At 68.0% G+C, this 68,042-nt stretch overlaps 2 protein-coding genes across 2 annotated transcripts; one reads left to right on the forward strand and one right to left on the reverse strand.

Moving 5' to 3' along the window:
* The first annotated feature begins 15,790 nt into the window (after window positions 1–15,790).
* TEKT4 (tektin 4) lies at window positions 15,791–21,713 on the forward strand. The gene is made up of 6 exons (XM_025984946.2): window positions 15,791–16,501; window positions 18,207–18,277; window positions 18,654–18,797; window positions 19,242–19,464; window positions 20,442–20,596; window positions 21,402–21,713. The coding sequence occupies exons 1-6, from the start codon at window positions 15,791–15,793 to the stop codon at window positions 21,616–21,618; spliced, it is 1,521 nt and encodes a 506-aa protein (XP_025840731.2). The 3' UTR covers window positions 21,619–21,713.
* An 11,240-nt stretch (window positions 21,714–32,953) lies between these two features.
* SSTR5 (somatostatin receptor 5) lies at window positions 32,954–39,566 on the reverse strand. The gene is made up of 2 exons (XM_072754195.1): window positions 39,490–39,566; window positions 32,954–35,419 (listed from the first exon to the last, which is right to left on the reverse strand). Exon 2 carries the CDS (start codon window positions 35,367–35,369, stop codon window positions 34,275–34,277), a length of 1,095 nt encoding a protein of 364 aa, XP_072610296.1. The 5' UTR covers window positions 35,370–35,419; window positions 39,490–39,566; the 3' UTR covers window positions 32,954–34,274.
* Window positions 39,567–68,042: the final 28,476 nt, after the last annotated feature.

A 68,042-nucleotide genomic window follows, 5' to 3' on the forward strand; every position in this document is an offset into this window, starting at 1 on the left:
ACTCTCATCGTTCTTCCTTCCACACTTTGGAACATTTGCCCCGCTCCTGCCCCCAAAAGCACCGGCGAAGCGGGTGGAGCTGTTCTAGAACGCCCAGGTGCTGACACCACCCCGACTCAGGCTCCCTGCGCGGGCGTCCTGGGCTGGGCTCTGGGAGGGACAGGACAGCCAGGCAGGGTGCAGCCCCCGGCCCCCCGGCCACCCGCAGTGCTCATGGGGCCTCTGGTGGGGTCGGGAAAGCCAGCGCAGGGCCCGGGTGCCTCAGGCTGTGTCCTGGCAGGCGGTGGGGCCCAGGGAGGCCGGGCCAGGCTATTTCCCACCCAGCACCCGCCCCCCCCCCCCGGGCCTCGCTGCACCCATCTGTGCAATGTCAGCTCCGTGCGGGAGGAAGTGAGCAGGGCGGCCGGGCCCTCGTGATGTCTTGCAGACCCCAGGAACCCAGAGAGACAGAGCCCAGGGTGACGACGGTGTTCCAGGTGGCCCCAGGCTTTCTGACAGAGCCTCATCCTCGCGGGGGCGCTCCGGAGCAGGCACGCGCTCCCACCCGAGCCTCAGTTTCCCAGACTGTGACGCCAGCCGGGGGGACGCCACCTGCTGCAGGTGTGGCCGCGGGGGGAGCAGAGGAGGTGAGCGCTGGCCGCGGGAGTCTCCACGGCCCCCTGCACCCGGCCCTGGATGCCCGGGAAACCGTGACCCCGATTGCCCGAAGCTGCTGGTGCCAGAGCAGGGCAGCAGTTTGCTCCCTTCTGCCCCGGGCGCCCGGCCACCCCGGGGTGCAAGCCTTTCCCGGATCCTCGATCCTCATTCTGGGCTCTGACCAGCTCTGCGGGCCACTGGCCCTGGGGTCGTGGGGGGCTCCGCGGAGGTGCAGGGGGGCGGGAGGCTGCTTGCCCCCCGCCCCCCGCCGCGAGCCCTGCCCCACCTGTCCTGGGGTGAGCACAGCCGCCACAACCTGGCCAGGCCTACGGATGGGTCCTCTCCCAGCAGGAGCCCACCGGCCAGCCACCAGGAAGGGGCAAGTCCAAGGCAGCCTTGGGGTTCCACAGGTAGCCAGGGACCCTCTGAGGGAAGCTGAGGCACAGTGCATAGAGCCAACCCGGAGGGCAGCGCGGGGGGATTGTGGCCCACACGGCGAGCAGGTGTTTGTGGGGCGGAATCCCAACCCTCTCCCCCCGGAGGACGTGGCCCGGCTCCCTGCTCTGGTCTGCTGGGCTCGAGGGGGCCCCCAGCCACTGCTGCACAGGTGACCAGATGGATGGACAGATCCTGGCTCACTCGGGAAACCCTAGAACCGGTGCGCTCATGTATAAGGTCCCGTGGGCCCCTCTGGCTGGGTTAAAGCCCAAACCCGGGGGCTTCCCCGGGGACCCTGGTGGGCCTAGTGTCCCCTCAGGGGGCAGCTGCCTGCAGGGCCACGGGGGTCCTATGGGAGAGGCACGTGGGGGTGTTGTATGGGGGCCCCTGCTCTCCCGGGGGGGCTGGCCCCCTTCTTCTCCCTGGTGGACAGATGGAGGACACCAGGACAGCGTCCGGAGCAAGCTGCTGGCTGGGCATCTGTCACCAGGGCGCAAGCTCCAGCTTGCCTATGTCAGAGTGTCCACCGGTCCCTGACCACCCAGCCCTGGTCTGGCTCTGTCCCCGGGGCCAGTGGACCACTGGCTGCACCCCGCCCTGAGCCATCAGCCCTCAGGGCACCCAGTGGGGGTGGTCCCCGCTGGGGAGGGGCTGAGTCTGGGTCTAGAGCACAGGGCTCGGGATGGGCCCATCCTGGCCGGGCCCAGGCAAGAGCTGCAGGTCCCCAGGGAGCAGTCCCTCGAAGCAGGGCTCAAATCAATCCAAAACATGGCTCTGGTCGCCGTCCAGGGACTCAGCCTGCGTTCCAGGGAGCTGGATCGATGCTGAGGTCCCTGGAGCCGGGGAGGAGCGTGGCCAGGAGCGGCGGGTGGCGGGGGGCTCCCCTTGCCCTCACCACCATCTGCCCGCCCCAAGGGGATGTTGCAGGTGCTCATGGCTAGAGAGGGGCCCGGCTGGGGCAGAGGTGTATGGGGCGCAGGGCCCGTCTGGACCAGTTGACCCCTGTCCCCTCCTCCACAGGACGCTTGTCCTGAGCCCCTCTGCCCCCCAGGCCCCTCGCCCTCTCTGGGACCCCGGCCTGTCTCCTTGCTCACGCTGGGGGAGTCCCCTCCATGCCCCAGGGGCCTGGATCCCCGCAGAAGCACAGGCCCGGGCGCGACAGGGAACCCACTAGAGGTGCTGACCAGGTGGTGCGCTCACCAGCTCGGGAACATGCAGATGGCCCCGGGGGGCCCCCGGCACGAGGGGGCGGTGGGGACGGCGGGCCCAGACACCAGCCCCTCGCTGGCGAGCCTTCTGCCTCTGGACGGTCCCACCTGGCCACCTGGATGTGGATGTGGACAGAGAGGCCCAGGGGGGACGCAGAGCTCCAGACTCTGCCCGGGACCCCAGGGGCAGCCCGCCAGCAGGGAAGCAGGACCCCTGTCAGCTCTCGTTCATGGGGACCACCGGGCATCGATAGCCCCCCAAAGGTCAGAGGGCTGCCATGAAGCTCAGGGTGGGCACCCTCTGGCTCGGTCCTCACCCACCTCCTCCCCCAGATGGGTCCTGGGCATCTGTGAGTCATGGCACATGTGGCCCGATCCCAAAATAAAATATTTGGATTCCAGGGCTGATGGCCTTGAAATGCAAATATTGCTTCTCTGTTTCCAACAGTTGCATTTGGGCCTCCTGGAGCCCGGACAGCTCCTGGCCGAGATGCCCAGTGCCCACGGCCCCTGAGAGGAGCCAGGCAGGGCGGCTCTTTGCACCCCTGGGTCCATCCAGGGAGTGGGTGCGGGAGACGGAGGCTGGTCAGGAGGCGCCCCGAAGTCTGTACCCTAGGCTCTCGGGGGGTGCTCACCACGGCCGGGTCCACGGGCATACTGGCCCACCTCTGCGAGGCCTGTTGGCCGGGCGGTCCTGCACCCCGAGGCCCTTCCCCACGGCTGTACAGGGGTGGTGGACGCGGTGGGCGGGCGGCGGGGACCCCAGGGCCTGGACACGAGGGAGAGGTGGGAGGCAGGGACCCGAGGGCCCAGCAGCCCTCTTGAGGCTGCCAGGTGGTCTCCCGTTGCCGATTCTCTAAGGCCTTCCTGGGGAGCTGTGTGTTCTGCGGCCCGGTCCCCCGACCCTGGGGAGCAGGGGCTCAGTCGGTGAGGGCAGCCGTTGTCACAGGAGGGCCGCCCGGAGCTGGGGTGCAGCTGGGACAGCCCTGGGCTGTGGGCTGCAGGGCCCTGAGGACACCCGGGCATGTGTCCCTGACACGGAGGGTGGGGGGGCTCTCCAGGCCCACCTTCTCTGGAGGCGAGGGCGGGTGGGACGCTCGGGCTGGGGGCACACAGGGCTCTGTGGCCAGCGTGCTTCCAGACAGGACCCCTGCGAAGAGCCCCCAGGCCCCGCCAGAGTAGGGGGTGGCAGGGAGGGAGGGTCAGACCCCAGGCTGGAGGGGGCCGGAGGGGGCAAGGCGCCCGGGCTGGGGGCACAGTGCAGGGGTGAACCGGGGCACGGGCAGCCCCCGTGGGCAGGCTGAGCTCTGCTGGGGCAGGGAGGGGGCTCCGGAGCTGCGACTGCAGGGCCACCCTCGGCTCCGGCGGCTCCAACGCAGTCTCTCACGGGGACATGCACCCACCAGGTGAGCCCCAGGTCCCACGTCACGCATGGGGGGCACACCACCTGCTGGCCTACAATTGGGTTTCCGACTCTCAGGGAGCAGATGCAGCCCCAGATCTGGGCCAGGCCGCTTGTGACCGTGGCTGCTCCGCCGTGGATTCCGGCCTGAGGACGCCGGCGCCTGAGCCCCAGGGCCGGGGGTCTGGGGGCGCGTTCCCCTCCTCCTTCCGGCCCAGGCACGGAGGGTGAGCGGGCTGAGGCCTCCAGTGGCCCCCCACCCGGCCGGGGCATAGGACACGCGGCGGGTCCTCGGCCGGGTGGGGCCCCAGGTGCGGAGGGAGGTGGCCGGCCCGTGGGTGCGGGGCTCGGGCACAGGCGCGGGGTTGCCAGGCAACTGCCAGTGAGGCTGAGTCCGGGCTCATGGTGCGAGGAGCTCAGCCTCCCTGCTCACCCCCGGCCACTTGCTAAGGTGTGGTCACTGGACGGAGCAGGGACGGTGTCCCTCGGGCTGAGGTGGCCGGGGCCCCAGGGGGAGAATGCTGGTCCTGCACCCCAAGTCCTGCCCTTGGACACGGGCTGGTGAAGCTTGGGGCCCTGCCCAGCACCACACCAGGCGAGCCGGACGCCCACTCCTGCGCACTCAGGACCTGCCGGGTGCCCAGCCCTCGGCCTGAGTCTTGTAGGTTAGGGCCTCCCACGCCAGGCCTGGGCTGCAGCCGGGGGTCCCTGCGTCTCGGGACCCTCAGGTCTTGGCACTGGGGGGGGCCCCCCAGTAGGGGTCAGGGCACTAGCTCACTCCGGGGTCCTGGAAGCACCGCCCCTGCCCCATAAGGAGCGTGGCGCCCAGACATCCAGGCCCTGACCCCCCTCGAGGCCGCACCGAGCCCCCCCTTGTAGAGCCGGGGGTTCCCAACACCCCCAAGCCGTGGGGTCGGAGCCCCGCAGGAGCAGATGGCCCTGGCGCTCCCCCTGATGGGAGGCAGAGCAGCCCAGGTGCGCCCGAAGCCCAGGGGCTTCCCCTGCATGGAGCTCAAGGCGCTGGTGGAGGAGGACGAGCTCCTGTCTGGTCCAGGCGTGTGGCTGACGGGACCCTTCCCACCTGGGGGTGTCTGTGCGCGGGAGGCCCCCCAGCCCGGTTGCCCCCCCGAGCCCCCCAAGCCGCCTGCGAGGAGCACTGTGCACTGACGGAGAACCCTCCCCGCTGCCTCGGTGGGGAGGCTCCGGCCTCGGCACCAGCCTTCTGTGTCAACTGCGGGTTCCGTGGGGTTTACTCCCCCCCGTGACATTCTGTGGGCATGTCCCGGGGCACAGTCTGAGCGCCAGAGACCGTGCACGGGGGGCCGGGCCTTGTCAGGGCCTGGAAAGAGCTGGTAAGGGCGCCCAGGGGCTGAGAGGTGGGGAGCCCGGGCTCCTTCAGATCCACCTGCTGGATGCTTGGCCCTTTGACCCGCAGCACCCCGGTGTCCTCCCGGGGGCGGCCTCGGGAGTCCGCAACCCCTTTCCCCTGGCCCTGGGGTCTCTGCTCACACTGGCCTCTCCGGAAGCCCCCGAAGAAACCCCCCTGCAGAGCCTCCTAGCGCCCAACTGCGCCTGACGGCCGGGACAGGGCCACTGCCACTGAGGGCAGAGGATTCAGGGTCTGGGCCTGTGGGCTGAGGACCGGCCCTGCCCAGCCCGGGAATTGTGGGCATCGTGCTGCCCATAAGCCTGTGCTTCTGGACCCGAATGGAGGGATTGAGGAGCATCTCACCCTGGCTCTGGGGGTAAGCCAGGCAGTGCCAAACTCGGGGCCACCCCCCCCACCAGCGGGAGCTGGCCTGTGGAAGCCCCAGGGCTCTGGCTGCACAGGTGCCTGCACGCTGCCCTCTATGCCTGGTACCGAGCCAGGGACCCTGGGACCCCTCCTCCCGGGCTCCCCAATTGCCGCAGGCCCCTTGTGGGGAGGGCAGCCTTTCATGGGGGCTCTGAGGCCTTTGGTGCCTCCAGGGGAATCGGAGCGGGTGTGCAGACAGCCGGGCAGAGGCCGCAGGCCGGTGACGTCCAGCTCCCCCATCCTTGTGGGGCTCTGTGGTGCAGCCGCGCCCCCCCCCAACTCTGTGCTTCCAGAAATGGTTTCCTGGGTCACTGGGTCTCCAGAACCTTCCAGAGCTAAACCTGACTCTCCCTATTGATCTGAGGACAATTACCTGACGGCAAACCCCATTAGGCCCTCACGCACCATTAAAGGGTTTAAAAATAACAATCGATCATCCAGGCCACTGGAGGGCCAAAGTTCAGGGCGGGCGGCCTGTGCCTGGGCGCAGAAAGGCACCTGCCACCTTTGATGTGGGGCAGGCAGGGGCTGCAGAGCGGGCTCCCCAAGGTCGGGGAGGGGCAGACCCCGAAGCTGCGCCCAGGCCCATACTGGCCCCGCCGGGCGTCCAGCACGCTGGGAAGCGGGGCGGGCCCAGGGCTAAGCCCCTGCCTCTTGCTCGGAGGTGAGGGCCTGCGTGGCCTCCAGCCCCTCACCCCCCAGTCCCCAGGCCTGGTGAGCAATTCTCCAGCAAGACACGGAGACCGGTCGTCATAGAAACAGACCGCATTCCCAGAGTAAACCAGGGCCATCTGTGTCCCTCTCTGGCCGGGGCTGGGAGTGGGAGGCCAGACGCGTGGCCTCCCCGCCCCAGATCTGCTGGCGGGACACGTAGGGTGAGGCCCCCGCTTGCACGGGCACCGGTGCATCCCCTTGAGCAGGAGTCACATCCCACAGGCCCCCTGCACCACCTGGACCCCAGACCTATTGTCCTCTGGGCCCCTAACGAAGCACCGGGGCCCCCACTCGCTGGCAGGGACTCCGGGCTGGGCCCACGCCAGCATCAGGACCAGTGCTAGCCACCAGCCGAGGGACAGCAGGAGCCACGGGGAGCTGGACCAGGCAGGAAGGATCCCTCCCCAGAGCCTCCAGGGGGACCACGGCCCCGTGACACCTTGATTTAGAGCTCGTAGCCTCCAGACTGGGAAAATATAAATTTCAGTGTGAAGCCATCCCGTGTCTGCTCCTTTGTTATGACAGCCCTGCAAGCTCGCGCGTTTCCTTAAATAAAGGTTATCATGGCGATCCCAAACGCGGACGCTTAATGCTTTATGTGGCGGGAACAGGCGCGTCTCTAAGTTTTTTGCCGCTTTTATTAATCTGTGATACACAAAGGGGACTCTGTGAACTCAGGACAGCCCCGCCCTCCAGCTGCCTGCTTCCGCCAGCAGGCCCTCCTGGCCGTCCCCCAGCCCCCAGCCTGAGTGCCAGCCCTCGGGGCGCCAGGCGACACTTGAGGGCCTGTGGCCGGGGCTCCCTCTGTGCCCGTGAGCGGGCAGGTCCGCCGGGCCTGGGGTGGCCGGGCTCTGCTAGCCCTGACGCGCCCACACCTGCTGGCGCCCCGGCCACTCCCTGACGGCGCGCGGTGGCCCCTCTGGGGCTCTGGCAACCGTCACCGTGTGCACGAAGGACACTGGCTCAGTGCAGTGGGGGCCCAGCCCCCGCCCCCGTGAGTCTTGTAGGGCTCCCTGCTGCTCCCTGGGGGCCTTCGTGCTCGCGGGGCCACTTGCTGTGGGGGACGGAGGTGCAGGCAGCCCTGGAGGCCCAGCTGGAGGGTGCAGGAGGATCTGAGGACAGCCCAGAGGGCTTCCTGGAGGAAGGGACCCCAGGGCTGAGCCCTGAGGATGGAGAGACACGGGAGGGAGAACATCCTGCGAAGTGGCCTGGGCTGTCGGGCGCCACAAGGCCAGCCTGCCCAGAGGAGGGTCCCAGGGGCTGTGGCAGGTGGCGAAGCAGGAGCCGGGGTGGAGCTCATTGGGCAGGAGCTTCCAGTAACTGTGGAGCACGTGACGTGTGTTGAGGATGCGGCGCCCGCTCCCTCATGGAGGCAGGGTCCCCAGGGCGCCTCTCGCTCTCCTCCAGGAAAGCAGGACTCGCAGTAATGCACAGTGCATTAGCTGGGCGGAGGGCTGAGCCACCCTGGGGGCGGCCCTGACCGCAGGGGGCAGTGGGGGAGGCTGCGAGGGCGGAGCTGCCCCCGTGCCCCCCCCGGGCCCTGCCCGGGGCACAGACCCTTCCTCCTCGGCCAGACCACATCTACATCTTGCCCCTACCCACAAAGACCCCGATCTTAGTGACCTGCCGGCCCTACAGGGTCCTGGGGGCAGATGTGAGCGGGTCCACGGCCCACCCGAGGAGCCCTGGCGGGCAGAAAGCAGAGCTGCAGTAGGCCTGGGGGGCCAGAGCCCGTCTCGGTCCCACCACCTGGACTCTGGGGCCCAGGGAAGGGCTGGGGACACACTGGGGGCTCCGTGTCCTTCTAGAAACCGGGCCTGATGGCCGTCGTTGTCGTGCGGGAGCTGCTCACCCGGTCATCGGTGGGGCAGGCATAGGACGGGGCCTCCCCCCTGCCCAGCGACACCCCCGGGCCCCCCCGGCCCCTGCTCGGCCTCAGGGACGGTCCTGCATCCAGAGGGCAGCAACTGAGCCCCTGCCTCTTGGTCCTTGTCCCTCTGGGGACCACGCTCGTGGCCCCACAGCTCCACGTGCCCACGTGGCCAGGCAGACAGGGTGACCGCTGACCCCAAGACCCAACCATTGGGGGCCTGCCTCACTGGGGGCCGCCTGCCTGCCAAGGGTGGGAGCGGCATCCATGCCCAGGAGCTAAGTTGGCACCCGAGGCCACTTCAAGCTGCAACAGGCAGTTGGGGGGAGGATGGGAACTCCTTGGGGGCTGCGTCCCCCCCACCTCTAGGCTCCGACCCCAGGAGGGCCCTTGGCTGCCCCCCCCCGCTGCCCCCGCCCCTGCTGTGTCTCCTGCTGGAGGCACCAAGACTCCTGATACGGGTTCCATCTGCTTAGTGGCTCCGTCCTGCGCTCCCCGAGGACCGTGGAGCTCGGTTTCCCGGTCCCGCCGACCTCCTCGGCATCTGTTTCCAGGGCCTCCTGGGGCTAAGTGCTGGGCAGAGCTGGCCCTGCAGAGGGGCTGGAGCGCGGGTCTGTGGGCATCCTCTCCCGGGCTGCCTATGCCCTTGGGATGCCCTTGGGCTGCGATTCTAGGGAGCTCTGGCTCCGCTTTGCTGCCGGCCCAGTGTTGTCTCAGAGGGAACGTCTGCAAACAGAACACCCCCGTCCCAGACCTCGGGCAGGAAAGAGCGGGGCGCCCCTTCCCAGGAGGGGCTCCCCAGGGACTCTGGCTGGGTGACCCTTTGTAGTGGGGCATTGGGCGCTGCAGACGGCTGGCAGCACCCAGCTCCCCGCACCCCTATGCAGCCGTGACAACCGAAACGCAGCTAAACATCCCGGCGGGGGGGGGGGGGGGGGGAGTCCCCTCCGGTGGCGGCGGGCAGCCCTGCTGCAGGGGACAGTGAGGCCCCGAACCCAGCCCTGCCCAAGGACGGCCCTGCCACTGCACCCCCACAGGCCCAACCCCCACAGGCTGCGGGAGGGACGTGGGACTCCTCCATCCGTCTCCGTCACGGGCCCCTGGGTACCCAGAACGGGCCGTCAGTGGTGGGACGACAGGAAGCAGCAGGCCTGCTGTGGCCCTGCCGCCGCCAGGCCGAGTGGACACCCCTCCGTGGACACCTCGTTAGGGGAGGGGACCGCGGCCCCCGATTTGTAGACAAGGCACAGAGAGGAGTTTCCCAGAAGTCACATAGCACATGGGCGGGAGGTGGGGCCTCCAGGCAGCCTGGCCTCAGGCGTGCCCTTGACTGGGCAGCTCCGCGGGGTAGGACAAGGGGGGGCGCTGGGCGCAGGGAGCGGGGACAGCCCACCCTCCGCTGTCCTCCGAGGCCGCCCTCCAAGTGACCCTCCAGCCTCTTATCTGGTGCTCACACGCCCCTAATCGGCTCGATTACCCACAAAAGCATCTGCAGATGATGTTTCTGGAGCCTCTTAGCATAGAAGCGGCTCAGAGCTCAGAGCGGGGCTGCTCCCTCCTGACGCCTGCGCGGGGTGTCCACATCCAGCAGGGGCGGGGTGCACAGCTCCCCTGCCGGCTCCCCACATGGGTGTCTGAGGACACGGTCAGTGTCAACCCGGGAGGCTCGCCAAGCCCTGGGTCCCGGGGTCCACCTGCACCTCCCTGGCTGCCCTTACCTGCCTGCCCGCTCCTTGGGCCAGGTCCCTGGGGTCGGAGCGCGCTCGGCCCCCTCCCCTCCTGCGGTCTGAGGGCCAGGACCTGGGTGCCCTCGGCTGCAAACCATTTGGGTGCTGGGGGCCAAGTGAAATCCTGCACTGCATGTGACGGGGTCAGGTGTGCATGCACCCCAGCCAGGGCACGGGGGCCCCGGGGACACCGCCCCACCAGGCCCTGCCTACCTAGCATCCTCACTCAGGCCGCTGAGCCCCCGGAGACCCGGCAGCTAGGACTGGGTGCCCCCCTGCCCCCCTGCAGCCCCGGGCACCGGCCCCCCTACATCAGCGAGCTCCTGGCCCCGCTTGGGCAGATGCAAAATCTCTCCTAAATCCTGTATTTAATTTTGTTCTCTGGGAAATTGTAGGAGATTTTGGAGATAAAGCTGAGCTGATAAATCAGGGATTTGGCTGTTCTTGCAGAAATGCTGGGACCCGGGGCAGGCAGCAGGGCCCCCTGTAGGTCCCCCTGCCAGCAGGCTAGGGCGGCGGGCTCCCCAGGGCCGCAGGCGTGGGGCACACCGGGTGGCCATGACACGCGCGGGCCAGGCCACCCGGACAGCCCCGGTGCTGCTGGAAGCCGGGTCCGTGCCCTGCAAGAGCCTGGGGGCTGCGGACGCTCTCGGCCACCCCAAACCCGCGGAGACCCTCCCCCAGGGGCGATCGGTGTCCGTCCCACCCTCCCTGACTGTCTGCCTTGGGCATACGCCCTGCTTAGCCAACACCCACCTTCTGGAACATTCTCCTTCAGTCTCCCAAGCACATTCTGGCCGGTGTGTGTGAGGTTATCACCTCCCTCCTCTGGGACACTGTCCCTCTTCTAATGGGACCCAGGTGGCGTCTGGTTGGTCAGCCCTGAAACCCACTGGCTGATATCTCCCGGGGCGGGGGGTGTCTGGTTCCCTCGTGACCGTTGGGCTTGTCATATTCATACGAGACGGTGACGACGATCACGGGCAGGTGCGCAAACCCGAGACTGCGCTGCATCTGAGCACCTGACCAGCACAGCTTGGGGCCAGCTCTCTGTCATCTGTTCACACTCTGCAGGCTGCCCTCTTTCCTTAGCTGCTCCGAGTTCCTTTTATTTGCATCAAAGCCTTGTCACTGCCAGGACTTGCCGTCGCGCCAGGCCCCTGAAGCCAGAGGAGGAGCCAGCCCAGGGACTGTGAGAAGCAAACAGGGCAGATGCCTGGAGGAGTGGTGTATTCGCAGGAGGTGGGGCCGCGGGCATTCCGGGAGGGGGCAGGGAGCGTGTGACTCTGAGGGGCAGGGGGTGAGGGAGCCGGGATGTCCTGGGTCCTGGTTGGGCCTCATCCATCGGGATGGGCCGGGCTTCCTCATGGTGATGGGGCTCTGGTCCTTGATGGCGTGTCCCATGGCAAAGGTTTCCTTCTTGTCTTTCTCCTTGTCTGCCCCGTGACACCCTGGTGCAGGGGGTGGAGGTCACAGGTTACTGGGCAGGGGCGGGGCAGATGGAGCAAGGACCTGAGTCACCCGTCCCATCCCTTTGACCCGAGCGGAAAAACAGCCTCACGCAGCTTCAGAGGGACAGAGGATGCGGAGCATCTTGGGGTCTGGCCCTCGGCTCCCTTCGCCCTCAGCTTGAGCAGCTGCAGCCCTGGAAAAGGTTCTGGAGTCTTCTAGTGTTCTGGTCCCTGCCGTGCAACACGGCAGTGACTGTTTCCTCATCTGTACTTGGGGACCCAGAAGCACCCCCAGAGCGAGCGTCCAACAGATGCCGGTAGGGGCCAGAGGAGCGGGGGCAGGGGCCAGTGGGCAAAGGCCGGTGGAGGCCACCGGCTCGATGACGAGCACCCTCCTCCACCGCCGCCAACACGCTGGGGCCCGAGGATGGGAGCCCTGGGTCCCGGGCCCCGTGTGCCCCGCAGAGGCCGTGGTGGAGTCGGGGACTCAGCCCGCCGCCCCGAGGCCCAGCACGGACCAGGCCGGGCCCAGAGTGCGGACAGCCCGCGGGCCCCGGGCCGCTCCCTTCTGCAGCGCCCGCACAGGTCTCTAAGCACAACAGGGCCGGTGTGCTACCCCGGGGGCTGGGCTCCTCCCACCAGCTGCAGGCACGAGCTTCACGGGAACGGGGAACACGTGTGCGCAGGGCGGGTGCAAGGACCCAAGTCCTGGGGGCCTGGGCGGGGAGACACCTGGCAGGGAGGGCGGCTGCCCGGTGAGGCCCCCCTGACGGAGACGGGGACCTGAGACCCGAGACCCGAGACCAGAGTGGGCCCTTCTTCCTCCGCCGGCCGTGCTGGGGATGGGGAGCTCGAGTGCTGGGAGCATCGCGGATGGATGGCCTGTCCTGCTCCAGGTGTCCACCGCGTCCTCACCAGTGGCTGCCTGGACCCCTCCGAGGACGAGATGCTCAGTCCCTGCGGGAAGCAGAGTCTTGTACCTGCCACCTGTAGTTAGGGCGCCAGGCGCTCTGCACTCCGGGTCTTAGGGACGTGGTTTCCTGTTCCCAGTCTCAGGCGTCGTCCATCTGAGTCCAGACCCCAGGTGCCCAGGGTCCGCGGAGCTGAGCCTTCCTGGCGGCTCCTCGCCCAAACCATTGGTTACGCGGCGTCTTATAAACCCCACTGCTGCGTAGCTTGGTCACTAACATTTCCATCTCCTTTGAGAAATGCCCCGTATTCACCATCCTGTCATGGGGTGGGCGTGACGGGCCTGGGGTGGCCAGGCCGGGTGCAGGGCACCTTAGGTCTCTCACTGCCCCCCGACGAAACCGCTTCTAGGGAGCTCACCCGATGCGCCAGGCCTCAGGACACACACGTGTGACCTGTTCCGCAGCCCCGCCATCCTGGGCACGCGGTGCTGCTGTCCCCTGGTGGATGGGGCCAGGAGAGTCTCCAAGTGGTGTCTGGGCGGTGAAAACATGAATTGAAAACGATCCTTCAGATAAAAACGGAGTGGGCGCCGAGGACGAGGGGCCTGTTCCCCCCCAGATGACCACAGGCTGTGCCCGCGAATGACCTCTTGGGACCTGATGCTGAGAGCCTCCGGGTGGGAACGGGGTCAGAAGTCGGGCCGCCTCCTGCACGGGGGATGGCATGGGAACGGCCACCCCAGGACCTGCACGCACACCGTGTGGCTCCGTCCTCAAACACCCACGAGGGAGGGACCACTCTAACCCCCAGCCCACAGATGGGGAAACTGAGGCACAGCTCATGCAGCCTCGGGGGCTGCGGTCTAGACCTGATGCCCACCCCGCAGACCTGAGAGCCTCACGTGGCAGAGTGGGGCCACAGTGGTGGGGACGTCCTGGGCGACGAGGCTGGGCTCTGCGGGGGGACACGGCTGCCCAGAGTGGGAGGCAAACGCAGGGTCCCCGATGGGTGTCCTCCCTGTGTGCAGGGTGGACAGGGATGCATCTGTGGCCCCAAATCCCCACCTTCTGCCCAGGGCCAGGTGGGAGGACAGGCCCGAGGGCTGAGCCGGGGTGGCCCCATCCTGCCAAGCACAGGTAGGTGGCACCGAGCCCCCAGACCGCTGTGCTCCCTCTGGCACGTGTGCCCCCATGCACATCCTGTCCCTTCCTGCGGCAGCACCGGCCCCAGCGGCCTTGGAGGGGCCCCAGCAAGGCCTGGACGGTGCCCTCCAAGCCCCCAGGGGCGTCTCCCTCCCCTCTGAGCCCATGTCTGGTGCTGCTGGTGCGCTGGACAGGGAGCGGCCTGTCCTCTTCCTCCCTGTCCCCTGGTGGCACCTGCTGGCACTGGAGCCAGCCAGGCTCAGGGCTATCGGAGCAGCTTCAGCTCCTCCCCTCACTAAAATGTGGGCAGGCAGGGGGCACGAGGGGCGAGGGGGATGAAGACTTCTTGAGCTGGGGCTGCGGGTGGAGAGCAGAGGGTGCGCTGGGGCCTGAGGGTGGGCGGGCAGCTGAGTCTGGAACCCCCCGTCCTCCCAGCTGTGTGACCCCAGCCCCTTGGGGTGTCCGCAGCCCATGAAGCTGCGCACAGCAGCAGGCTCCTGTCTCCCCATCTGGCCACTTCTGCTGCCCAGAGCAGGTGGGGGACACGGGGCGGGAGGCGGGTGGGCTGGACCCAGCATCCAGGGTGCCCTTCTGCAGAGCGGGGCTCAGGGGCTCTGCAGCCACCACCAGGCTGGTGGGGGCGGGGGGGCCAGGTGCCTGCAGGAGCCTGCTGAGCTCTAGGTGAGGGGCCAGGGTGGTTTCTGGCATCCTCTGTCCCACCGGTGCCCCCTGCCCCGTGGGGGGCTTCCCAGAGATGCCAGGGCCCGCAGCCTTTCCGTGTCCATCCTCCTGCTGGGGTCCTGGTGCTGAGGCTGAGCCGGCCCGTGACGCAGTGTCAGCGGGGTACAGGCCGCAGGGAATCGTTACCGTTACCATGGCTCCTCCTGCCTCGGTTCCCTCCAGGCATCAGGGTCCCGACTACAGGGGGCTACTCATGAGCGGGACCAACCCCAGAGGCAGGGGCATGACAGGCGGTGTCCTCCAGGGCCGCCCTGGGGGAGGAAGGAGCCCCGGCCCCGGGGTGTGCAAGCAGAGTCTGGAGGGGAGTGTCGGGGGGCCTCGGGGCCTCCCTGACCCCGGGGCAGGTCCCAAGCCACTGTCTGAACACGGCAGGGGGAGGGTGGCAGGCACATACCTCGCCCCGGGAACCTCAGTGTGCCCGAGACTCAATTTTCTCGTCCCCAATGCAATTTGGACACAAATCCAATCAGCCTGCATAGGTCTCAGCCGCCGCTTCGAACCCCAACGCTGGCTCTCTGCCTGACTCAGGATTCAAGCCCAGAGACCCTGCTGGGGGGTTGGGGGGCTGGGGGGCTGGGGGGCCAGGGGGCGGGAGGGGGCCAGGTGGGGGTGCCGATCAGACTCCAGCCCAGCCATCTTCACCTGTGCCCTGGACAGGGGCGGGGAGCAGGGGGCCTGCCACCATGGGGTGGGGGCCTAGCCCCAACGGGCACCCAGTTGGGTCCTGTGCAGCAGCCTTGCCGCGGGGTCAGATCATCCAGGAGCGCCTGCCCTGGGGCCCACGTCCTATCACACCCCCAGGGGCTCCTGAGCTTGGCCCCAGCCCCATGTGCAGCAAGCCCCCCGGGTCAGTGGGTCCTTGGGAGGCACGCCCCAGACAGCTCCCCCGTGCTCTGGCCTTGGGGGAAGGATGCTAAGGGAAACTGGGGCCACTGGTCCCCACGTCGGTCCCATCCTGACTGGGCCCCATGTGTCCAACGCCGTTGGGAGAAGCAAACCACAGAGAGGCCCCCCTGCCCTCCTGCCCTCCAGGACAGGCTCGGGTTCAGTCTTGGTTGGGGGAAGTCTGGGGCAACTGTCCCCAGGGCCCACATTTATGAAGCACCTACTGTGTGCCAGTGGTGGAGATGCTGGGCCCTGCAGAGGGAGGCTGGTGCCACAGGTCAGGGCTGGGCCAGGCCAGGGCTGCCGTATCCGAGTTGTGAGACTGGCGAGGGCCAGGCAGGGAGGGACGGGGAGGGAGTGGGGGGCCAGGGCCACGGATGCATTGGGGAGGGGCGCGCATGTCCTGCAGGTGGGCTGTTGAGGGTTCCCACGGGGCTGGGGGGCTCAGGGGGAAAGGCCAGGTGGCCGGCCACCCAGGGTCCAGGTCCTCCACCCACCCACCCACCATGCTGGCCACCACTCCAGGCGACATTTCGCGGCCAATGGTGCCCTCTGCTGGGCACACTGGACAGGGCCCCGGCTCACCAGGATGGAGCAGGGCTGAGGCGGGCCTGGGGACCAGGTGGCCTCAACCATGAGCCTGGCCCGGGGTGGCCTGGGGGACACCTGTGTGGAGAAGACTTGCGTGTCCAGCTCCCAGGTTTCCACGGGAGGCTGAAATAGACTCCATATCAAAGACAAATCCCTGCCCCCCACCCCATGTCCAGGGGTCTCCCCACTGGGACAAGTGAGACAAGCAGGGGACAACTGGGCCTGGCTGCAGCCCAGTCGCAAGTGCAGTGCTGGGCAGGTGTGGGGCCTGGGCCAGCATGGGTGGGGCTGGGCCTGCCCGGCCCTTTAAGAGAGCCGCGAGGGGATGGGACCTGTTGCCCAGCAACAGGAGGGCTTGTGTGTACCTGTCGCTGGGAGACCAGAAGTGTCCTGCTGGGGACCGAGTGGCCCCAGCTGCCCTCACACAGGAGCGGGGGGTGGGGTGGGGGGGCACCATGGCACAGACGGACGTGCTCCTGACCAAGGAGCCCACGCCCCAGGCGGTACCGGCATGCGAGCTGCCCCGGAAAGTGTACGACGTGGCCCGGAACGCGGGCGCCTGCTTGTCCTCGGGCCTGGCCACCGCTGGCTTCCGCTCGGCCAAGTACCTGGCGGACGAGTGGTCCCAGAACTGCTATGCCCGCTACCACCAAGCCTTCGTGGACCGCGACCAGTCGGAGCGGTGGCGCCATGAGAGCCAGCAGCTGGTGGCCAAGACCCAGGCGCTGGCCCGGCGCTCGCAGGACGACGCCACCCGGAAGGTGGGCGCGCGGCTGCAGGACACGCACGGCTGGAAGTCGGAGCTGCAGCGCGAGGTCAGAGAACTGGGCGCGGAGAGCGACCTGCTGCTGGCCCAGAAGCAGCGGCTGGCGCGCGCCCTGGACGCCACCTCCGTGCCCTTCTCCATCGCCACCGACAACCTGCAGTGCCGTGAGAGCCGCCAGCACCCCGACCTTGTGCGTGACTGCGTGGAGACGGAGCTGCTGAAGGTTCGCGGCCCCTTCCGCTCCCAGACACGGCACGCCCGCCGCCCGCCCCCTTCTCCGGGGAGCGTGACCTGCACGGGGCCGGGGTGGGCGGGCTCCCGGGGGGCCTCAGTGCTCGTGCTCCAGGTGGGTGCACGCAGGCGCGTGGGCAGCACACCCAGGTCCACACGCGGGCACCAAGACGCTGTGTCTGTCTGTAGGCTGGGGACCTGGGGCAGGGGCAGGGCTCAGGCCATCCAGGAAGGAGGCACCATCCCCTACCCAAGAGGGTCCTGTCTCCCCTTCAGAGCCTGGGTCCCACAGTGGACACTGGGTGAGGCTTGGCATCTTGGAAGGTGGGCCCCAGCTTGAATGTGCCGGGCTCAGGGCCCTGTGGCCTGGGTCAGGTCCCAGTGTGGGGGTTTGAGCACATATGGTGGCTGGAGCTGCACCCTACGCTGGCCTACCCCAATCCTATGTCCAGGGTCCCTGCAATGTCCCCTCCATATTATGGCTCATACAAGGGTGAAGGCAATAGAATTCACACCTGGATGTGTGTTGGGGACATTTGCCTGAGGATGGGACATTCAGAGGCCACTGAGGCAGGGAGGGCTCTGGCCGGGTCCATCCACAAGCCTGGATGCCCCTCTGCACACACGCCAAGAATGGGCAGCTGCCTGAGGTCTGGGCTGCACGCAGGGCCAGCAAGTGAGGTCCTATTGGCACCTGCATCTGGGGGGGGGGCATTGGTCACCCTTGAGTCCTGCACCTGCTGGTCAGACCCTCAGGTCACCCTGGGTCATATGAGTTAAGCCTGACCCTGAGCTCTGAAGGCCCGGTGCCCCATGGCTCCCCTACTCTGGTTCAGGTGTGGACGGGTGAGGGGGGTTGGAGGCCACCTTCATGCCCCAAGAGCCTTCCCTGCTTCACCCTCAGCGGGACCTGTCCTAGGGGCAGCCCCAAAGGATCAGGGAACTGCCCAGGCTGGTCCCCTGCTCCAGGCAGGGCAGCACTCCCACCTTACAGAGCCTGGGGGCCTTCCTGGGGGATGGTGCAAGGCCAGCTGCTCAACAACCTCTGGGGGCTCTGGGTGCAGCCTCTGCCCTGAGCGCAGAAACCTCCCCCTGCTGCCATCCCCAGGCCTTGTCATCCCCCCACCCATATGAAAACAACAGCAGTGGTCCAGGGACAGGGAGACAGGCCCAGGGGACTGCCCCTCGACACGTGGGTTTAGATGGAGGTGAAAACTCAAATGGAGGGAACAGAGCCACGATAGCAGCAGAAAGACACTCTGGGTGCCCCCCCCCCCCCCCCGCCGTGAGCTCAGTGGAGGAGACAGGGCGGCTCTGAGCCCAGGCCCTGAGGGGCAGCCCAGGGAATGGGGGGCAGGAGGTTGTTGGCCTCTAGTGCCCCATGCAGGCTGCAGGGATGGCCTCTAGAGCCCAGAGGGTGCTGGGTGGATGCCAGGCGAGTGGCAGCAGCTGGTAGAGGCCCCCAGGGGGGAAACCCTGCACTCAGCTACACCAAACAGAACATTCAAGAGTCCAGGACAAAGCCAATGAGAAAGAGCTGGACTCACCCCTCGTTTTCCAGGAAAGAGTCTGGGGGTTAACAAGCTGGCCATCTGGCCCCATGTTACGCAGCCAGGCCATTTCAGGGGCTGACCAGGAGCCCACACCAGCCTGGCCATCCTCAGATCCTCACCAGGGAGCGGGGTCTTCTCCCCCAGGAGGCGGAGCTCATCCGGAACATTCAGGAGCTCCTGAAAAGGACCATCATGCAGGCCGTGAACCAGATCCGGTGGGTGTCAGTGTTCCCTCACCCCTTAGGCTGGCTCTGGGCAGGAAGCTGGGGTGAGCAGGCCCCGAGTCTCAGAAGGTGGGGGCTCGTCCCAGGTCTCAGGCAGGGGGACAGGCCAGAGAGGGGCACCCGGCGCGGGTGGCAGGCTCCTGCATGGCCTGGGGCCTGGGCGTCCAGAGGCCAGGCTGGCTTTGCAGGGCAGAGAGCTGCTGCTCCTGGACATGTTGGCCGGGCAGAGCCTGGGTGGCCCAAGGACCCTGATACTGAGCAGATGAGGTGGCCTGGTTCTCGGTTGAGAACTGCAGGTGCGCTTGCTCCTGGGAGCAGCCCCCAGGGCCCCCACGTCGCACACAAACGCAGACCCTGCCCGCCCCAGGCTGAACCGGGAGCAGAAGGAAACATGCGAGATGGACTGGTCTGACAAGGTGGAGGCGTACAACATCGACCAGGCCTGCGCCCACTACCACAACCAGAGCACCGACGTGCAGTTCCACCCGCACTCCGCCAAGTTCGAGGAGAGGTGGGCCACCTCAGCCCCAGCCCTCCCTGGGACCATCGTCTGAACACCTGCTCCCATGGCTGGGGACCCTCACACCACCCCCGGACCCTGGGGCCCACACGGAGGGTCCTCTGTGCAGCTCTTCTGCACCCGGGGGGCATGGGCGCAGGACCCCTGCCCGAGGACCCAGCACCACACAGCCCATCAGGGGGTTGGGGACTGCGGCGGGGGCAGGACCTGGGGGGCTCACCCGCAGCTCCGCGGGCGGCTGGCGGGGGGCGCGCAGCCACCACCCAATGCAGCGCCACCTGGGAGGCGCGGGGCCGGGGGCGCGGGGGGCGCGGGGGGCCTTAGGACACAGGGGGCCCGGGGACGCAGGGTCGGACGTGCAGGGCTCTCAGGGTGCGCGCCGGACCATTGGCAGGGGCCCCACTAACCGCGGCGTCGCCCGCTGCCTGCCTGCAGCGCCTCCACGCCGGAGACCTGGGCCCGGTTCACCCAGGAAAACCTGTGCCGCGCAGAGCGTGAGCGCCGGGCCTCCGCCAACCTGCGGGTGCTCATCGACTGCATCCTGCGGGACGTGGCCGAGGACCTGCGGCTGCAGTGCGACGCCGTGAATCTGGCCTTCGGGCGCCGCTGTGAGGAGCTGGAGGACACGCGCCACAAGCTGCAGAACCACCTGCACAAGGTGCGGCCCCGCCCCGCCCACCGCCGGGCCCTGCCCCCACACAGACCACGCCCCAGACCCCGCCCGCTCGCGTCCTGACCACGCCCCCACACAGGCCTCGCCCAGACCCGCCCGCTCGCGTCCAGGCCCCGCCTACCGCACAGACCACGCCCGCTCGCGTCCTGGCCACGCCCCCGAACAGACCACGCCCCCAGACCGTGCCTGCTCGCGTCCGGGCCCCGCCCACCTGTCCCGCCCGCCTCGCGTCTAGGCCCCGCCCCAGGCCCCCTCCCACTTGCGTCCAGACCCCGCCCCCGTCGGGCCCAGCTCCGCCCCAGCCCACACTGGCCCCGCCCTGCCCGGGACCCGCCCACCTAGGACCCGCCCCTTTAGACCACGCCCCCACCAGCTGGCTTCCAGGCCCCGCCCAGTCCCTGCCCAGGCCAGCCCCGAACCTGGGCACCTGTAACTACAGAGCGACAAGCTCCCTGTGGCCTGGCCCCGCCTCTGGCTTGGTCACAGCCTGGCCTGGCCCCTGCCCCTCCTCTGTCCTGTTCCTCCTGAGGGACCCCAAGCTCAGGGCACCCACTCCTCCCTGGGCCCTCACTAAGCCAATAAGAAACCAGGTGACACTGGGCATGGCTGTCAGGCATGAGCAGGAGGGACGGTGGCAGGAGGTGGCCAGGCCTAGTAGGGCTCTGACCCCAGGCTTCAGGGTGCCCTTTGCTGCCACCAAGTCTCTCCATTTCTTCACCAGTGTTGGGGGCCTGGTGACCACCAGGGTGGGGGGTGCTCAGGGCACGGCTGCTGGATGACAGGCTTTGGGGTCCTGCCCCAGCCCTCTGGGTGCCCTTGGCAGAGCCGAGGAGGCCACACACGTCTTCCTGCCTGCATTGGTCCCCCAGAGCCAGTGGGCGGGGCTGCCCTGTGGAGCCAGCCACAGGGCTGGGGAGGAGGCTGGGGTGGCTGGGTCACGCTGGCACCCGTCCTGTGTGCAGACGCTGCGGGAGATCACTGAGCAGGAGCACAATGTTGCGGCACTGAGGCAGGCCATCAAAGACAAGGAGGCGCCTCTGAAGGTGGCTCAGACCCGTCTGTACCAGCGCTCACACAGGCCCAACGTGGAGCTGTGCCGGGACGCCGCCCAGTTCAGGTGCCCGCCTCGGCTGTGCCCCAGGCAGCCCCGAGCGGGCCCGCTCACCACCCGCCATCCATGCCCGTCCCCTCCGGCCGGGCCTCCCCTGGCCTCTGGGCCCCCCACAGCCTGCAGGCCTGCAGTGGAGACACGGGCTCGCCCGCACAGGTGTCCCCGCGCCCCACCCCCACCCGGCGTGGCTAGACATGGGGGTGCCTTTGGGGGCACTAGGTGTCGGGGCTCCTTACCCCGTGGTGCACAGTCTTCCTGGCAAGGAGTGTCGGGGTCTGAGGTGCTGAGCCTCAGGACAGACACCATCCATACCCCCGAAGGAATGTGCGGCCCCCAGCCCTGGCTCCAAGCCGAGGTGGAATCGTGTGTCTTGCGTTCACTTCTCCGGTATCAGTTGCTCTAGTCAGCAGAACATCCCTGCCCCACACTCCTGCTTCCCTGCCCTGCACACACCCAGGTCATGCGGCCTTGCCAGCGCCAGGGGCCCATGTGGCCTGCCCCCAGGCCCCAGGAATAAGGGGGTCGGGAGCCTCAGGGCACCCCTGCCACATGCACAGTCACTGAACACAGCCCTGCCCGCCTGGGCTTTCCCCTCCGGACGGCGGCGGGGGTCGGGACGGCTGGGAGGAGTCCCAGCTCAGGCCCACGTGGTGGCCTTGGGGGGCTGCGGTCTGAGGGCTGCAGGTTTCCCTGTGGGACTTCTGGGTCACTGCGTGGACCAGCAGCATGGTCTGGACCCCACGCCAGCGCTCCTGGCCTTGCCCAGCCCGGCCTGGAGGCCCCACTCACACCTCCCTCCCCGGGCCCGCAGGCTGATGAGCGAAGTGGAGGAGCTGAACATGTCCCTCAAGGCCCTGAAGGAGAAGCTTCTAGAAGCAGAGCAATCGCTGCGCAAACTGGAGGACACGCGCATGGATCTGGAGAAGGACCTGGCCGTCAAGGCCAACAGCCTCTTCATTGACCGCCAGAAGTGCATGACCCACCGCGCCCGCTACCCCACCATCCTCCAGCTGGCCGGCTACCAGTGACCGGGGCTGGCGCCATGGCGGGTGCCTCTGTGGCCTGGCCGGACATGCGGCGGGGACTGTCCCCCGGCCCTTCAGATAAAGAGCATGTTAGCTTTTGACGTGTCACTTGTCCATGTGGTTCAGGACAGCGTCCAGACAGGGGCCCTCTGCCCACCTGCACCGCCTGCAGGTCCTGAGGAGGCAGCGTTGCCTCCTGCCGCCATGGAAGCCACAACACTCACTGTCACCCCAGTGATGACCAAAGCCCCACGCTTTTCCCTCCGTGTGTCCTGGACGCTGTCCCCGTGAGGCTGGCAGGCTGGCTCTGCCCTGAGAGACTGGGCCCAGGGTGGCGAGCATCCCCGCAGTCCCAAAGCTCCTGCAGGGGGGCAGGCAGGGCCTGGGACAGGGCTGTCTCCCTGCCACCTCCACCTGGCACTGGGTGGGCACCCAGGGGCACAGATGCCTGGGGACCCTGAGCTGGGGGCAGGCCCTCCCAGCCACCTCGGTCACCTTGAGTAGTCAGTTTCCTGGCCCGGCCTCTCCTCAACCAGGGAGTGAGGCGGGCTAGGCTTTGGTGGGTAGTGGGCTCCCACCGCCCCCTGGCCACGTGCCATCCCTCATCCTGTGTTGGGGCTCCGTGTCAGGGCTTCGTACCAGGAGGCCCCTCTCCCCATGCCCACCCCGCTCCGGTGACCATCCAGCTGCTGGGAGGTGTCAAGTCCCCGTGTGCCACGGGCCACTCAGCCCCATCATCGCCAGCACGGGAGACGGTGTCCCCTGTGCCCAGCGCCTCTCGTCCACCCCCCCGGGCCCTGTGGCGGAGTGCGGAGGGGGGCGCTGCGCATGGCTCACTCTCTGTGGGCCAGTGGCCCCAGGCTGGGGGGCATGGCTACGTCCTCTGGGGCTGCGGTGGGGCACTCGCTGTCAGACTACGAGCTGGAAATTTTGTGCAGACAGACGCCCAGGCCCTGGAGTGAGGGACGGCTCCCCAGAGGCTCGACCCCCACCCCTGAGGCCCGACCCCCACCGCCTGGCTGGGCTCGTGGGAAAGGTGAGGCCCCGAGGCAGCTCACCCACTCTGGGCACGTCCACCTGTGTCCGGCTGGGGAGGGGATGCCAGGGAGCCCTGCGGCTCTCAGCCTGAGGGGGTGCTGGGGCGGGGCCGGCGTAGCAGGGGGATCACCCTGCCTGCAGGGTCACCCTGCGCCGCAACCCGGCCAGCCCCCTGAGGCCACAGGGCTGCCCCGGTGCAGCTGGCTTGGCCCTGGCTTCCTCCCAGATGCTTTGGGTGTCCCTGCCTGGGGAGCCTTCCAGCCTCCTGGGGGAGCGACCCCAGCGTGCCCGGTTCGGGACCCCCTGCGTGGCCCCCTGCGTGTGAAGTCTGCGGTGACGGGCACTCGGCCTGCCCCCTGGACCCCCTCACTAGGGCCTGCTGCTGCGCCGGGGGCCATGGGGCCGTCTGGTCCAGGCTCCGAGGTGGCCTTCCTGGCTGCAGCGGGGGGAGGCGGGGAGGGAGCCCAGCCCCCTCCGTGGGCCGCTGACCCATGGGCCGTGACGCTCAGGCCCGCTCCCGTCGTCACGGAGATGTCAGGCAGCGTGTCTAAGGGAGGCTATTTCTGTCCAGGTCCTCCCGCCACCTGCTGAGTCACCCTCCGCCCTCGGGTGGGTGCACTGCACTCAATCCGACGCTCTGCAGCTGGGGGCCCACCCAGACCCCAGGGACCCCCGGGTCCCATCCCTGCCCCCTTGGGGAGGTGCCCACCATGTACACTCGCTATGCCCCTCGCTCGGAAGTGCGTGACTGCCCACCTCTGGGTAGGGGGAAGCTGTGCCCACTGGTGTCAGGGGCGGTGCGGGGAGGGACCCTGGGGCCCTGCAGTGTCGCCAGAGCCTGACCCCCAGTGGCTGTGGGGGTCCTACGTCCACCGCAGGGGACGCCCCAGCCCCTTTTTGGCCCACGGATGTCCACGATACAGGTGGACACTGAGGCCCAGATGCAGGGGGCCGCAGAGCCCGGGGTTGGCCCAGGGGCCAGGCTGGTTCTGCCAGGGGGTGCCCCGAGGCACCCTGGCCTGCCGGCTCCTGCCAAGCTGCCCGGCGTCAGAGCCCAGCCCGCACGCAGCACGCGCTGAGTCAGGGCGCCTGTGTGGGCCACCTGCACACTCTCCGTCCCCAAGGAGGCCGCCGTGCCCGCTCGGGGTGAGCCGTGTGCTCTAGTGGGTGCGGCCCCGCCCACGGCCCTCAGGCCTCAGGGCCTCTGCCTGGCAGAAACCCCCATGGGTGGGCCGCTCCTGCCTCCGCCTCCCCCTCCTTGACCCTCCCTGGTCCTCCGTCGCCCTGCCCCCCCTGACCAGGGAAGCACTTGTCCCTGCTCCGGAGGCCAAGGCGCCGGCCCCGCCACTGGGCCCAGGGTCCATCTGTCCAGACCCAGAGCGGGGGAGCGGCCAGGTCCCAGTGCGGGCCCAGGCTCCAGCCTGCGGCGGGCGCAGCCCCTTCCTGCATGGCCTGGAGGCCTCACAGGGTCCCTCTTCTGAAAGGCTGGGCGAGGGCCAAGAAACCCCCCCGGAGTCACAGCACATCTGCTCTGCTGGACTCCGTAACCGGGGACGGCACAGCGAGAGGTGGGCAGACACCGGGCACCTGGCCAGAGACAGGAGCGTGTCCCCGTCACGGGTGGGTCTGGCGCAGGCACGGTGGCCCCAGTCTGTGCCCCCCGCACCCCCAGCTTGGCCTCCGGCCCCTCACAGGCTCCGCCCAGTCTCAGCTCTGCCTGTGTCCCCCCCCCCCCCCCCCGCCGCGTCTCTGCACCCCAGAGTGGGACGACAGCCAGCCCACGGAGCCGTCCCCCAACCCAGTGGTCCCAGGCCCCCTGACCCAGGCCGTGGATGGGGCGGCAGGAGGACCCGGGAGCCCACCCTGCAGACCCGAGGCCGGTGGTGGGTGGCGAGGCTGTGCACGGTGCCGCCCAGGAGCTCTGCGGTTGGCCCGAGGCATGTGGGTCTTGGATGGTGCAGGGGAAGCCTGGGCGCGGCGGGGGGGGGGGGGGGGGGGGGGGGGGGGGCGGGGAGCATGAAGGGCTCCTCCATGGTGACGCCAGAGGCAGCGCACCCGACTGCGGGATGGCCACGGGGAGCAGGGGGCAGGGGGTCCTCACAGATACCGGGTTGCTCCCCTCCAGGCCCCAGACTGTCTGTTGGTGAGGCCCGGGGGCGCCACGGTGCCTGAGACCCCAGGCCCGGGCCTGCCTGTGGAGGGGGATCCCCGGAGGGGCCTGTCGTGAGGAACCAGGGTCAGGGCGGCGAGGAGGGCGGGTCAGGCTCTGCGGCTGAGTGGCCCTCAGTCCAGGCACAGGTCGCAGGCCCGCTGTGTGACAGCAACACACTGGTTCTGGGCTGCAGGCCCCAGGGGCTTCCTGGAGGAAGGTCCGGGTCCTCTTTCCACAGGGCTGCACTTCAGGGGAGACTGAGGACCCGACCACACACGCCTGCCCTCCCCTCTGCCCCGGCTGAGCCTCCCGGGTGCCTGGTGCATGGACGGCCTGGGGTCAGCCAGGTCTCCTGGGACAGGGGACAGGGGAGGCCAAGGCAGGAGGCCCAGGCGGGGGGGCCTTGGCGACCATGGTCTCCACCCTCGGCCCGCAGCTCCCGCCTGGGCTTTCCCCAAAGCAGCACAGCTGCCGCTCCCCAGCGGCTTGGGGGGGGGGGCGCTGAGAGCTGAAGCGGAGCCCGCCCCCCAAGCTGCAGGGTCCCCAGGGTCAGGGGACCTGCTACGGCCCAGGGAGCCCCTGAAAGGTGGGGCTCCACGGGGGCCGGTGCCGGCTGACCCTGCATCTGTGTTGGGAGGATTCAGAGTCGCATCCGGGTCCAGGTGGACGTGCGCAGGGGGCTGAGCATCCAGGAGGCCACCCCGCCCCCCGTCGGTGCCTACCAAGGCCCTGGAGGTCCCCCGACTAACCCTCCCCACACAGGCAGGGCCCTGGCCTTACCTGCCACCTCCCCCGGGCACAGGGGCACAGCCCTGCCAGTGGTGGGGCTCAGGGTACAGTAGGGGCCCCCCCGTCGCAGACACCGGCACCTCCCGCCCCCACCAGCCTCTGGCACGGATAGCAGCCTCCAGCCCCCTGCTCCCCCTGGGGCCACCTGTGGGGCCTGATCTGGCCTGGGGCCGCCAGACGGCCAGGCGTGCGGTGCTGTCTACCCCCTTACCCCCTTGCCCCCCCTTGGCCCTCAGCGCCTACGCACAGGAGCAGTGGGGAGCAGTGGGCGCCCCTGCCCTGAATGCGGCCCCCCATTGACATCTCAATCCTCAAAGGTGTCTGTGGAGAGGCGGCCCCCCTGCTCCCACGATGACACCCTGCACGGAGGGGGCAGGGACAGGGCAGGAGAGCCCTGACACAGGCCCAGGGGGCACAGCACCTGCCTCTGGCTCCTGACAGCAGCGTAAAGGGGAAGCAAGGTGTCCTGGGGAGGGGGCTGCGGCCGAGGGGGGCCCAGGCCCCTCGATCCTGCCCACCCGCCCCCAGCGGCCCCTGGGCCCAACCTCTGGGGGGGCAGGACGGAGGAGCTGGGTCCCTGGGTCCCCGAGCAGCGTGGCCCCTGGAAGGCCAGCTGCAGGAGTACTGGCCTAGGGGCCAGGCAGTGTCCACACTTAGTCAGACACACCTACCCAGCCCCACCCTGTCTCTCCCAGCCCCTCCAGCAGCGCCCCCATCCCCGCGGGCCAGGCTGCTGGGCCCCGGAACACACACCATGGGGTGCAGTGTCTAGCCTGTGTGACCCCAAGCCTTGACGGGTGGCTTCCGCTTGCCCCCCTGCAGGCGAGAAGGGCAAAACGGGGGTCAGAGGACCCCAGGGCAGGAGCGGGAATGAGGGCCCGCCGGGCTCTGGGTGCGGGCGCATCTATACACGGTGCCCACGGTCTCCAGGCCTCACCCTTTGGCACGGAGCTGAACGGCTCGGGGCCCTCCACCTGGCCTCCAGCCGCTTCCCATGTGCAGTGCCTGGCGTCTAGGCCCTGAGCCTCAGCGTGCACACCTGGAGTTACCAGCCCAGCGAGCGCAGTGTCGTGCAGTCCCAAGGCCTGTGGCTGCCCTTGGCCGCCGGTGACGCCGTCTGGGCGCACGTTGCAGCGTGACCGGGACACCACCGTCTATGCGAGCATGGCGACCTCTCCATTGCCTGCAGAGGCCAGCTGGTCTAGGGGCTCAGGCAGGGTCCCCCACAAAGCCCAGCCTTCGATGGTGCTCCTGGCCGGCACGGCCTCACCTTGCAAGCTGACGAGCCACACCAGCAGCGTTTGAGCACCGACTGTGTGCAGCAAGCGACCACATCGGGTGCTGAGTGGAGCGCCAAGGACAGGGCTAGGGCAAGACAGACCCGGGCCTCCCCTGGAGGGGATGGACACACACCAGACGTCCACACCGAGAAGTTCGGGGGGAGGCCTGTGGCATCGGCACGCGGAGGGCGGGTGGGGCGGGGGTGGCCGTCGAGGTGGAGTGACCCTTGTGGTATAAACAACTGGGCTGGGTGCAGCGCCAAGGGGACATTTGCGAAGCACCTGCTGGCCGGACGCTGGGGGTCAGGGCCGGGGTGCATGTGGTGCCCGGGCATAGGCGATTCCGGCCCGAGGCGTGCTGGACCCCAGGGGGGCAGGAGGGCGGCCACGGCCCTGAGACAGCGTGGCACCGGACGCAGGGAGATAGTCTCGTCCTTGCGGTGAACACGGGCTGTGGAGCCTCCCAGCGTCCCCTCGTCTGTCTGGCTGGCAGGGGAGACAGCACCTCGATGGGCCCCTGTGCCTGGGGAGCCCACACGTCCCAGGGTCGCCACATACCTAGATGTGGCTGAAGTTGGGGCTGGCGGGGAGGGACAGCTGCACAGGTCGGGGTGCATGGGGCCAGGGTGGCCCCCCCGCGGGGCTCCCTCCACCTCACACCTGGAGCCACCAGGCTGCCCCCCTTCCCCGGGGCCACTCCGGGGCTGCTCCTTCTGTGCAGCTCCTTGTCGGGCCCCATCCCGGCCGCCCCCTCCCCGGGCCTCCCCACGTCTCCCCTGCAGCGGCTCCCTCCTGAGCGACGGGGCCGTGAGGCCCGGGCCGTGTTCAGAGCCGTGTGCGGTGTCAGCAGGGCCCGGGAGCTGGCTGAGGCCCAGAGGCGGGCAGGAGAGGTGGGGCCCTGGCCAGGGCACGGCAGGTGCACAGGTGGGGGCTGTGAGGCCAGGTGCGGGGTGTGAGGCCAGGTGCAGGGTGTGAGGCCAGGTGCAGGGTGTGAGGCCAAGTGGGGGGTTCCCTCAGTCCTCATTCACCCTGGGACCCCAACAGAGCACCCAACGTGGCAGGAGATAAATTCCCCATCCCCACCAGGTCCTTGCAAACCCCCGAGAAGGTGGTGCTGTGGCTGCGGAAGGAGGGGTGAGGAATCAGCAGGGACCATTGTCCCAGACACACAGACAGGGGCTGTCCCTGGATTGAGGGCCATGCCTTTGACAGGTGGAGAAACTGAGGCCCAGCAAGGGGGATAGTAGCCCCAGGTGTGCAAGGCGCAGGGAGCTGGCTGCCCCCAGCAGGTAGGGCCCGCACAGAGGAAGGGAGCCTCCCTGGGAGGGGTGCTGAGACCCCCTTCGGTGTCCACACGGGGCCTGTCCAGAGGCAGAGAGGCTCCCCGCCAGCAGCCTGCCCTGTGGCCACGTCCTGAAGCCTCTACAGCAGCAGGGGACCCCGTGGTGTCCCACAGTCCACGTGCAGGTCCTACAGCCTGTCACGGCCAGTGGGCTGCCCCATGAGGAAGCTGAGACCCACAGGTGAAGGTGAGGGCTCCTGTCACTGCAAAGGCCAGCCCGGGCCCAGGCCAGGTCTCGGGTTCAAACCACGCAGGGCCCTGACCTGGAGGTCCGTAGACCAGGAGGCCGGCACCGGCAGGGACCTGTACACTGAGACACATCGGGGAGTCGGGGGGGGGGGGGTCCGGCCCCCCCAGGCCCTGCCGGCATACCCACGAGGTGGCAGCAAGACTCGAGGGGCTCGTGACAGCCTCGGACACGGGGAGGGGGCCAGATGGGAGTCCCAGGCTGCTGAAGCCGTGGTCCCTCTCAGGCCAGGAGGGGGCCGGGAGGGCTGTGGGAAGCCAGAGGCCCTATGCCCTGGGGCCCCGACACCACCCTGGGGACCCTTGGGCTGCGTCCTGCCGGGTGACGGCGGCAACAGCTGGACACGCCCAGTGTGGCGGGAACGGGCGGGCGCAGCTGGGGCGGCCTCGGAGCGCAGGGGGTAGGGGTGGGGGGGCGCCGGGAACCCAGGGCCATGGAGCCTGTGTGGGGAGGCCTGGGGCGGGGCGCCAGGGCCTGGGGGGGGGGCGGGGGCATGCCTAAGGGCCCTCGGGGACAGCAGCCAGAGGGCGCTGCCGGTGGATCCAGGCAAGAGGGCAAGGCCGGCACCCCCCCAACACACCCTCCAGGTCTACTTATTAAAAAAAAAAAAAAAAAACACAGAACAACTCAGAGCCATGGAACAGTCGCCGTGTCCACAGTGACAAAGTGAGAGGTGCAACCGAGGGCTGGGCAGAGCCATAGGGCACCCCGGTGGGGGGACACTCGGGAAGTCGACAGGACATGAGCCCAGGGGGAACAGCAAGCATGAGGCACTGGCCGCGGCGTGTGCACGCGGTGTGCCCGGGAGTGTTCGCAACGTGAGGTAAATCTGTTGGTTTCATGGATTCCCATAAAAATAACCCTTTAAACAATTTAGGTAAAATGCATATAACATGAAATTCATCATTTTAAAGTGAATAACTCAGTGGCATTTTGCACATTCACAGTGCAGGGCAACCACCCCCTCTATCTCGTTCCAGAACCTTCTCGTCCCCCCCAGAGAGACCCCGACCCTGCCCTGGCCCCGGTGACCGCAGGTCTGCCCTCTGAGCCTGGGTCTGCCTCGGCTGGGCTTTTCATAGAAACAGAATCACACGGTGTCGTGTAGCTCCTGTCTCCGAGCGGCACATGCCCTGGGCAGGTCCACGCGGTGGGGCATGTCTGGGCGTCACTCCCGTCATGTGGCAGGACCTCAGCGTGTCTGTGCAAGGGTCTGTAGGCTGTCACGGATAGTGCTGCTGTTTGTGCGCCAAAACCACTGTTTCAGTTTGTAGAAGAAAAGTGTGAATGAACAGGGTTCTAGAGCATTCTAACCCCGCCTGTGAGACATCACAGCAGAGCCTACAGACACGGTGGTGAGCCCGGGGTGCCCGGGTGGGGGGAGGGGGGACACGACACCCACGTGCCAGCGAGACGGGAGGCTGCAATGCCTCCACGGTCCACGCACCCCCAGCTACGCACACTTCAGGAGGAAGAGAGCCGCAGCCGCACGGCCATCAAACATCCGTGGGATGCGCCCCGACGTGGCGGCCAAGACGGGGAAGCCGCTGAGGTCATCCGTCCATGACGGAGCGATGAACAAAACGTGGTCCATCCACATGATGCAGGGTCATCGAGACCCTCCAGCGCGGGCTCCTGCAGGTGGAGCGTGAGAGAGGATGTCGCGTTCAGGGAGATGAGACGTCACAGGAAGACAACTGCGGCAGGTCTCCTTCTCCAGGCCCCCAGAGCTCTCAGGTCCCTGGAGACAGGAGGGCCTCGAAGGGGACGGGGGATGGGGCGGGGGCAGAGCTCCAGGTCGGGACGGTGGGGGAGCCCTGTAGACCACGGCAGTCCCACTCCCACCCCAGTGGGATGGCGCTGATGCCCCTGAGCTGCACACCCACACACGGGAAGGGGCAGACGTCCCCCCACGTGCCTTTCAGCACAATTAAAATACGTCGGGACACCTGGGGAGGCTTCATGGGCTCAGGGCGTGATCCCAGGGTTCTGGGATCCAGTCCCACATCAGGCTCCTTGTGTGGAGCCTGCCTCTCTCTCTCTCCCTCATGAATAAATAAATAAAATCTTTAAAAGCCTATGTAAAAATATTTAGTGAACCTGTGGCTGGGGACCCCAGGGTGGAAGCATGTCCCAAGCAGCCGGGGGACAGGCTGGCCCTGGGAAAATAGCGGCGAAGCCCAGATGCGAGACAGAAGGACGCGTGGTCGGCTGGCTGACTCCTTGGAGCCGGCAGGTGTGAGCAGGGCCTGAGCCGGGGCTGCCTCCCACCGCAGCATCTGCGCCCCAGGGGATCCAGCCGGCCCCAGGGGACACGGCGACAGGCCCTGTGTGCAGTGGCTGCAGAGGCCCCAGGGGTCAGTAGGCTGTCCCGTGACCCTGTCCCGGCCTCCTGCACCTCCAGTCCCCGGACCACCCAGCCTGGCTGCAGGGACCCCGGGGACGCCTGCTGGGCGCTGAGTGGGCGCGGAGGGAGACCTCACAGCACCGAGGGTGCCCAGGGACGGGGCTCCGGAGGCTAACAGGCCCCTCCCCGCGGCACCCCCAACCCAGGCCAGTAGGTCCTGTCGTGCACGTGGGCGGGGGCTGGGCGTCTCCCCCTGCCCCGCACCCCGCATCCAGGCCCAGCTTCACCCTGACCCCTGCCCGGCCAGGGGAGCCCAGCGGCGTACAGGAAGCCCCGGAGGGAGGCTCAGCTCGGCTCTCCTGGCCGTTGGCCCCAGCTGGAGCCCATGGCCCCTGTGTCAGGTGGTAACACCCCCACTGCCCTGGGCTCCAGGGCTCTCACCTCCTGCCACTGGCCACTTCCAGTCACTGAGCCTTCTCGACAACCCAGTGTGGGGGGTGCCTGTTGCTCATGGACAGGGTAGACCTGCCCGGGGACGTGGGGGCACAGTGGGGTGTCGAGCAGGGACCTCGTGCCCGTTCCCCCTGCTCCATCAGTTTCCTCTAACCTGAGGAGTAGCCCGTGGAGCCCTGGGCAGGAAGACCCGGGGCCCCAGGCCGGCCAGCGGGCACAGCACAGGTATGGGTGTGGGGGAGACGGGCCGACAGGGCCACGACCTGCACCCCGTGCTGGGACTGAGCGGGGCCCACGATGCCCAGGGACCACGCACAGTGGTCAGGGCCACGGGGGGCACAGGGTGCGCCGGGGGAGCCAGGGCCCCAGGAGGGAGGGGCACAAGCATCGCCCCGCTGCCCACCCGGCTGGGGGGGGCGGGCAGCCTGGTTTCCCTGGAGGGCTGCCTCTCCCGGCTGCCCCGCCCTGCCAGGCAAACAGAGCCGGTGCCTCCCCCTCCCCGGAGGCAGCCTCACCCTGCCCCTGCAGGCCGGATTTCCTGAGCAAGGTCACTCTGGGAGCCATTGGAGCCCGGCAGCCAATAAAAGGCATCGATGCGGACAGAGAGCCCATAAAGCAGGTCACTCCGCCACAGCGTGTTTGCTCTGTGCCACCCCACCCCCACCCAGGCCCGGGGACACGGCCTGCAAGCCGCGTGGTGCCCACAGCCGTCCCCCGCCTGTGCTGCCCAAGGGAGGCCAGTGGCTCATCCAGGCTGCGCCCCCAGGCACCCCCCCAGGCTGTGGGAGCCCACCCACAGCTCCTGTTCCCCCCCCCCCCGACAGGCGTTCGGGGGTGTCCGGGTCCTCCTGCCTCCTGCTCAGGGCCCCACCCACACCCAAGGTGTCAGGGACTGTCCACACTGGCCAAGCCCAGTTCCCAGCGAGTGGCCAGACCCGGGATCCGCAGGGACCCCCCATCAGGCCCCAGAAACACACACAAGACGCTCACCCCCGTGCTCGCCCACAGCCCACGGCAGCTGGCGCTCAGGGTGCTGCTGGCGCCTGTAGCACACGCGTGGGTGCACGCGCTCGCACACACACGCGCCCGGCACTCTTGGCCGGCACGGCCCTGGGGAGGAGCTCACGGTGTCAAATCAATTGGGAGAAATTGATTGGGGCCGAGATTTCCGAGCCATCTGCTCGCTCCCCAAAGTCGCTCTGAGTGGATGCAGTTCGCATCCCAATCTCGGGGGAGGTGTACCCGGTAGCAGGTGAAGGAGCCTCAGTTTCCCCCTCCCCGGGCACCCTCCCTCGCTGGGAAGGGGGCAGGAGGGCTTGATCACCAGCTCCAGCCGCCCTGCCCCAGGAACTGAGCCAGGGGCAGTAGGGACAGCCCGTCCCCACGCCAGAGCCAGGGGCTCCAGTGGGCTTCCCCCCATCCCCCGCCCATGACCCTGGAAGGACCAGACGCCCCCCTGCAGCCTTCGAGGCCACATGTGACATCAACTCCCAGAAAGCCCACCGGGTGGCCCACACCGGCCCCCCAGGCAATGCCTGGCTGCCCCTCAGACCCCCGCTGTCGCCTACGTGCCCTGGTTCCCAGGGTGGGCGGCTTGGCCATCCCAGCCCAGCCTCACCTGACTCACCAGCTCTGATTTGCAGCAGCTTCGATCGGCTCCAGGGACAATATTTGCTTTGGGAAAGAGTCAAACATTTATTCTCTAATTTATTCAGGAGATCGGGTTGTCAAACACAAGCGCCCTTGTTACACCATCGTGTTTCCAGGCCTTGGCCTCTGTCCAGGGCCGTGCGAGGCCTGGGCCATGCTGACCGTGGAGGCCCCTGGCGCCCCCTGCCCCCTCTGGCCTCCTGCGGGCCGGAGGTCCTGCTCTGGGCAGATGCGGGGGCGTGAGCTGGGGTGACAGCAGGCACGCCGTCCAGACCGGCAGTGGGGTGGGTGCACGTGGGCCGAGCGAGCCCCCACATCCGGGTCCTCCTCCTTCCAGACCTGGAGAGAGCCCAAGGCACAGGGGACCCCAGCAGGTGGGGCGGTGGGAGGCGCTGGCGCTCCCGGGGCGGGAGGCCGGGCCTGGCATTCGCTGGTGTTGGGTGCCCTGGACGGCGCTGCCTTCCCAGGACTGTTATTGTGTTGGGAGCCGTTCCCTCTGTTCTGTCTCCCGCCCTCGCCAGGCCAGAGCCCCCAGCAGAAGCAGAAGAGGGGGCTGTAGGGGCCCGGCCCTCCCCAGGGTGGCCTCTCCGAGGCCCTAGGACCCCCTGCCAGGGCCCCCTGGACACCTGTGTCCCCCGGACCCCAAGGCCTGGGGAGCTGACTCTCCACCCCTGATTCAGCCACTTTGCCGGTGGCCCCCCCAACCCACGCTCACCAGGGAGCCCTTGGCGTCCAGCCCACCCCTCGTTGCCCCCTCAGCCCTGACTGTGGCAGCGGTGGGGGTGAGCAGCGGGCGGCCAGGGGTCTCCATGGTAACAGAGCTCTGCAGCCCCAGACGTCCGCCCTGGGATCCCTGCCCGCCCACAGCCTTGCCCTTTCACACCGGCCAGCTCCCGCCATCGGCTCCAGGTCCCAGGAGCACTGGGGGCAAGGCCTGAGCCCCCTGCAGTCAGCTGTCGTCACGGACTCACACTGGACTGGGCCACGCAGGGAGGATGTGAGGAGGCACTGGGACCGGAGGGCAGAGTCAGGGCAGGTGGCACCAGCTCACACCAGTGGTCACTCCCCGGCCTGGCCAGCTGGCACAGGCTGGGGGCAGGGCAGCAGGCTGCCAATGCCCTGAGCCCCGCCCGGGACACCCATCCTCTCCCTCCCACTCCCTCCATCCCTGAAGCCGGCCTCCGCAGCGAGAACAGGCAGGTGGCAGAGACAGCCTGTCACTGCAGGGCCACCCACGGCCTCGGCCCAGACAACTGGTCCTCACACCCCACGGAGTAGCCAGGCCGCGGCAGGGGGGCACCTCGGTGGTCGATCCGGACCGAGCCGGGCAGGGGCCACCCGGGGCCAGGCGCCCGCGGCCCTCACAGCCGGCTAGTCTGCATGAGCCCGTTGGCCTCAGAGCCGCGTGTGGGCAGCATGGCCTCCTGCAGCCGGCTGCTCTTGTCGGGCTGCGGCTCTGTGGCCTCTGCATCCTCGGCACCATAGCCCTTGCGGAGGCACAGAACTTTCCGGAAGCTCTGGCGGAAGTTGTCGGAGAGGAAGCCATAGAGCACAGGGTTGGCGCAGCTGTTGGCGTAGGACAGGATGACCACGAAGAAGTAGGCGCCGGCAGAGGCGGGCTCCTCGGGCAGGACGAAGGCCAGGTTGACAATGTTGACGATGAAGAAGGGCAGCCAGCAGCCCACAAACACCACCACCACCACCACCACCATGCGGGTCACCTTGCGCTCTGAGCGCCGCCGCGTGGCACCCACACGCACGCCGGACGCCTTCACCTTGACCACGATGAGCAGGTAACAGAGGCAGATGACCAGCAGCGGCCCGAAGAAGCCCAGCACGGACGTGTAGATGATGAACACGGCACCCCACAGGCCCACGGGCTCAGGCCAGCTGAGGTTGCAGGTGTTCCAGCCCTCCTGGATGTCCGCAAAGACCACCAGTGGCAGGGACATGAGCAGCGAGAAGGCCCAGACGGCGGCGCTGGCCAGCTTGGCCACCCTGGGGCGGCGCCAGCGGGTGGAGCGGATGGGGTGGACCACGGCCAGGTAGCGGTCCACGCTCATGACCGTCAGGCAGAAGATGCTGGTGAACTGGTTGATGCCATCCAGCGTCATGACCAGGCGGCACAGGACGGGGCCGAAGGGCCAGTAGGAGACAGCGTTCTGTGTGGCCAAGAAGGGCAGCCCCAGCATGAGCAGCACGTCGGCCACGGCCAAGTTGAGGATGTAGATGTTGGTGACCGTCTTCATCTTGGCGTGCCGCAGCACCACATAGATGACCAGCGCGTTGCCGCCCAGCCCCGCCGCACACACCAGCAGGTACAGCACGGGCACCACCACCGCTCGGGCCCCTGGCGAGGGCGCCAGCCCCTCCTGTGTCCTGTTGTCGCCACCGCCGGGGGCCGCCGAGGAGGCGTTCCAGCCGGCCAGCGTGGGCGCTGGGAACAGTGGCTCCATCACGGCCGCTGTGGGCCTGGCAGGGCGGGCGCAGGCGCGGCGCGTCCTCTCTGCAGAGAAAAGGGAGGACGGGAGCGGTTAACGGGCCAGGGTGCTTCCTCCCCGCGGCCCCGCCCGCCCCAAGAAGGCACGGGATCGCCCCACAGCGGGTAAACACGATTACTCATGTCCAGCTCGGCCGGGAGTCACATTAAGCAAATTGTTTGGAAAACAAGTGCAGAGAGGAAGGAGCGGAGGGATAGCGCCGTATCCTCCGTGGGTCCCCCGACGGCGTCCCTACGGCCCCGGCTGCTCCAGCACAGCCCCCGCCCGGCCTCCACCTGCCTCGGCCACCAGGGCCTCCTCTGGGGGCTCGGGGTGTCATCGCCAGGACGGGTGGGGAAGGAGGGGGTGGTGATAGGAAGTCAGGACGGCGGCCCACCCGCCAAGCCCCCCCCACCCCCCGGACACGCAGGTACACCTGCCAAGCCCCACTGTCCCGGGGGCCTCCTGGAGCCCAGGTAGCATGCCAGGCCTTCCGCACGGCTGAGGAGCCACACTCAGGCTGCCCGGGCCCTGCCAGCGTCCACCAGGCTCTCAGGAGCGCCGTCCCCCGAGAGCCCCACAGAGCCCGCAGATGCCCGGGGGACTTGCTTCCTGGCCCCCAGAGCAGCCGCTACAGGCGACATCTCTGGCCCAGGACACAACGTGGGAAACAGCTCGGGTCCCACCACCACACCTGCAAGGGCTTGCTCCTGGCGAGCGCTGGGGGGGCCACCCGTCACCTCTGTAAGCCAGCATCAGACACACAGGACACACGGAATGACGCCCGGGCCGCCGGCCGGGAGGAAACGCGCGTGGGGGCGGGGGGCTGGCTACCGGGGAGGGGCGTGTGCGGGTTTTCGTGGAGAAAGAGCAGAGAACGTTAACCTCCTCAGGTCAAGGTCATGGGCACACGTGTCCCCTTATGCAGCATCAGTACTTCTCCACGTGTCTGAGAAGGTTCACGCAAGTGATGATGCTCAGGAGAATACAAGCATCTCGGAAGCTGAGAGGGAGAGGACAGGGCTGGAGCCTCGGTGGGCATGCGGCACAGGGGACCCCTGAACCCCTCCTGGCTGGCCCCCCCGGGCACGTCGGAGCGGAGCACACCCCCAGTGGCTACCGGTCAGGACCCAGGAGATGAGCGGCGGGGGGGGGGGGGGGGGGGGACCTAGAATAAGGGATGGTGAGAAGGTCAGAGCCCTCGGCTCCCCTGGGCAGACGCTCTCCGACTGCTCAGGCCACTCGGTGATGGGACACTAGAAGATGCGACCCAGGGCACCAGCGATGGGAGGTGGGTCAGTGGCTACAGCTCATTCCTACTTGTAATAGGAATCGACAAGTATGTTTAAGATCTATTTAAATAAATATGTTTAAAAATAAGCAAATATGTTTAGGATCCTCAATAAGGCACGGATAAAAATATTGTGATATAAATTTGGCTGCCTAAGGAGTAAAATGAACAAGTGTGTATTTTTGAAAGTTACAACTCTTGGGTGTGAAAAATCCTTTGGACTTAAAAAAAAAATCCAAAAAAATCAGAATCGACTTGGGTCTGGATACAGCTTAAGAGAGAATCGGGGAATGGGAGCGGGGCTGAGGCGCCCCCAGAGCATGGCCCACTGAGGACAGGGCACAGGCATGGGGGGCGCTGGGCCAGCAGCCGCCGAGCAGCTCCGGGGGCGAGTCCACGTGACCGCGTCAGGGTCCCCGTTGAGAACATCTAGGGCGAGGAGAAAACCCTCCAGGATGGCAGCAGGGGACAAGACGAAACCCAGGCTGACCCTGGACAAGGACGGCAGGAGCCCATGTGTCTGGACGCCAGGCAGTGGGGACAAAGGCCGGCAGGCTGGGGCCGCAGGTGGGGGGATGAGGGAGACACACCCCACAGTGCGGGACATTTGCTGCCCCCATGCCCAGCGCCCCCGGGTTACCTGGTGACCCGAGGCCAGGTAAGTGCTGGGGATCCAGCAGGGCACGGCATGACCTCTGGGGACCACGGCATTTGCAGACAAACCAAGGGTTGGAATCCTCGTGGGCTGGGGTCCACCGGCCAGGGGGGGGGGCCTTCTGGGGCTGCAGGCTCGCTCCACAGGCGGGGATCCGCGTGCTCGGCTCTGTGCCCAGGCCCCTGCTCACGCGTGCAGAGAAAGCACGCACGAAGGGGCTCTCAGCTCCCTCTGCTGGGACCCCAGGGTGCTGGGTGGGGAAGAGGCAGCTGCAGCAGCAGCCCCCCGAAGGCAGGAGTGCACCAGGGAGGACGGACCGTCAGCTCAGACACATCCCCTGGGTCCCTGGCATGGGCAGCTGAAAGGGAGTTTGACCCTAAGAAGGCTGCTCCGGGCTCCTGAGTCCAGCTCCCAGGCACCCAGCAACCTCCCAAACACCCCAATTCCTCCGACTGCACAGCAGTAAAGAAAATTAGGCCGCTCTGGTTCCGCCTGCCTCCGGGAACATAATTCTACGGGAGCCATTATTCAGAAGCGGCAATCTTCTTAGTCACAGAAATTACACTTGTGGAAAATTGTCCCTGGGGCCCTTTCTCCCGCGGTGGGGGGTTTAGCGGGTGGTGGTGGGGCTGTGGAACGGGTCGCTGGCCACCCAGAGCTCCCCACCGGGCAGGGCCGCCCGCCCACTGACACCACGCAGGGAGCGACCCCCGCCGGCCCCAGCCCCTGGCCCTCGTCTGAGCCCCCGCAAATGCTAAGTCGATGATAAAGCGAAATAAGCTCAGGTACACGCCGCCGAGGCACTGGGGCCTGCCAGACGCCGGCCCCAAACAGCCAGATCTCCTCCCTGGTGTCAGAAAGGGTGCCTGCCCTGGGCCCCAAGGGGGAGGGGGCCAGAGGCTTCCCAGGGGCTTGGGGTCGGGGAGGGCCTCAGCGCCCAGTGCTGCCCAGCCTCTCCCAGATTGTCCCCTCTGGAGGGCCTGCGTCCTCCATGGGGCAGCGGTGGCTCCGAGTGGCTCGGTGCTCCCCAGGTCCACACCTCACCTGGGACTCCCTTCCACCTGTATGGGGCAGGGGCAAATGCCTGCGGTCAGGCCCCAGGGCTCCAACGCCCTCAGATCCAGGCCTGCCTCCCCCTCCTCCAGGAGAGTGCCTGGCTCCCCAGCCAATGGCGACCTCTCACCCCTCCCCCAAACATGCCCCAGGGCCCTACTGCTACGGTCAGGGAGGTGTCCCTCCTCCACCAGGGGAGGGGGTACGGGTGGTCCACAGGAGGCTGGGACAGGAGCCCCCTCCTCAGGGTCCTGGCAGGGGCTCCACGCCCTGCAAGACGTTTCCAAGGCCATGTCTCGCCACCAGCAGAACTTTCTGGGAAATCTGGGTCATTTTACTAGGAACCCACCCGCGGGGGGGTCACTGTCATTGATGCTATCAACCACCTTCCCCTTGAGGCTCCCCAGTCCTCCCTCCAAGGGGCGACCGCCCCCAGGAACCTGTTCTCTTCAGAAGAGGGTCAGCAGCAGCCAGAACTGCCTCAAACTTTGGCGTGCTGGGGTTCCCGGTGCCCTCAGTCAGGACCCCAGGTCAGCCTGCAGGCCTGGGACACGGTGCCAGGGCAGGTGGGCAGCTGAGGGAGCCACCGGCCCAGCAGGTGAACTCTGCGGCCGGCCTCCCTTCTGGGGAGCGACCTCGGGGTCTCCCCGCGCGGCTGGCTGGCCTGCAGATGGGGGGCTCAGTTCCCAGGACCCCAGGGACTTCCACCCGGCCACAGCAGTCGCCCCCAGCCTGGGCAGCCCCTGCCTCGCCTGCTCCCGCCCGCCCACGCTCCCCCTGGCCACGGTCTCCGCAAACCCACCCTGGGCGCCCCGCACCCTGCGCCAGCCTCAGGGGGGCCTGGGCGCCCAGCGCGGGGAGGTCGGGTGGGGGGCGCGGGGCACAGCTTCGGCGGACCCTGGTGCCCCGGGCCCTGCAGGGGTGGGGGAAGCCGGGGCGCGGGAGGATGGGCGCCCAGGGCGGCGGCAGGGAGCCCTCCGGGAGCCGCGGACCCTTGGCGCAGGGTGGGGAAGCCCCCCCGGACCCCGCCCGCGCCCGCGGAGACCCGGGATCGCGTCCTCCAGCGCAGGGCAGGGGCGGGCGGGCGCGGCACTCACCGGGACGCCGGCGGGGAGCGGAGCCCGCGCTGTGCTGCTCCGGGCTCCGCGCTCGGGGCTCGGGGCGCCGGGGAGGCGGGGCGAGCGCGGGGGCGGGGCGGGGCGGGCGCTCGGGCTGTTCCGGGCCTTCCGGGCCCCCATCCTGGCCAGGCTGTGAGCTCGGTCGGGGCCCAGCAGGGGCAGAGCGGGGAGCGCCTTCCTGGAAGCCTCCCTGGGGCGGGAGCGCGGGGCCGCGGTGCAGGTGCGCTGGCCCAGGGCTCTGGGCATCCCCGGTGCGGCCTGCACCTGCACGCGGACCCCTTAGCAGGGATCAGAACAGGTGCCAGGAGGTCCCGCTCCACTCGCAGGGTCCTGGCCTGGGGGGCTGCGGGCCTGAGATCTGCAGGCCCCGCACGGTCGGGGTACCTGCTGCTGCTGCTGGTTTGCTTGGCCTCACCCAGCTACTGACTAACTGGAAGTGTGGGCACCTGTGCCCTGCGAGGGGGGTCCCAACACTCCCCACGCCGGGAAGCGGCCCCAGTGCCCCGAACCTGACCCCATCTAGGGGAGGTGGATCCCGCAAGACGCCAGGGCCCCTGCAGCCCGGCTCCCCACCTAGGACCCCTGCCGGCCTCCCACGGCAGCTGCCCTCCAGCCTGCCCAGGGGAGGCTGCTCTGTCCTGTGTGCTGCAGGGAACCACAGCCGCAGGAGGCCGGGGGTCCTGGCCACCCAGACCTGCTCAACACCTGCCCGAAGTGGAGGCCCCGGGGTTTGCCTGGGCCGGTTCGGGGGCCCCGTGGGGGGGACGTGGTGGTGAGCTAGGGCCGGGTTGCATGCCCTCCTGGGCTTGCCAGCCGGGGAGGCGGACCATGGAACACAGGCATGTGGCCCGTTGCAAATGCGCAGCTTCACGAAAACCCTCTGAGTTGCTTAGGTCCCACCCCCCCAAGCCATTCCCACCCCCGGGCTGCCCAGCCTGCGGAGGACACCGATGGCGCTGCCAGCCAAACGCCAGGGCCTGGCCCGTGAGCTCCGACAGGGGCAGAGAGGTGGTCGTGAGAGTGCTCTTAAATCACAGTACCGTGTGGAAAGAAGCAGGGTGTGAGGAGGAGACAGTAGTGGGGACAGGAAGGCTGGGGACAGCCTCTGTGAGGAGTGGCCCGACTCGGGGGAGGAACAGCCTCAGACGCAGGGAACGGCAGATGCAGAGGCCCCGTGGCAGGAGCCAATGTGGCACACTCGTGTGGCCGGACAGGTGAGCAATGGGGCCATGGTGGGGAAGAGGCCAAAGTGTCAGGGCCAGGCCACAGCAAGGGGTGTGATCCGATGCCGAGAGGGACAGGAATGGCCTTGGGTATCTGAGCGTGGTGGGTTTGTGCCCAGAGGACATGCGCAGGGGCGCTGCAGCCTGGATGGCCAGCTCCGTCCTCCACGTGCATAGAGCTCAGGGCATGTCTGGGTCACGGCCCACGGAGGGCAGTGGCAGTGCCCCAGGTAAGGTTGGGGTCTCCTTGTGGTCACCTGTGAGCCATGTCCTGTGAGTTCCGGCTCCTCGAGCTCACGCCATCTTGCCCCAGCAGGTCCTATTCCCTGCACCTTCCCTGGGCTCTGCTCTGCATGCCCCCCTGCTCCTGCTCTGTGCACCCCCCACTCCTGCCCAGACCCGGGCCAGGCCCAGGCACCCGGTGGGTGCAGGCGTTGGAGGCCGGGTCCCAGGGCCCCTCCCAGAAACTGCCTTCCCACCTTCTCTGGAGATACCTGGGCTCACCTGCCCAGCCTGCCACTGCCACTTCTCCAGGCAGGTCCCCTGAGAACCCCTCCCGCCCGCCCCCACCTGCCTGCCCCCTTTCACCCCTTCCCACTCTCCTCATGGTTCTCATCTCAGCCGAGGGCTGTTGCCAGCTCCTGCCACAGCCAGACCCTAAGCTCAAGGGGCCCCCAAAAGTTCTGGGGCTCCCCAGGCAGCTTCCTGGATCTCAGGGGGTGCAGAGTCCCGTGCGGGAGTCCGGGCCTGGTGCATGACGGGGACCTGCCCTGTGGGTGAATGGGTGGGTGCTTGGTCCAGTTTGGCCAGAATGGGGCTGGGATGCCTTGGACAGCCGGCACCCAGGTGGGCTCACCTGCGAGCTGCTGGGGGAGGAATGAAGGTGTCCAGACTGGGGACCGTCCACCCTCCCACTCCTGTTGCCCCGTCTCCTGGCACAAGGCCCTGGGAGGAGCAGGTGAGGGGACATCTGGGTACACTGTGCAGAGGTCATGCCAGCACTGGGAGAAGGCCGAGGATTAGTGGCAGCTCAGAGCCATGGCAACAGGACAGCGGCCCCAAGGTCTCCCCAGGGACCGTCCCCAACCCCTCCAGGGGGACCCCCGTCCTAGCTGGAGCTCCACTGTGGCCCATGACCCCCGCATCCCTGTCCAGAGGCCAAGGCCTGTGGCCACGGGACACTAAGTCCACGTCCCCTCCCCTGGCGGCCACGCTGGCCCCTGCCTGTGCCATGGGTGCAGAGGCTCCGTGTGATTATTCACCAGCCCCGGAGACTGGCTGGTTCACCTGAAGACACCCTGGAGGCCTCTGTGTGTGTCCCCAGGAGAGTCCCCGGGCTGGGGCGGGCCCTGGGGAGGCGGGCGGCAGGCGTCTCTGTCCTCTGGCCACACGGGCCCTCCCTCGGCGACTTGGAGGCCTCTGTCCCCCGTCTCCCTGCTCAGCCCCAGCTAATTAGCCCTTCTGCTCAGATGCCCCTTCCTCCAGGCAGCTCCCCTGGCTGCTCCACACGGGCTCTTGGTCGCTCTGCCGCCCGCTGCTCCCAGACCTCTTCCCCCTCAGGGTGTCTGTCCTCATTACAGACATTGTGGGTGCGGGAGGGAGCGAGTCTGCCTGCCACTGCCCCGGAGAAGCCTCTCAGGATGACTCAGCAGCCCCACTCTTGCCAAAGACTCCCCATAAGGAGGGGCTGCCTCCCCCGCTCCGGCGCCGCAGTGGCCGAGTAGCCGCGGGTCCCTGAGATGTGGGCTCAGCATGGGCAGGGGGAGCAACTAAGGCCGCCCCGCAGTGATGTGGCCATTCCCGGGCTGCCCTGCCCGCCTGCCCGACTGCAGGTCCCGGGTGGGGGCGCTGGCATGGGGGGCAGCGGGCAGGGTCAGCTCTGGCTGCGCGCGGGGCGTGAAGGCGGGTGGCAAGAGGGAAGACAAGTCTGTGAGCTGCCCACATGAGCCAGGGTGGGAAGTGGGGAGAGTCACCCCCCGGCTCACCCAAGGCACCGCTGACCTGCCCTGAGCCCGGAGCTGCTCCGGGGGCTGGACTCTGGAGGGAGCAGAGACGGTGGCGCCTTCCTGGAGCGCATCAGCCCTGCCCGATGCCAGCACCATAGCCTTCCTCGCTGCCGGCCAGGGCGGTGCAGGGACGTGGGGGTGACCTGAGGCTTGGAGCCCCAGTGACAAGGACAAGGATAAACCACACACCCCGACTGGGGAAGAGGCCAAGAGGCTGCATGGGTCCAGAACATCCCATGTGGCCAAGCACAACTGTGGGTCTCTGCATAGAGCAGTGGAGTCGGGTGGACCTTGGAGCCCCAAGTGGGTTGGTGGGTCTGGATGGGCGTCCACCAGGGGTCAGGGACAGGAAACACCGAAGGAGATGGGCAGGGGGAGCAGCTGGCCGGTGGGACCCTGCTTCCGCGGGCCTGGGGGTGACCTGCTGGGGATGAGAGTGGACACCGGATGCTCAGTCACACAGCTCTGACCCGCAGCGTGCCCAAGGCAGCCCAAGCACGCCCCTGCACAGGCTGGTGCGGTCGGCCACTGCGGCTACCTGGCGCCGTCCCTCCTCTGCCAACCCTGTGCTCCCCAGCCCCGTGACCTGGGGTCAGCACCCCAGCCTTCACCACAACTCACCTGCACAGGGTGAGCCCAGGGTGTTGGGAGTAGAAGGTTGTAGCAGAGACAGGTGGCTTGTCGCACGCCGCATGCGGCCCCCTAATCCCCCAGGACCCTGTGCTTGGGCGGATCCACATCTGCTTCATCATTTATCTTCAAACCGGCGTTTTCTGAGTGACCTCAGGGAGCAGTGCCCGGGGGCTGGGGGGACGCAGGCGGCAGGTGTGTCCACCTGGCCCCATGTGCGTGTCGCCTCCATGATGCCCCTGAGCGTACAGGGTGGACCCGGCCAGCAGGAGCTCGAGAGACCCAGAGCTGGCATAGGGCCTCCCCCCACAGCCGCCGTCACCAGGGGCCCCCGACGGGAGGCTTTGCACAAGCAAGGATGTGCCCTCTCGTGACCGGAGACCAAAAGAGTGAAATCCAGGGGTCAGCTTGTGCGGCTGGGGCGATCCTGGGTGTCCCCGTGTCTGTCTGCACCCCCTCCTCTTCGGGTCGCCAGCCTGGGTGCAGGCCCGCCTCAACCTGAGGTCATTTCACCCAAAGATCCCTAATTACATCCGCACAGGTCATGATGTGAGGTTCCAGGTGGACGTAAATGTGGGGGTTACTTCCCCCCCACGCAAGGTGAGCGTGCGAGGTGCACGAGTGGGTGAGCGCGGAGGGTGGCCGGCAGCCAGCTGGGGCCAGAGGCGTGCAGGACGTGGGGAGAGGGCAGCGGTGCTCAGAGGCACACGCGTGGCCGGGACTCCATGGTGCCCCTTCTTCCTCCGGTGACTTCGTGCGAGCCAGCCGCAGGGACGTGGTGATGCAATGGAGGGACACAGAGCGCCTACAGCCTCCCCACCCGACCGCAGATTGGAGCAGGTGCGTGGGCCTCGGGGTCAGCACAGAACACAGGGGTGCACGGGGCGAGCCAGGTGATGTCGCCGAGCAGGGGGAGGCTCTCGCAGCTGTGCTGGCAGGTGACCCCACGCGATAGACACGTGAACACCGAAATTCATGCCAACAATTTACGTCTTTAATTTCTCCTTAGTTAGATCAACATCAAGTGACCAGATGGAAACACGGAGGCAGGACAGCAGCTCTCTGTGCACATCCCTCCTTGCCCTTGAGGACACTGCGGAGCCGCCTGGGGGCGCTTCTGAGCTGGTGGTGGCCTCTGTCGCCTGAGGCGGTCAGGAGGCAGCCCGGGTGACCGGTGACGCGGTGGCACTTGGCGGGTGGCGACGAGGTGTCCATTATGGGTCTAGGGCTGGGGTGACAGGTGTCCTTGGCCCCGGGGGAGGCAGGGCCTGCAGGGGACGGGTGCTGGGGCAGAGCCCCCACAGACACCTGCGTGGCCAGCCGCGGTGGTCTGGGTCACGGGAACAGGGCAGACGGCGCCGTGGGCCCCTACGCCTCCCCCGCATGCACACACGTGCTCTTCGCGCGGACGTCTCGCCTTCTCATGCTAACGTCCGCCGTCCCTGACTCACGATGGCGGGTGACACGTCATGTTATTATTCACGAAAGCCCGGAGTCTCCACCGGGGCGCATGCCTGGTGCCGGGCGCGCTGCAGCCTGGATGGTTGTGCGATGACACGTATCCGCCACCATCACGTCGGCTGAGTAGGGTCACCGTCCTGCACACCCTGTACTTGGCCTGCTCACCCCCCCACCCCACCCCAGGCAACTGCATTTGTTCCCCACCCCCCCCCCACCCCCCCACCCCCCCCAGTCGCTTTTGCCTTTTCCGGAATGTTCTGTGGTTGGAATCACACAGCGTGTGCCTTTTCTCAGTAGCTTCCTTCACGTGGTAGCAGAAGGTCCCTCCATGTCTCCGCGCAGCTTCTGGGTGGTTCATGAGCGCAGGTGGAGCTCTGTGGTGCTGTGGACTCCGTTCCTTCGTGTGCTCGCCTGTCCCGACCACGTGTAAAGGCGGGTGACGTGCACACACGTGGTCTCCCTGCGGCCCAGGGCCACCCTGCCCGCACAAGTCTCAGGCCACCCCTCCGAGCAAGGATGTCTCAGGGCCTGGCCCCTCTCATCCAGGCCTGGCGGGGGGCGGGCACACGCCATGGTCGCATCTAGTGTCAGGCAGTCAGAGGGGCCTCGCCCGACGGATGCCGGTCCCCGAACCCAAAGGACAAATACGTCAAGGCTCTGGGCCGTAGGGCCCTGCCGCCTCCTCCAGGAAGCCCCCCTCCTCAGAGTTCTGCGGCCATTAGGGGCTCGCCAGGGCCTGGCGAAGTTGTCCTGCCCTGGAATTCATGTTCACGCAGACCCACAGAGGGTGCCCTGTTTGTGAATGGGGCCTCTGTGTTTGCAGCTGGTGAAGCAGCAAGTGTGCCTCCAGAGGGGAGGCCACACTGGCTGATAACTGCACCAAATGCAATGACAAGCGTCCTTAGCAGAGACCCAGACACACGAGGGGAGGCTGGTGGGGACAGAGGCGGAGACCCCAGGGACAAAGGGCCAGAAGCCCGGGTCGTCTGGAGCCACCAGGGCGGGCGGAGGCAGGAGGGGGTGTCCTCAGGTCGCCAGAGCCCGGATTTCTGCTGCTGGAGCCGCTGGTTTGTGACAATGTGATACGGTGGCCCCAGGGCAAGACCACAGGCTTCGTCCCTATGGCGCCCACCTGCCCTGGGCCCTGGGGCCCCTCACCCCCCCGCAGACCCCATGTGCCTGCCCTGGGCCCTGGCCTTCTCGCTGAGACCTCACGGGTGGTGACCCACAGCCGAGGCCTGCCTGCCACCCCCCTCCAGCGCCAGCTCCTGGCGTGGACAGTGGACGGTGGATGGGAGGGCCGCCCCCACCCCTGCCCCCAGGCAGGGAGAGGCGCCCCCCCATACCAGGCGCATCGCCCCTTTCCGTGGTACCGGGTCTTGACGTGGACACGCGAGAAGCCCCTTTGACTCGCTTGGTGTGCCACTCAGAGGCAAGCCTTCGATTTATTCACATCAGTCAACTCTGACATTGATGATAAAAGTTCATTTTGTGCATCGGACGCCAACGGGAACACCGTGTTTTCTAACGTGTTAGAACTCAGTGACTCGCAGACCTGCTCCACTGCATTTACATCTGAAAGCCCAGCAGCACTTGGAGCAGTCCCCACAGAGGAGTCGCTAATCTGTCAGCAGGAAGCAGGGCTGGGCTGGGGGGGTTGGCTGAGGGCTGGGCCGCAGGGCCTGACCCGCTGTGGGCGCTCCTGTGGGTGGCTGAGGCTTCCTGAAGGAATTCCCATCTCAAGGCAGCCCTGCATCCAAGGCCAGCCACGTGGATGCGGCTGTGGGGACGCGGGCTCACGTCAGAGCCTCGGGACCCCCGGGAGGCCAGGAGCCTGTCCTCTCAGCTCCCACCTCCAGGCCCCGCGAGGGATGCCCGGAGTCTGGAGCCCGGAGGGGGCGCTGGGGAGTCCGCAGGGAGCCTGCAGCCCCTCACAGGCCAGACGTGGGAGGCCCCAGGGCGACGGGGGCCACAGGTGGGAACGGGGCCAGCAGCTCCTCCGAGAGACACCGCGGTCGGGAGTCTCAGCCAAGGGGGGCTACAGGGGCTCGGCTGTGCTCCGCTCCTGTGGCTGCTTGTATCGCAGGACAACATACCCCGGAAATGTGTTGTCTTGGTTCTAGGGAGCTAAAGTCGAAATCAAGGTGTGGGCCGGCTGTCCTCCTCCGGAGGCCCCTCCCCTGCTCCTGGCTCCCCGTGATTTCTGTCTCTGTCACTACAGTGCCTTCTCCCTGCAAATCTCTGCCCGGGGGTCCCTCTTCCCACAAGAGCATCAGTCCCTGGGCCAGGGCCCTGATCCAGGGAGACCCACTTACCTGATAGCACCTGCAAAGGCCTTGCATGCCCTCCAGCTCAAGGGAGGGGACCACACGCATCTTTTAGGGCACACACTTCAACCCCCCTAACCAGCTTCTGAGCACCTGAGCCTCTGGCTGCAGTGACTGCCCGGCTGGGCGGCTCATTGGCAGGCTCCTCCCTGGGGTTCAGGGCTGCTCCCGGCGCCCCTCTCTGTTAAGGGATTGCCTGGAACCCCGGGGTCGGGTGGGGGGCCATCCATCTCCCATTGGACACAAGGCTCCAAGGGAGGGGCTACGCCCATTCACCCCCACCTGCCAGGCTGCTGGGCTCCCTGGGGAACTGCTTGGAGGGTGTCCCCAAGAGCAGGGGGCACCCCTGAGATGTCCCCCCTCCAAGTGCCAAGCCAGCATTGTTACCCACTCTGCAAGAGCCAAGCACCCGGCTGGCAGCCGAGAGTGACCGGGTGCGGCTCCAGGCCTCGGTGGGGCACTGGGAAGGCTCCTCGGGGAGGCCGGGCGGCGCCCCCAGAGGCTGATGGACAGTGTGTTTGCACATTAGCTCCGTGGGCCTCCCAGTGGCTTCCTGCAGGCACATAGGGACGCAGTCTCTAACTTCATTAGGAACGTAGACCAGAGGTGGCCTGAGCTCTGAGTCTGGCTGCCCGCTGGCCTCCGCGCTGTGCCCACCCCACCGCCACCTGCCCTGGCCTGGGACCTCTCCCATTTTGGACACTCAGGCTGCAGAGGGGGTCTCGTCCATTGAGGAGTGGTCACCAGTGTCTGCAGGCAAGGGTCACCCCACAGTGCTGGGCATGCTTGTCTGAGGCCTGTCTCCCTCAGCTCTGCCCTGGGGTCTCACCTGCAAGGTATGGGGGCAGGAGAGGCTGCTAGAACCAATGACCAGCTGCAAGAAGACCCAGGACGTCCTGGGGTCCGGGGTCCAGGGCTCTGCACCGAGCCTTTTATGTCCATATCCTGTTTGTTCCTTTCACCGCCCACGACAGAGGGGCTGGGCGGACAGGAGGAGACAGGGGCTTAGAGGTGTGCAGGCACTGTCCACTGGCCCGCAGGTAAGGCACAGGGCTGCAGTCCCACTGGGACCCTGGGGTCGCTGCCTTGGGGCACCCCTGCGAGTCAGCACGGTGGGGGGGACAGGGCACATAGGGTCTGTTCCAGGACACGGAGACAACCCAGGTGCCAGCAAAGGCAGATGTGTCCCCCCTCCCCCCAGAAGAAATCATCCCTGGCAAAGGTGGGCTCACACCTGGGGGCACCTTAAGAGACAAAAATAATAACAGCAGAACAATCAGAAGAGATGGTAGAAGCAGCATCATAAGATGATCCATGAGGTCAACGCAGAAATCAAATCCAATGTCATAGCAAGAAAAAAGACCCAGCGGACGCGAGAAACAACTGCTCGGAAGCTTCAGGGTGGGAAGGGCGGTCTTGGTTTACACGGCGGCTTAGATGTGGGAGTAAGGGGATCCTTGGGTGGCTCAGCGGCTTGGCACATGCCTTCGGCCCAGGGCATGATCCTGGAGTCCTGGGATTGGGTCCCACATTGGGCTCCCTGCATGGAGCCTGCTTCTCCTTCTCCCTCTGCCTGTGTCCCTGCCTCTCTCTCTCTGTCTGTCTCTGTGTCTCTCATGAATAAATGAATAAACTCTTAAAAAAAAAATATATATATATATATATATATGGGAGTAAACTGGGGAAGGCGGCTGGGAGACAGGCCCAAGGAAGTCACCCAGACAACACCTACCCCCACCCCACTCCCCAAAAAGCAGGTGAGAGGCAGAGGATGAGGTGCAGATGGAGAGTTTTTGTGCCAGAGATACAGAATAAGCCCCAGCAGAGTGGAGCAGCGATGAACTGAGACTTACACCCAAACAGGAGAGTGAGGGGTACCAGGAAGCACGTGTGGGGGGCTCCTGAAGCCCCCAGACTGAGTGCCCACTTCTGTGACCCCTGGGAGAGCCGCAGACATAAGGCCGCCAGCCCAGCACGGTCCCTCCCCGGGGCACCCTGACGGATGTGGGCGGGCAAGCAGGTCTGTGACCCGGCCTCCGGGGTCTGCTGGACAGGGCAGGCGGAAGGGGGCATCCAGGGTCCTTGACCCCTTCACACCAGGCTCTGGCGGGGAGGCTGTGGGCCGGAGGCAGGGGGGCTTGTGCAAGTGTCCTAGGAAACGTTCAGAGCCTGAAAACCTCCCCCGCCCACCTGCGGAGCATCAGTTAAGCCAATGTGATATTTGACCGAGGGGCAAACTGAGGCACCAGCCAAGGACAAATCAGAAGCTCTGGACATGGCTGTGGGCAGCAGAGGGGAGGGGAGGGGATGGGAGGGGAGGGGAGGGGGCATTCCAGTTTCAGTAGGTTGGGGGGATGTTCACAGACCTTTGCCCCCCCCCCCCGTTCCCCTGTGAGGGTCCTCCCTCCGGGTCCTCTGCTGCACACCCGCCATCTGTCCTGGACCCCAGGGGGTGGGTGACACTCCAGCTCTCCCCTTCCTCCCAACACTTCCCTCCCTGCCAGGACCCCGGCTGGGCAGCAAAGGAGACACGGAGACATGGGGACCCATCTCCCCTCTCCTGGGGCCTCTGGGAGGCAGCGGACCCCCTCTACCCTCCCCGAGAGGACTGACTACCCTGAGGGCAGCCTGGGGGTGCCAGAGCCAGGGTCTGATGCCCGCACCTGTGGGTCCCAGCCAGGGGCTGCTCCCTAACTGCCCCCTAGCTCCTCTGCCCTTGGCCGCATCCCCCTACCTGACCCTGGGGGACACCTGGGGGGCTGGCACTCTTGGCAGCGCCCCCAGCCCCCCTCCCTCTTGGCGGCAGACAAGGCCCAGGCATCGGCCGGCCTCTGGCACCATCTGCTGGTCACTGCGGGAGGCGGGCCTGCGGGCAGCGGAGGAACCAGGCCGCCCCCAGCCGCAGCGGCCCCCAAGGCGGGCGGGGCGGGACCTGCTGAGCGCCAGAGTTACGGTCCCATGGCCCCGCCCACCGTCTCCATCCCGCCCGCAGCCCCGCCCATGGCCACACCCACTACATCCGGCCACGCCCTCTCCCCGCCCACGGGCGGGCAGTACCCTCGCGGCTCCGTGTGGCCTCCGGGGAGCTCGCCGTCTCTGGGCTTCAGGGCTCTCGGCCACGTCGGGTCCCAATCACGGCTCTTCGTGTCCACTCCGCCCTGAGTTTCCGGGACAGCCCTGCCCTGACTCTGCCCTTGGCCCGAATCTGTCCCTCCCCAGACATCCAGGGGCGGGGCGCAGTGTCCAGGGGCCACGCCCCTCCCGGAATCAGCGCCCCGGGCATGGGTGGGGGCTGTGCGCCTCTGCCCAGGCCCCAGGACCCGCCTGGCTCTCCGTGCACCGGTCGCAGCCGCAGCCGGGACGCCCTGCGCGGGGGACGCTGCGGCCCTGCCCGGGGCTGCCGGCCCACCTGGCCGCCGGGGGGCTGCTGAGGCCTCGCCCCGCCCGGGCTTGCTCCCTGGCCCTGACCCCCTTCCCTGCGGACAGGTCTGGGGACCCAACGGGAGGCAGCCCCTCCCCCCCCGCCGACCTGCCCGCACCAGGCCCCGCTGTGCCTGGGACTCTTGGTAACGACCCTAAGTGCCCCGGCGGGCACCGCGTGCCCCGTGGTTCTGTGCTCCGAGGTCCCCATCCGCGGAACCGCCCCGGGCAGAGCCAGCACTTGCCACCGGGGGGCGCGAGCAGTTCACAGACGCTCCTATCCTGGCCTCCAAGACCTGAAGATTGGGGAGGGGACGTCCCTCCCGCTCTCTGGTCAGGAGTTCCCAGGTCGTCCACATCAAGAACCTGGGGTTTCAGGCCCACCAGCCCCCCAGCCCAGAGGAGCTGGGTGGCTGTCCTGCTCCGGTGGGGAGTGACGGTGAACCTCAGATGTGAAGCCCTCCTGCGCCCCCACGCCCCGCGCACCCTCTGCTGGCTGAGCTTCCTGGGCCAGTGGCCAGCCTGGCCGCCCCGCACCCTCCAGCAGCTGGCTGGCGACCCTCCCGGTGGCTGGTGGACTCTGCTCAGCCAGGCTGGCCACACCTGCCACAGCAGCTGGTTCAAAATCCCCAAATCCCAAAAACCGGCCGTTCAGTCCCAATTGGCCCGGCCAGGGAGTCCTTGGCCCTGACCGTCAGCCTGCCCCTCACTGAACTGGCCATTGGGCACTGTGGCCCAGTGGGCAGGGGGACAGCGCCCCAGAAGCCCAAGATGCCAGGGGCTGCTGGCAGGCCAAGGTTGAGCAGACCCCCGCTCTCAGGGGCACAAGCCCCCAGCGCTGGAGTGAATCTGGAGGGTCTGCAGACTCACTCTGCAGCAGAAACCAACAGAGATGTTTGTGCCAGAGTCTGACCCCCAACTGCTTCGGTGGGGGAGGGGAGTCTGCGCTACTCACCTTTTATGGTGGTGGGGGGGTGCCCTGGGGCGGGAACCCCCCACGCTCAGACTGCAGGAAGCAAGACGGGAGTAAGATTTGAGGCCGCAGGGTGGGTGATGCTCGCCTCTGCTGTGAGCACCTGGTGGGGGTTCCTGCCTCCTCCTGGCCCCCCCGCTGCCTAGGCCCTGGTAACAACTGTGAGACTCCCCCACTTTGCCCGGGCACCCCCTCCCTGCAGTGTCCCTCACTGAGGCTGCTGGGTCTCTGCCCCCTGCCCAGGACACAGGTCAGCACGTGTCAGCCTTGGGAAGGGGAAGGGGGTCAGGGGCAGCTCAGGGGGTGACAGGCACAGCTGAGGGGAGGGGTTTGTCTGGCACCAGGAGTGGGGTCAGCAAGGGGCTCTGAGCAGAGGCTGGGGCCCAGGCAGGGGGTGGGAACTGTGCCTGTGGCTTCGCACCCAGGGGCATGCTGGTGTCAGCGTGGGGTACGGTGGGGCTCTGCCCAATGCCCTCCCCCTGCTGGCCCTCCCCCAGCTCCCTGTACACCCCCTCAGCCCTCGCCCCTGAGCATCTGCAGCCCCTGTAACTGATCTCCCAGGCAGGGCGGCCTGGCCCGGGGCTCTGGCCCAGCTGTTGCTGGGGAGGCCATGTCTGTCCTGGGAGCCAACAGCTGCAGCCCCGGAAGCCCCCACCGACCGACCCCGGAGCAGGTGTGCCCTCTGTGGCCCAGCCCCATCTGCTAAGGGCCTGTCCCGGGGGTCCAGGGGCCCCTTGCCCTTCTCTGCTAGGCCTTGGGGACCCTGGGCGGGGATGGCGTGCAGGGCCCTTGGGCCTGTGGGCAAGATGGGTCCAGCACTCACTGGACGGAGCCAGGAAAGGCCTCCCCCAACCCTTTAAGGGCAGAGTGCCTGGTTCAAGGTCCCCAGGGTGGTGGGCGCAGAGGGCAGCTTCCTCCAAGGGACACGGGACAAGTGGACAGCCACCTGGGGAGCTGCCCCCACCAGACGGCTGGGGCCCTACCCCACGCAGCTCCCCTCCCTGCAGGCCTGGTACCCAGGGTCCTCCCTGGCCAGGAGCCTATCTCACTGTCCACCCTGTTTTCCCCAAACCCTCGCAGGAGGGGGTCACTATGCTGGCCGGCCACTTGCGAGCACCTATCAAGGGTGTCCCCTCCTTGGGGTGCCTCTGACGGGTGCTGGACTGTCAGAGAATAAACTCATGTTGCTTTCAAGCCCCCCCCCCCCCCCCGCCGTGAGCACTGGTTGCACTGGCCCCAGGACCCTGGCATGTGCCCCGGCCGTCTCTGAGTGCAGCAGGAAACGGCTCCATGGCTTCCTGGCCCTCAGGGACCCGGTGCCCAGGAGGCGCCCAGCAGGCCAGCCTCTGAGCTCTCCACCGGTCCTCCTGTGCCCCCAATGTTGGCACGTGGTGACCTCAGCCTTGACCTCGCCCCCGCGCCTGCTGACCCAGCCCAGAGGACCTCCGTGGCCCTTGCTCGTGGGCAGCATCACCGGGCAGGGCTGGTGCTTCTCTCGGGACTTGTGTGCCGGGTTCAAACCGACACTGTCGGCCTGGGAGCAGAGACCCCGGCTCGGGGCTGCCCCAGCACGGACGCCTGGGGCTCCCAGGGCAGATCCTCCCCACATCCGTCTCCGTGGAGGACATGGGGGGGGTCTCGGGACGTGGGGCACAGGCCGCGGAACTGGGAGACAGCACGACGACAGGGTCGCGGGCCACGAAGGCCATGGGCTCAGGGTGGGCTGAGCACCCGACAGAAGGCGCTCCAGGGACACGGGGCGGGGGCTGGGCTGCATGGGGTGAGCCCTGGTCGCCTTCGCTCATCCCACGGGCTGGTGGGCTTCCGGGAGCAGGGAGGGCAGCGGGGCCTGAGGTGGACACAGGGTCAGAGCGGGGCTTCTGGGGGCCGGCACAGGCAGGGGGGCAGCAGCTCAGGCCGCAGCACCCGCGTGCCCTCGGGCCGCCTGGACAGATGTGCTGCAAGAGTCCTGAGGCTGGCTCTGCGTGCAGGCTCGACTGGTGACATCTGCCCCATGCTGTGGGGTGCGTGTCCTGGGCGCTGTCGGCCATCTGAGAGGCAGTGGGGCAAACCTCTAAAGGTGACCCCAAACAGCGCCCTGCCTGGGGGTGCCTGGGCCTCACAGCAAGGCTCTGGCCGCTCCCGGGAGCACTTTCCTCCAGGTCAACTTCAGCCGTCCAGCTGGCACTGGGCCACCCGCAGCCGGGCTCTAGGCTCTCGGGTCCCCGGCAGAGTCCAGCTGCCCCAGCCCCGTCCCCCCGACCCCCACGACAGGAGGGCCTGGGCCGGAGGCCACGGAGAGACAGGGTCCTGCCCCTGGGCCTCTGGCACGTGCAGCTCAGCAGCCGCGGCAGCCGATCCATCACCGCCCGGCAGCCGGGGCCCAGTGGCAGGGGGCACTGGCCTCGAGCAGGTGATTGATCCGGGCCGTGTCCCCCCCCCCCCCCCCCCCCCCCGGCCACATCTTCAAACTCACATCGGAGGTTTTATTTGGACGGCGCGGCTTCAGCGGGTCTGGATTTCCCATCTCCGGGAGCCCTCGGCCCAAGAGCGGCGGGGCCGGTGCATGTTTATTTTATCACTTTTCCCCACTCAGGAGTTTAATAATTCAGCAGCAGGTCTGAGGCGGCCCCGCACGGACTCATCTGTTTCTCCGGATTTCTTCCTTTCCAGACCCCCGTGCGGACGCTCCGCCTGGCCACGTATCATGTTTTCCCTCGAAAGACGTGGTTTTCCTATTAAGATCTTCATTTCGCCTAGATTGTTCCACCATCCCTCGTCTTGGGCGCAGCTGCCTGGGCCGGCGGCAGCTCCGTGCGGCCTGACCAGCGCCCACCCCCCCGCCCCCCAGGCGGGTTGGCCCCTACGGCCTGTCCCAGACGCAGCTCAGGGGCCCCGGCCAGACCCGCGGGCCGGGCACTGCGGGTGTGTCACCAGGTGGAGGGCAGGCCCTGGGAGCCATGGCTCCGGCCACCGCAGGGGCTCCAGACAGGATGCGTTGCCTGGCGCCAACCGACCCACCGGGTGCTGCTGGCTTCACGTCACCCCTGAAGCATGGCGCTCCCCTGGCGGAGGGGCACGGGGCTCTGAGAGGCAGGTGCTCGCTCTGCTCATGCCGCGTGCCACGTACGTGGGGCTGTGGTCCCAGGCCCGAGGCGGGGAGGGCCACCTCCTCTGTGGCCAGGCAGCCTGGGGACCTTGATGCAGGAGGAGAGGCTCAGAGCCTCAGCTGGGGGGTCAGCCCCCTGAGCGGCCAGGTCTGCCTTCCTGGGTGGGGACCCCCCTGTCGGGGCAGCAAGGGTTGCGGGACCGTACCCATCATGTGTGGGGCCTGCCTGCCGGCCCCCCCATCTGTGACATCTTAGCCTAATCTCCACCGAAACTAGGTCAAGGCTCTGTGTGCCGGCCTTCTCCGGGAGGGCTCCTAAATCCAAGGGGTGACAGTGCCCCTGGCCTGGCCAGCACCCCCTGATAGACCCCAGCGGCCCCAGGCCTGGCCTCCCCACCCAGCGGGCTCACAGGGAGCACAGCCAGCCGAGGTGGGTGGGCACGGGCCTGCCTCTCAGGCTGTTAGCTCTCCGGAGGCAGGAGCACGGCTGCAGGGTTATTGGGGTGACGGGCTGGGGCCCCACTGACAGCAGCGGCTGCAGCCCATCTCCAGCACCCCTGACGGCACCAGGCACCACGCCACCCAGACCCTCGGGGGCTGCGACCACCCCAGGACTTGGTGCTGTGGGGGGGGGTACTTCCTGGCCCCGTGACCCCCACTGCCAGGACAGCCGGTGCAGAAGGACACGTTCCCACATGACGAGGGACCCCGCGCCCCCAGTCCCAGAGCCCGGGCTCTGTGTAGGAGGAGGCCGCGCATCCCCAGGCCCAGGACACCCTGGCCTCGGCCCCCCGTAGCCGGCCAGGGGGAGGGGCTCCAGCACGCGGCCCCCACACGTGTGAGCACAGCTGTGCACTCTGGGCTGGAGGAAATTCTCTGCTTCGCAGAGGCCCCAGGGGCAGCACCGCCTGGAACAGCTGGGAAAAGGCTGGCCGGTGGGGGGCTGGCTGCTCTCCGCTCCCAAGGACCCGCACCAGGGACCCCGTCCACCCAGGAGAGCAGGGGATGAGCCCCGGCCACCCCAACAACCCCCACCCCGGCCCCCAGACCAGGCCCCAGGCCCCTAATCTCCCCTTGCCAGGAGTCACCCTATGAACACATGTCACCAAGTTCCCTTGGCAACGGGTAGGGGCGGAGGGAAGAGGCTGGGGCAGGAGGGGGCACCACAGGCCTGAGCCGCTTCTCCCAGCTGCCCCTGGGGCTGCCCTGGGGGCCACGAGGCTGTGCCCAGGTGTGACCAGGGGATGCTGCCCAGCTCTCCCCGTGGGGGGGCAGCCCCGGGGGCCAGATGGGGGTTAGTGACCATGTCCAGGCTGACGGAAGAGCGAGGAGCGTGCCGCTGCCCAGAGCCCCCTCCCGGCAGGCTGGCTACCTGCAGCCCTCAGAGCCCCCCCAGCCCCCATCTGCCGGGCTCCCTGGGAAGTGGGGGCCCACAACAGGTGGGGGGGAGTACAGCCCACTACGCCTGCGGGGCCAGGGTAGGGTGGTGACGCTTCTCAGGGCCGCACGTGGACAGGGCCACAGGCTGCCGAAGCTTGGTGCTCCCGGAGGAGGGACGGGCACGGGGCTCCCCCGTCACGGGCCCTGAGCTCGTCCCCATGCTCTGCCCCACTCCAAGGATCTGCTCCACTTCCCGACGTCCTACAAGGCCAATGACAGACACGTCTGTCTTGCTGACTTCAGTGACAAGCGTGCGTTTTGGATCACGACGTTGGGGAATGACTGCAGGCATGGCTGCATCCAGGCCCTCGGCTTTCCCACCCGTGGCACTGGTCAGCTCAGCGTGCAGGGAGATGGCATCCTGCATGCACTGAGCTCCAGACACAAGGTTCCCGCCTCTCCTTCGTTCCAGGTTGGCTCCGTGGCCACATGGCTGGGAAGAGGCCCCGGAACAAGCCCCCATGCCTGCCCACAGGGCCCAGGGGTCAGGGGTTAGGTGGCCCTCATTCCCTCTGAGGACCTGAGTGTCTGGAAGCTCGTTGCCAAGGGAGCTGTCTGGTCTGTGGGATGGTCAGCGGGGTCCCCGGGTGGAGCAACCCGCCCTGCCCTCTAGCCCACGTGCCCAGGCCCCCCGGGGTCACAGCCAGCCCCCCACAGCTTGCTAGCCATCCCAGAGCTGCCTCGCGGGAGACCCCCTCCCACCAGCACGAGGCAGGGACGTGTCCTGGAAGCAGCAGCTCCTCAGCCCCTGGACCCTGCGGTCTGGGGACAGAGGGACACATCAGGGGCAGGGGCAGGGCCCGGGCTACCCGAGACCCCCCAGGAAGGGGCCCTCCCTCTGCCCGGGGGGCTGTGGGCCCAGGAGCCCCCGGGGCTGTGCGGTGGCCCAGGACGGGTGGGGCCCGCCTGTCTGGCTCCGCGCCGCCGGCCTGGGCAGCCGCCCCACACAACGGGGCTCTGAGCCCGGGGTGGGCCGGGACGCGCTGCCCGCTGCCCGCTGGCCGCCTGCTCACAAGGGCCCCATTGTGTGGCCGCGGCTGTGGGCAGCAGGTGGCTGCCTGGTCCCGCACGGGGAGGCCCTGCCGCCAGCCGCGCGAGCGGAGGAGGGCACGGCGGGTACTGGCGGGCGGGGGCGCGGGTGGGCGGCCTGGGCCAGGGCGCGGCGCACGCATGGCAGGGATGGCAGCATGAAGGCACCTATTCTCCCGGCGGTGGCCCCGCCCGCGTGGCCTGGGCAGCATGTGGGAGGCGGCCCTCGCCCCACCATGGGCCCCAGGCCGGTGCCTAGCCACACCCGGGACTTGGACGTGGACATCGTGGGCTGGGCAGGGGCTGCGGCTGGGAAGTGGGGGGGGGCCGACTCCAAGCAGGGCAGTCCTGGCGGCTTCCTGGAGGTGGCAAGAGGCAGAAGGGGCAGGAAACGGGCCCAGCATGACAGGGAAGCCCCCGGAGCCCAGCAAGGCCGAGGGCAGCCCCTGGGCAAGAGCTGGGGGGCATCAGTGGGGGCGGCCTGCCCCGTCCTCGGGCCCCACCGTGGGCCCCTCAACGGGGCGGTGAGCTGGTGCTGGGCCCCGGGCTGGCTGCTGCAGTGAAGGAGCACCTGTGGGGACAGCTGCCAGCCTCCCTGCCCGCGGGGCCCCAGGTGAGGCCCGTCGGGAGCCGGGCGTGGGGCCAGCTCCCCGGCCACACCAGGACTTGGGGGTCACGGTGCCCTCCAGACCTGCCGGCCCCGCCCAGCCGGCAGGCGCCCGCCCTCAGTGCCTCTGGGCCTCAGACCCTTCCTGTAAATAAGGGGTTCAGGGAATGGTGTTTACTACACAGGACAGGACAGAGGTGACAGGCGGGACCATCGCCCAACTGCCCAGTCGAGTCACAGTAAAACCTCCCCTGGGGTGGACTCCCCGGGACTGCGGGGGCGGGGACGTTACGGTCCTGCGTGGACACAGAGCACCTGCCCGCCTGAGCCTGGGGGAGCTGCCCAGACCCGCTGGCCCCATCTCCCAGACAAGAAGGCCGAGGCTTGGACGGGCCCCTGCCTCGGAGCTTGGGCGCAACTGAACCCCACTTGGGCCTGCGTCCTAGGAGGACACGGTGGGGACAGCTGCCTGAGGGGGCGGCGCCGAGCAGATCCCCCTTGCCTGGCAGCCCAGAAAGGCAGGCAAAGCACCTGGCTCTGAGGCCAAAGGCCTCCTGGTGCCTTCCTGCCCCGACAGCCTCCCCGGCATCCTCCCTGAATCCTCCCCGAGTCCTCCCCGGCATTCCCCCCACCTGCCCCTGGGCCGGAGGAGGAGGCCCCCAGGGCTGGCAGCCAGAAGGGTCTCCACACAGAAGGCCTCCCGTCGGGGGGACTGGGGGCAGCCCAGGGGCAGGGAGCGATGTTCCGAGTGACGAACGCTGCACTGGGCGTGGGACAGCGTGGATGCCACGGGGCCGTGGGGACAGCACATCTGTTCTCTGAGGCCGGAGCCAGGGTCCCACCCAGGGCACAGCCCAGCGGCCTGCAGGCCTCACCCCCAGCCCCGTGTCCTTCCTCCCTCCTCACCCTGCTCACCGAGCCCTGCCCTACTGGGTAAGCCCCTGGCCGTGAGGACCCCAGCTCAGGGCTGCCTCCTCTAGAAAGCCTGCCCTAGCCCAGGCTCTGCTCCCTGCAGCAGCTCGTAGCAGGGGGTACAGCCCAGTAAAGGTGACGCCCATCTGTCCCCCTCGGCCGCCAGGCCCTAGGACACGGGATCCCGACCACGCTTCGCAGCACGTGAGTCCCCATCCTCAGGGTGCTGGGGCCAGGGCGTGCACGGTGCCTCCCCGCTGGGTGGCCACGGGGCCCCGCGTGACAAGGGTCGCCCCCCAGGAGACTGCTGGGCTCCCGCTTCTGAGGGGCAACCGGGACCCCGGCCTCCCTCTCGCGGGCCGGGCCCCACCGTGGTCGGCGCCAGGAGGCTGGCCAGGGGCGCATGGGGAGGGCGGGGAAGCCGAGGGGGGGGGCGGGGGGGGCGGGGGGCTCCTGCCCACGGGTGCCTGGATGTGGCACAAATCAGTTCTCCCCCAGTTGCTTCCCGGGCCAATCTGGAGACACATCAGACAGGGAATTCCACGGCCGGCGGAGCAGAGCCAGGCCTAATGCCACGCAAGCCCGCCCCCCGCCCCCCAGAGCCCAATTACCCGCCCCCGTCACGCCCTGCGGCTCCGCCAGGACGGGGACAGCCTGACGCGCCCGAGGCCGGGGGCCCACCCCTGCTCCGACCACAGCGCAGGGCGGCAGCCCGGTACCCGGCAGGCCAGGCGGGGTGCCGGGCGGGGCTCACGGTCCCAGGACTGGCCGGGCCCTCCCTCCCGGGCTCTGTGGATGGCCGTGGCCCAGGCACCTCCCGTCCAGGTGGACCGTGTGCTCCGTCCGCACAACCACAGTTCCCAAAATCTAAAAAATACTCTGCTGGGTGTGGGGTGACACCCAGGGTTTGGCTCCTGAGTGAGGGGTGTGGGCTGCTGTGCCCGGGGCCAGACGGCAGCATCAGAAGGGCGCTCGTCGTGTGGGGGCGCACATGCAGGACAGGCCGTGGGTCAGTGGGATTGGGCGCAGGACATCCTCCTTTCTGCACCTGGGTTTCCCACCATGCTCTGGGGCTGATGCAGCCGTACCCAGGATGTCACCCGGTGAACAGAATGGCTCGGCAACCTTACCGCCGTCCCAGGTCTTGTGCTCCGCGGAGTCGATGCTTCTCGGGTCCCCAAACACCCACCCTGTTTTCCCTCTGTCCAGCCCCGGCCACCACGGCCACTGGAAGCCCATGCGTGCCACAGGCCCTTGGCGCTGGCTCTTCCTAGAATTCCTTCCCGCATCCTTGCCTGTGAGCTCTGTGTTATCCGTCCAACGCAGCCGCGAAGGCCACCCCGTCTGCCGGAGCCCGTCTGGGCAGTGTGACGTTCGATGGCGCACACTCCCTGTGCGGTTCTGGAGGCTGCAGGCCCAGGGGCAAGGCGCTGCGGGAGAGAAGCTGCTTCATGGCCCGTGGACGGCAGACACCTGGCTGCGTCCTCTTCGAGGAGTGCGTCCCCGGTGGGGTGGCCCTCATCCCGTTCATGAGGCTTGTGACCCGGTCACCTCCCCAAGTGCCCACCTCCTGGCGCCACCACCCAGGGGAGTTAGGATTTCCCGTTAGAGCGTGGGGAGTGTGTAGCATCCGAGGAGCCTCCGTGACCCGCACGTGTGCCCCCACCGCGCTCTGTGTGTCCAGCAGCGGCCCCCGGGGGACCTGGCCCAGGCATCTGCCCGCCTGGCTATCTCCACGGCCCAGCCCGGCACCGACCCTTGGGGCCGAGTCAGTGGGTAAACAAGTGGCCGTGGGCATCGCCGGCTGAAGCTGGAAACAGAGAAGCGGCCGTTTGGTTACATGATCCCCCAGCATCTGGCCTGCGATTCTTTTCACCGAATTACCCAGCTGTTTGGGAGTCGTGCATAACCAGGCTGATTAAATCCACTCCTGAGGGTGGCTCTGAGCTGACGGAACAAAGGTGGTGGGCCTCGCCAGGCTGCAGGGGACGCAGCGGGCTGGATGCTGGCAAGAGGTGTGGGGGTCCCACAGCTGCCGCGGGTGGGCCGGGCCCCCAGAAGCCTGCATGCGGTCAGATCCCTACCTCACACGGTGCAGAGCAGCTCCACGGCAGGTGAGGTGCAGAGCAGCTCCACGGCAGGGCAGCCGGGACACGGTCACGGCCCCTAAATGCTCCAAGGAAACGAGAGCTCACCTGTGGTAGTCGTGCCAAGAACATCGGGTCAGCCTGACGCACAGCCAGGAGTCACCCATGCACCCCGCTGGCCCAGGCGGGGACACCCATGGGCGCCGCGTGCAGCCCGCCCCGGACACGGCCGGGACCTCGCAGCCGATGGCAGAGGAGCTGACCTGCCTGGGCCTCAGGGAGTCACGGGAAAGGAAGGACAGGGTGTCTGCCCAGAAGGCACGGGGGCAGGGGTCTGGGCAGGTTGGCCGTCGGTCGAAACACAAACCAATGGGTCTGTTAACAGTCACAGTTTTCTGGGCGCTTGGGCCAGGAGGGCACAGCGGGGGGCCCAGACGCCCTTCCTGCAGTGTGCGGCTCGCAGGGCGGGCGTGACCCCTGGGGAGCCAGCAGCGCATGTCGGGGAGCATCTGCTGCAGGTCCATGCGGCTCTCAGGCCTGGGTGGGGGCCCCGCTTTCCCGTCACCACCCGGCCCCGTGCCCCAGGTGCCCGAGATCTTCAGGCTGAGGCACATGGTGACACGGCAGGGTGGGGGGATCGGGAGGAGGAGAATTGGGAGGATTGTAGCCACACGGCGAAGCGAAGCGAGCGGTCTGGAAGCTCACCCCCAGGTGAGCCAGGCTCAAGGGGGAGGGGCTGGGGTGCTCAGGGGGAGGGGCTGAGGATCCTTGGGGGAGGGACTGTGGGGGCTGAGGGTTTGGGGTGCTCAGGAGGGTGGGGCTGGAGGGTCCTCAGGGGGGCGGGGCTGGGGGCTCAGGGGGAGGGGCTGGGAGCCACCAGGGCAGGAGGGGAGGCTCTCGGGGTGGACCCCCACTAGGGCAGGACTGGCTGCTGGTGGCCGCCCAAGCTTCCAGGCCCCAGAGCACGGTGCCCACACACTCCCCCTGCAGCCCTGGTGCTGGGGGCACGGCCTCCGGGTTGGCAGAGTGGCTGGGTGATGTCGTCTTCAGCTTGCCCCCTGGCTGGCAGCCCACTTCCGTAATTGCACGTCGGGGCTTCGGGCACCCACTGGGCTGCGGTCTCCGAAGGTTCCAGCCTCGGGGCAGTGGGGTGCTGTGCGGGACGGTGGGCACCCCGCGGGCTCCCAGGGTCAGGCCGCTCCTCTCACGGGGCTCCTAGGCCCAAAGGTGGAGCGTCTCCTCCTTCATGGACGCGGTCTCATGGGACTCGGATCTGAGGTCCGGCTTCACTGGCGGCTGTGTGGCTTTGGCCCAGTGACCTCACCTCTCTGAGCCCTGCTTCCCTGTGTGGCAGCCGTGGCCCGAGGCACGTCCTGCCCGGGCTGGTGAGGGGCCCGGGCCCCCCGTGGGACAGGGCCAGGCCTTCCCCTTGACCCCTTCAGACTCTGCGGGATGCGGCAGAGGAAGTCGCGGCAGGTGGGCTGCCCCACGCGGTGACTCGGTTCCGTGGAGGCAGAGCAGGTGGGGCCCAGAGGCCGCGGAACGCAGCGGCGGCCTTCATGGTGGCTCCAGCCTGCTCCAGCAGTGACCCATTCACCCCGCAGGGCGGGCCCGGGAAGTCCGGCGGGAAGGCCCGGAGGCCCCAGACTAGCCGGCAGCCCGGCTTGGATCCCGGCTCCACTGCCTTCTAGTTCTGATTCAGGGCACGTCACCGGGCCCTGCCTCAGTTTCTCCATCTGAGGATTGTAGCCACAATCCTCTGCAGTGTGTGTGTGTGTGTGTGCCTCTGCAGGCCACCGTGAGAGGGCCTGGACGGGGCGGTGGGTGGGGGGGGGGGGGCTTCCCAGGGAGCTTTGGGCTCCAGGCAGCAGGGAGGGTCCCTCCAGGGTCAGGGACCCAGCGCAGCCCCCGCCACGGGTGGGAGGGGCGGCGGTGACGGGGCTGCGATGACGGCAGGGCGCAGAGGAAGGAATGAACCAGCGCGTGTGAGTAACCAAGGAGTGCTGTGTGCTGGGAACGCCTGGGGCCACTTGCTCCCTCAGGGCGGCCACCACCCTCAGGAAGCTCCCTGGTGGCCAGTGTTTCCGTGGGAGCCATGAGTTGGGCCAGGGCTGGGGGAGGGGGATCCCAACGGACCATGCTGGGGGTCCCACGTGGCCGAGCGTCGGTGTGATGGATAGGCCTGGGGGCCAGGCGCCCAGGCAGACACAGGCCAGAGCGAGGGTGGACGAGTGCTGTGTGGCCTGTTACCCGCGGGTGCTGCCGTGGGGTGACCTGTGTCTTCCCAGATCCCCGTGTCAGAGCCCTGGCCCCCAGGACCTCAGAACGTGTTTGGTGATTTCAGCGCAGTGAGGTCAGTAGGGGGGCCCCACCCCATCTGAGTGGCATCCTTGCTGGAAGAGGAGCTCAGGACACACACCGGGACTCCCCGATGCCGTGGGGGGGGGGGCACGGCCCCCTGCAGGCCCAGGACAGAGCCCCGGGGGGAGCCAGCCCGTCTGCGCAGGGCCCTCAGCCCTCGGCCCTCAGCCCCCAGCACAGGAGGGACAGTCTCTGTGGTGCAAGCGGCCCGCGCCGTGTGGGGCTTCGGGGCGGCGGCCTCAGCAGAACCCCAGAGCTGCGCAAAACGGCCCAAGGACCGGGCTGCTCAGTCCTCGCCACCCCTCACCGCACCCCCCCGGCCCCCACCACCCCTGCCAGCCCCCACCACCCCCGCCGGCCTCCACCACCCTCCACCAGCTCCCCCCACACCCCCTGCCGGTCCCCTGTGCTAAAGCTCCCACCACAAAAGGCCACGGCTGGTCAGGGCTCGCTGCTTTCCCTTTACTGCCCAAGGCAGCAGCACGTGCTTCTTCCCTTGGGTCTCTGTCACCGGGATCAGTCCACACACAGAGCACGGCCTGAGCCCTGCTCCCGGGGCAAGTCACGGGGGCCACGCTTGGGGCCCCGGGCGACCAGGGCTGATTAGCCTTCCGCCCTAGCTGGACGGGTGCTTCGTCCCGCAGACCACGCCATTGGGCCACTGTGGGCCGGGGTGGGCCAGCGGAGGCCTACCCTGGGGACAGACCTGGGGGCACAAGTGGTGGGGACCCGGACGGCACCCCCAGAACACGGGCTGACCAAGGGCGGGCATGTCCCTATGGCCTTGGACCAGGTCCCAGTTTGTCCCCCTCGGACCCCAGCCGGCAGCCGTGTGTCCCTAGCAGCCCTGAACCTCTGCCGGCCCGAGGCCCAGCATGCTGGGCGGGACACATGAGCCAGGGGGAAAGGGGCTTGGGGAGGTGATCTGGCTGATGGGGGCAGGAGAGGGGGTGCCCGGGCTGAGCGTGCCGCCCACCGGGGTCCCCCCCCCAGCCGCCCCCCTGCTCCTGCAAGGCTCTGCTTTCCGCGTCCCCACCTGGCTTTCCCCACAGGAAGCAGTGCAGTTCCCACACACAGTCGGGGCTTCCTTGGGAAGCAGCTGGGGGGGCCCAGGTTGGTGCAGGTCAGGGGAGCCCCGTAAGAACAAGTGTGCAGGGCTCACAAGGCCGTCAGCAAGGGGCCCCCTCCCCAGCTCCAGGAGGCCAGCAACCCGAAATGAGTGAGGGCACCGGGGGCTTCCCTCCTCACTTCTCACCCCGGGTCCCCTCCCTGGCGTCCACCTCCCCCCAGGCAGCTGCTGGACACACCGTCCTGCCCGAGCATCTCCCCCACCCTGCCCCCCAGCTTTGGGGCTTTGAAGCTCACGGGGGCGGGGAGAGACAGGGCTTGGCCACAGGGAGCTGCAAGCAGCCAGGGGCCATGGCTTTAGATGGGGCCCTGCTTTGTCGAGGTGCAGGGGGAGGGAGGGGACGCCATTGGGCCACTGTGGGCCCAGCCCCCTTTGACCACCACACGGCCTTCCTGGGCCCTCCCAGCTCCAAGAGCCCCCGAGGAGCGGCCACCGGGGAGAGCGGGGCTGCCCCCGGCCACAGACAAGGTGGGAGCATCCAGAGCTTGTTTGCAGGGCAGGGGGAGGAGCCTATTGGGGTGAAGCCAGGGTGCCCATGTGCCTTTGCGGGGGACCTTCCAGCAGCAGGAGAGCGGAGGGGACATGCCGAGGTGGCTGTGTCCTCGGGGTCCCCCATGCAGGACAGAGCTGGGCTTCCGGGTTAGCGGGGAGCCCAGGAGACTGGATGGGTGCAGACCCCCTCCTGGAGGGCAGGGCCCCATGAACAGAGAGACCTGCCCCCACACAAGGCCCAGGCCCAGGGCAAGCCTGCACCCCGTAGGGAAGCTGAGGCCCACCCCCGCCCGCTGCAAACACCCAGGAGCCCCCTCAGCTGGGCTGCCCTGCCCTGCCCCCCGCCGGGTCTTACAGGGTTAATGACGGGTGTGCAGGCGAGCCCTGCCCCCAACCCTGGCCCCTCCTGACCCCTCGGAGCTTCCCCCCAGCGCCCACTCATCCAGCTCTGAACAGAGCCCCGTTGTGCACTGCAGCCCACGCCAGAGGGTGGGGGATGCCGGGCCACTGCCCCAAGCTCACGAGGGCTTGGCGGGACCTTGGGAGGGGCCGGGGACGGCTCGCTCCCGGGACAGTGGCCACTGAGGGTCTCCAGGGCAGGGCTCTGGCTCGGCTCACTGCCCCGCCTCCTCCCTGGCCTCTGTCCACAGCAGCAGCACAGGCGGGCTGAGATCACGGGCCCACCACCTCCCATCTGCCTGGCACCAAGCCTCGGTTTACCCCTGTGCACTTCCCACGGAGGCAGTGAGGTCACCTGGGGCCAGCCCTCATTAAGCGTCCCCTCCCTCCCCCTGCACCTCCACAAAGCAGGGCCCCATCTAAAGCCATGGCCCCTGGCTGCTTGCAGCTCCCTGTGGCCAAGCCTCTGCCCACAACACACGGGCTCCCCACAGCACCCCAAGGTCACCTCCATGTGAGAAGCCTTAGACCATCCGCAGTGACCTCAGGAACCTGGGGGACACGAGGTCAAGCTGGAGTCCGAGGGGAGTGAGCTCTCTTTCCTGGCAGGCCCTTGCCTGGGGCCATCCCATCCCTGGGCCGTGACCCTGCTCTCCAACCGGCTCAGCAGCCCCTCGGCCCCTCGCCTCCCCTCCTCTGCCGCGGCCAGTGCTCAGGTGTCCAGGCCGTGGGAGCAGAGCCCACGGCCACCTCCTCCACACAGACCTCCGTCAACATGGCCCAGGAGACAGGGAGCCGAACGGAGCTTCTGTGGAGGGATCTTTAACGGGGCTGGGGAGGTGGGCGACCCCTGCATCACAAAATCCCGGGGACCCTGGGCACAGGGCTTGGGAGCAGGCCCCAACCCGGCCCCCAGCGTGGGAACCCGCCATCCCCCACGATGCCCTCTGGGCCCCCCAGGCCTCCCCAGCCTCCCCGCCCCTCTGAGGTCATTTTCCACCCGGCCCACGCCCGCTGGAAAAACAGCCCGGGACACCTCGCTGCCAAGCCAGGGGGGCCACGGGAACCCAACCAGGCGGCGCGGCTCAGCGGCTGCCCCAGGAGTGGGCTGTCAGGGCCAAGCTGGGCGCCCTTCAGGGAGGGGCCTCATCCAGGCCGAGGGGCCCTGCGACCGTATGGGGAGCCAAGGGCCTGGAGCCACCTGGCAGCCGGCCGGCCGGCAGGGGTGTGGGGACGCCCAGGCCCTCACACGCCTCCCAGCGCATCCCAGGGCTCAGCGCGGCGAGCACGGCCCAGGTCCGGGCAGGCTGGGCGGCCTCTTGTCCCGCGGCCCAAACTGCACCCCTGGGTCTGGAGGCCAGAAGTCACATCTACGGTGGCAGGTCGTGGTGCTGCCCCAGGCCCCCGGGGGTCTCCCCACCTCGCTCTGCTGCTTGCCGTGTGGCCAGCGTCCCTTGGCTGGCAGCCTCATCCCTAGGGCGCTGCCTCCGTCATCACGCGTCTGTCCTCCCTTCCGTGTGTCTGTCATCCATCTCTCTTGAGGACCCCAATCACTGGATTTGGGGCCAGTGCTGCTGCAGCCTGATGTCCACACGGAGACATCTGCAGAGACCTTATTTCCAAATAAGGTCACTTTCTGAGGTTCCGGGTAGATGTAGAGGTTGAGGAGACCTGTCCCGGGAGGTGGGCCGAGGCCTGGCAGGGGTGATGCCTGACGGGCAGGAAGGTGGCGCCAGGGTCCTGCAGTGGGTGCGCAGGTGGGCAGACCTGGCTTCGGGGAGGCAACCCTGGCGGGGCCCTCGAGCATACTGGCACACAGCGGGGTCGGGGTCAGCAGGTGTCCTGGGGTGACCAGAAGAGAGGGACCACGGGGGAGGGGATGACAGACGCAGACAGGTCAGGGGCTCACGAGCCAGCCTGCAGGGGAGGGCCTGGGGGAGGCACGACCGTCCTCGGGGCCGGGGGTCTGTCGGGGGGCGCCTGGTGGCCTTCCCCGATGACAGCGTCCACGGTGCTGAGCGGCCAGGCTCCCCGAGCAGGGGGATGAGCGGCCTCCTGCCCTCCCAGGGCAGCCACAGAGTGGGGGTCACTGAGGCTGTGCCGAGAAGGCGGCTGTCCCTGGGGGGGCCATGGCTGCGCATCTGGGGGGCAGGTGGGGGCCAGGGGGCCGCCTGTGCTTCCTTCCCGGGCTGACACGCTGACGGGGAGCGGTTGTGTGCATTGGAATGCAGAGCGGGGGTCCCGGCCTCCCAGGACCAGCGCCGCGCCCCCCAGGCCCCAGGTCCACGGGTCTGGAGGAAGAAGGGCCATCTGTTTTCTTTCGGACGGACCGTCTGGGCTGCCCCTCTGGCGCCGGGGCCCCGCACTCCAGGTGGGGTCTGCAAGCCAGCCAGCCGCCCCGACATGCAGAGATGGGCAGACGACCACAGCACTGCAGCCGGCCAGCACGGCTCTCCCTGCTGTCCTCACCACGCCCCGTGGGGCTGGGCAGCCAAGTCTTCCAGAAGGTTCCAGGTCTGCCCCAGGTGGGAGCAGGACGGCAGCCAGCCGGCTCACCCTGCACGTGTGTTGGATGGGCCTGGGGTCTCTCACAGGGGCCCTGCTCTTTCTGCCCCACGTTGCTGGGAAAGGAGCCTCCCGCAGGCGTCCTGAGAGCCAGGGCCTCCGTCCAGGCCAGACGGGAGCTGCCGGCCTCACGCAGCACCCCGCTGGGTGTGCCGCCCCCCGAGTCCCTGGAAGGGGACAGACGGCTGGGGGGCCCGCGGGCGGGGCCGGGCTTGGGGAAGTGCAGAGGCCGCTGACCACGCGGGAACTCCCCACGGGGAGGGAGGAGGGGTTTCCTGCTTCAGACACAGGCGCCGCGCAGGCATCGCTGTGCTGGGACCTGGGTTCTTCTCTCCCCAAACTCAGGCTCCACAGCCAGCGCT

Source organism: Vulpes vulpes, chromosome 3, assembly GCF_048418805.1.
Source record: "Vulpes vulpes isolate BD-2025 chromosome 3, VulVul3, whole genome shotgun sequence".
Taxonomy (NCBI): Eukaryota; Metazoa; Chordata; class Mammalia; order Carnivora; family Canidae; genus Vulpes; species Vulpes vulpes.

Coding starts and splice junctions, on each gene's coding strand:
- TEKT4 (XM_025984946.2), top strand. CDS start 15,791: ATGGGTGGGGCTGGGCCTGCCCGGCCCTTTAAGAGAGCCGCGAGGGGA. Junction 18,278..18,653: donor CAGGCCGTGAACCAGATCCG/GTGGGTGTCAGT, acceptor TGCCCGCCCCAG/GCTGAACCGGGAGCAGAAGG. Junction 20,597..21,401: donor CGGGACGCCGCCCAGTTCAG/GTGCCCGCCTCG, acceptor CCGGGCCCGCAG/GCTGATGAGCGAAGTGGAGG.
- SSTR5 (XM_072754195.1), bottom strand. CDS start 35,369: ATGGAGCCACTGTTCCCAGCGCCCACGCTGGCCGGCTGGAACGCCTCC.